Source organism: Leguminivora glycinivorella, chromosome 8 (genome assembly GCF_023078275.1).
Source record: "Leguminivora glycinivorella isolate SPB_JAAS2020 chromosome 8, LegGlyc_1.1, whole genome shotgun sequence".
Taxonomy (NCBI): Eukaryota; Metazoa; Arthropoda; class Insecta; order Lepidoptera; family Tortricidae; genus Leguminivora; species Leguminivora glycinivorella.
In genome coordinates, this window is record NC_062978.1 from 12,460,244 (window position 1) to 12,532,332 (window position 72,089).

A 72,089-nucleotide genomic window follows, 5' to 3' on the forward strand; every position below is an offset into this window, starting at 1 on the left:
GCAATTCGCCAACAAACTGTATCCAGTTTGGCGAAATGGCGATTAAATTCGTAGTATTTTAAAAAAAAAATATTTAAAGTCCGTTTGTATAAGCCCGTGTGGTAACCGGTTAAGAGTTTCATCACAGACCGTGTGATGACAGGTTAAGAATTTTACCGCCCGTTTTCCTCTCATGGGTGTCGTAGAAGTCGATTATGGGACATGGGTTCAATTGTGGTGTGGGCGATGGGCTAGCAACCTGTCACTGCAATATAACGATTTTTTTTCTTATAGCCCTATGTTTGCTACGAGTGGCGCTGAGTAGTTTCATGTGCTCTGCCTACCCCTTTTGGGAGTACAGACGTGAGTTAATTCATATGAGAAAAGAAATAAGTAATCGCCAGGTGTTAAAATAACAGTATTATTTGTTTTTATTTTGTATATAGGTAATATTATGATTTATGAAGTACATATCTATTGCCAGCTCCCGTGCTACTTAAGTTCTGTCGCGCGCCTAATGCAACCCATTCTCAATAATGTGCTCTGTAGATATAATAGGTATATGTAATGTGTTGGCACTTGTATTCTACTTATCACAGGAGATGCCAACTTAAGACGAAGCGGGAAAACTCCTTCAACTGGTTTTCACGCAATTTTAGTCTTCATTTTTCTTCCCGGTTAACTTAGTGTTCATGTTTATACATTATGAAATATTTTTATATGCCCTTAAGTTAGATTTTTTCCTTGTTGGTTATTGCAAAAATTAGGTACTTAAGAACTGTTTGCGTGCTGATTTTAAAATACATCAAAATTTCAACTTCGCTTAGCTTTCCAGGAAACAAAATGAGAACTATTATTATTATTATTATCGTATGGCTTTTTTAAGAAAAAAAAACAAAGGATTTACAGAAAATCATTAAGGTTACATGCATGTTTAGATCTATAATTTTACATCTAAGTTAGATATCCATTCCCTGGCATCCGCAAAGTGCATTGCAAATGAGAACTCAGTTATGGTAAATTGATCTTTCCATATTCCGTTAACTACATTAACAACTATCCCCTTTCCTCTTAACTACATTTAATTATACTCTACCTACTACGTCAAGACAGTCCAGAAGCAGCCAACTAGAATTGCATTGAATTTCAATCTGATTATCAGCTTATGGCACTATTCCGCGCAGCGAGGTTGTGCGACAGTGCGCTCAGTGTAAATAACACGGCCAATACTACAGTCTGTAATCAGCTAATTAGAGATTATAATTATATTGGGTACAATATCTAAGGATATTAAACAACGTAAAACATACAAAATAACCAGGGCCCGTAACTTTCACGCCGATGACATAAATTTGACGTCACGCTGCATGTAGGATGATTCAAGAGTTTTATTTAATAATTAATCATTATTCATCAATCATTTTAATCATGACTTCAATACTAATCTATTCATACGTAAAATAATTAATACCTACTTAATACGTGAATAGTAAATTAAATTATTTGTTTATTTTTATACATACCTTTTATTAAATAGTTTTGTTACCATATTTCAATAAATTATAAAAATAAAACAAAATTGTTTCCTTTTCGTTTCACGTATTAAGTAGGTATTAATTATTTCACGTATGAGTAGCTCACTTTTGAAGTCATTTGTACATGATTAAATTGATTGATGAATAATGATTAATTATTACAATAAAATTATTTGAATCATCCTATATGCAGCGTGACGTCAAATTGATGTCATCGGCATGAAAGTTACGGGCCCTGAAAATAACACAATAACCGGATGAGTAGTAGTAATGCCAATTTCAATGTCGTCAGCCAATTTTTTGTGCTAGTTATAAATTTTAGAAACCCGGGTAACTATATAATGTCATCGTTGCACCACTTTTCCATTACGGCAATACATGATAGGCAGTTGGTCACAAAAAGTTCATATAATTTTATTTATTTATATTTAATCTTTATTGCACATCAAAATAAGGTACAAATGGCGGACTTAATGCCTCAAGGCATTCTCTACCAGTCAACCAATAATTTTCATAAAGTTGGAGAGAAAAAGCGGTACCACGGTACTGATTAAAGATCGAGTAGTGTATCTGCCTCTTTCATTATATGGTGTTTCATGTAAGTGTACAGAATGACATAAGGTTATGTAGATCTTGTTTAAAACTTCCGTCTAATTTCTGTTTATAATAGTAATACAGCGGATAGTAATTGCCACAATAAATCGATACCTTTGGGTTCAATTGGCGTAAAGGACAAAATGCAGGTTTTCAGGAGAAGCAAAAAACAACTTTTTTTTTAGAAAAATGTTTATATCTTTTTTGTTTTTTGACCTATATTTGTGACGTATATAGAAAAATATGTAGATTTTTAGTATCCTTCACCTAGTGTAGCAACCGTAGTGATAAACTAAACGGTTTAGAAGTTAGATGGTTGTAAAGGACACGTCAAAATGCTATGGACGTCCTTTACACCCACGATTTTTTTGAACAATTCGAGTTGATAGGGTCGTAAATGACGGTCTTAGATGATTTTTATACAAATTCGGGGCGTAAATGTAACCGGAATGGTCCAAATGGCAACTGTTTTTAACTTAGTTTACAATTGAGAAACTTGAAAAATGTATCAAAACGTAGTTAATATGGCATAGAATAGCCACATTAGTGTTACAGTGTATATTTATTTAAATTTTTAGCAGAGACAAAGAACAAGACTATTTTATATCCAGTTTTGCAATAAAGAAACAAAATTTGCTTAAAAACTATCTAATATTTTGGAAAGTTATTATTTTAGTACTCGCCGCTCGGCTGTCTCAATAAGTTACGCATTCAGTATTTAATTCTAGCAGGGAAACGCTTTCGTAGTTTAAGTAAAACACTAATTGTAATCACGTAAACTTTAATCAGCAACTTTGAATAGTAGACTATATTAATACGACAGTAATTTTAAGTCTAAAGTAGAAAGAAGTTTTAAGAATAACTAAGAGTTAAGTACTTATTTATAAACGCAAGTTAGGACGCGTATACAAACTGTAGTCAAGACTACCTACTATGTTGATTCATATTTTTGATAATTTTAAAACAGAAGATTGTTATTTAGTCTTAAACCTGTTAAATAAGAATAATTTTAATTAAGAGTTCAATCCTAGAAATATTATAGTCAATGTTTTAAGTACCTGGGTACATAGCCAAGTCACCAAACGCTAACGCTCATTCGCTAGCGAAACGCACCTGTTATTGTCGCAGTCGCACTAAATGTTAGTAGTCTACTGTTAAAGTTTACTGCCGGCGTAGCTGAATGGCAATCGTCGACGCCAGACGCCGACAAAAATGCAGTCTGGTGCAATACGCAAGAGCGATAAAGATATATAGCTACGAAATAGGTATTATCGTGAGCGTTTGTGCATTTGGGTACGTACCCTGATTACCATAATGTTTTTTTTAATTACCTACATCTCGCCGCAGTATAATAATACTACGAAAGCGTTTCCTGCTAGAATTAAAGACTGAATGCGTAACCTACTGACTATTCAGACAGCGGCGAATACTAAAAAAATAACTTTGAATTTGTTGCCAAAGTATTAGATAGTTTTTAAGCAAATATTGTTTCTTTATAACAAAACTGGATATAAAATATTAGTCTTGTTCTTTTTTGTTGCTAAGATAGCTTAGATAAATAATACACTGCATTAAACTGATGTAGAGCTATTCTATGCCATATTAAGTACGTTTTGATACATTTTTCCAGTTTTTAATTGTAAACTTAGAACAACATTTGTACCATTTCGGTTACAATTACGCCCCGACTTTGTATAAAAATCATCTAAGACCGTCATTTACGACCCTATCAAATCATGGGTGTAAAGGACGTTATAACATTTTGACGTGTCCTTTACAACCATCTATCTTCTAAATCGTTTAGTTTATCACTACGGTTGCTACACTAGGTTAAAGATACTCGTAATCTGCATATTTTTCTTATACACGTCACAAATATAGGTCAAAAAAACAAAAAAGTGGGTTTATCTTTCTCTTGGAAACCTGCATTACATGTCCTTTACGACAATTGAACCCAAAGATATCGATTACAGTTGCGGATAAAATATTTTTAGTGCTGGTCGTAAAGGACGAAGAACAAAAAAACTTGTCCTTTACGCCCAACTTTATCACACTACTATAGAAAGTGATCCTTAGAAAGTAAGGGCTTAAAGGGCAACAATATATAACAAGGTGACTTGCGACTATATTTTTATTTGTAGATTTCCTTTACGACACAAATAATAATTTATAATTAATGACTTGATATTTACGCCCCTTCAGAAAAGCTATTTTTGCAAGTCCATAGTAGAAAATCTTGGTCGTAAAGGCAACTTTTTAAGAGATATCAAAATTTTAACTACACAGATCGATAGCGCTTGAAATTCTGAACAAAACTGTATATATAACTCATTTTCGCCAAAATGTCCTTTACGCCAATTGAACCCAGAGGTATCGAAATGTAAGCCGAAATCAAAATGGTGTAGTACCAACCAATTTATCCCAATTTAACCATCTACGCGCATTCCGCATCATCATCATGCCGCATGCGACATTACGACGGGTCTAAAACCCTTATCTAGCCTTATCAAGGATCCATTCTAGTTCGTCAAAACACTGTTCACGCCGCTTATCGGGAATTGGTGAGAATTAGTGCGTTTTCACATTATCCGATCCGATATCGGATGTCGGACCGATATCCCATACATTGGATTTTTTCCATTCGATCGGATCGGATAATGTGAAAACGGACTTATACCACACCTCGGACACTGGCGATCAAATATATGAAAGAGGCACGTTCCTAGCACACAGTCTAAGCTCGTGTAGGTGAACGCGTACTATGCTTGTATGAGTGAAATACGACAGGTCGACTGTTTGCGTTTTTGACAGGCGGTAACTGTGAGGTAACCGAGAGGGGGTGGGTGGCACTTTCAGCGGGGAGCGGGAGTGGCCATACTGTACGATAGTACTCTTTATTATACTGATTGTCGTAACGAGAAAGTGTTTAATGACATAATTACTGTATACCATGAATATTACGGTAATTATAATAGGAGCACTTCATTAAATTACCAACTGATTAAACGATTACATGATACCAACAATACATAGTGAAGTAGCGTTACTTATGATAAGATAATCTTTGTTGTTGTTTTATGGTGTTCGTTCTTTCTTTATGTTCTAAGATAGAATGATATAATAATTTTTAAGAAAAAAAAACCGTCGCCTTTCGGGTTCTGGTGAAAGCTACTTGCGAATGTTGGATTATGTAGAAATGTGTAAGTATTTTTTAAAACTGCTTTTAATGCTTTAATTATTAGATGGAAACACAAATGAATATACGTATAACGTTAAGGTTTGAGGAGTTTCCTCAATTCCTCATGAATCCGATTATATTATAAGAAATCGAAGCTTGACAAACTTTGACTTCAAAACATATGCTTAACAAACATAACTAAATAAATGTCACTGTTCTGAACTTAAATGCATGCTTTTCTTACAAAAATACCAAAGTCACTATGAGTGTGCCGTTCAGGTTTGAGGAGTTTGGTTCTGGCCATCATCAGCAGTTCCACTGCACCAAATGTCACTGTTCTGGACGAAAGTGCATGCTGTTCTTATAAAAATACCAAAGTCACTATAAGTATGCCGTTCAGATTTGAGGAGTTCGGTTCTGACCATCATCAGAAATTCCACTGCACCAAATGTCACTGTTCTGGATGAAAGTGCATGCTGTTCTTATAAAAATGGCAAAGTCACTATAAGCGTGCCGTTCAGATTTGAGGAGTTTGGTTCTGGCCATCATCAGCAGTTCCACTGCACCAAATGTCACTGTTCTGAACGAAAGTGCATGATGTTCTTATAAAAATACCAAAGTCACTATAAGCGTGCCGTTCAGATTTGAGGAGTTCGGTTCTGACCATCATCAGAAATTCCACTGCACCAAATGTCACTGTTCTGGACGAAAGTGCATGCTGTTCTTATAAAAATGGCAAAGTCACTATAAGCGTGCCGTTCAGATTTGAGGAGTTTGGTTCTGGCCATCATCAGCAGTTCCACTGCACCAAATGTCACTGTTCTGGACGAAAGTGCATGCTGTTCTTATAAAAATACCAAAGTCACTATAAGCGTGCCGTTCAGATTTGAGGAGTTCGGTTCTGACCATCATCAGAAATTCCACTGCACCAAATGTCACTGTTCTGTACGAAAGTGCATGCTGTTCGTATAAAAATACCCAAGTCACTATAAGCGTGCCGTTCAGATTTGAAGAGTTCCGTTCTGGCCATCATCAGCAGTTCCACTGCACCAAATGTCACTGTTCCGTACCTAAATGCATGCTGTTCCTTTATTAACACAAAAATCACCATATGTATGCCTTTCAGATTTGAGGAGTTCCCTCGATTTCTCCAGGATCCCATCATCAGAACTGGGTTCTGAGAAAAATGGGACCAATCTGTATGTATATACATTCAATCAAAAAAAAAATTTTCAAAATCGGTCCAGGAACGACGGAGATATCGAGGAACAAACATAAAAAATAAAAAAATAAAAAAACATACAGACGACTTGATAACCGTCCTTCTTGAGATATGAGGCGACGGTTAAAAATAGTACATTATGATACAATAAAGTGAATAAAAACACAATCGAAGGGAGTGTTTTAAATCGACATGAGTTGGACTCTTTGAAGTTTTGACCTGACAAGTAATGCACTTTGCGAACTAGTGTGGCAAAAAAACACCACGAATACCACGATGTACTGTGAATAAGCTTGTTCTTTAATGCCTTCTTAAACATTGCATATTAAATCTTATTTGATAGCAGTGGACAAAAACTGTTTCTGTATATTGCTGCGAGGCTCTCATAAAAAGTGCAGTGCAGCAGCCAAAGTTGATTACTCTTTAGCACCACCCAGGGGACACGTGTAGGGAATCTAAGGTAATCTTCCTACGGACGCGAGTAACCAATGTCCCCCTCCCAATTCACCCTTAGCGACGAGGCCAAGAAATGGCTGATTGGACTTAATGTTAACCTAAGGGTAATGGACCAGTTATCAGTTTGGTTCTCAGCTAACGGTATGGTGCTAAACGTTGATAAAACAAACATAGTACACTTCAGCCTACGTTGCCTTAGTGATCAGTCACAAAAAAATTAAATATCACTTGCAATGGCCAACCTGTACCTCAGGTTGACCAGGTTAAGTATTTGGGACTAACAATCGACGCCGGCCTAAAATGGGCACCTCATATAGATGCGCTTTGTCTACGATTGTCGTCAGCTTGCTTCGCTCTCAGCAGGCTATGCCCGTCTATGGACCTGGCTAACGTAAAAAAAGCCTATTACGGCTACTTTAACTCAATATTAACTTACTTTGGGGTTGGGCTGCCGAACGCGAGCGAGTTTTTAAACTCCAAAGAGAGCATTGCGGATCATCGCTGGTGTAAGTTGGGATCATCCTGCAAAAAACTTATTCATAAAATATAACAACATCTTAACCGTCGTACCCAGTCTTTACGTGTTAGAACTGGCTAAGTATGTTAGGAGTCATATAAACCACTTTCACACCAACGCTGATGCGCACGGCTCCATCACGCGACGGCAGCATGACCTGAGTCTGCCACACACACGTCACGACTTGCTAAAAGTAAAAAATGCCTTAACTCTATTGGTCCAAGGATCTATAATAAAATCCCTCCGGAAATCAAGCAGGCCCCCAGTTTCGCGTCATTTGTGCGACAAATGAAAACAAGACTGAGTGGAGATGCACTGTACTCTATTGAGGAATTCTTTATGTAAATAGTATTTATACCTAAATTGTAATAATCAAGCATATTAATTGAATAACATATTTGTACTGTTACGATATTTAATTTTATGGGGGGTTTCCTTTAGCTAACGCCAAAATAAAAAAAAATCAAACAACAGTTGAAGAGGAACCAGGTATTTATTGAATTCAGGAAAAAAAAATCTAAATTGATTATGCTAATTTGTTATCCTAGATACACGGTAACAATTGTTTGCCGAGGGCTAGCTCACGAGAACAATAATGTTGAGTTTATATTTTAAGGGAACAAACGTGGGTCAGCGGGCTCTAAATTATCATTACTGGTAGAAACGGATACAGCGGTCAATATATATTAAGGTAGTTACACGGAAGGGCGCCAGAACCGAAAGGCCGGTTCATTCAGTCAATAAGTAAACGTGGAAAGATCTGACCTCGAAACACCACAACTGCCACGTCAGCAGCCTTGGGGTGAAACGTCGGGAGTAGGTAGAACAGCAGCAATCTGCTGCCCACAAGTTACCGGGATACCAGGGGAACCTCTCGCGGCCGGCGCGAGGTTTAGGCGACGCGGCGTGAACCCTGGAATGGTTATACCAGTCTGTAAGTAAAATTCCTAAAAATGGTGCCCGTAAGGGGGGTTTATACCGCCCGCAGGACACGGGGGCTACCTTGGAATTTAAATTTCGAACGACAACGCGTTCCGTGAAACGACCTACTGCTAATTTGGAAGATATATATAACCTACGGAACAAGTTGGCTTCCAACAAGGTTTAAAAAATGTATGACTTACCGTTGATGGAGAAAGGGCCAGCAGAGGGCAAAATTGCACCTATTTCGACATCCGGGCACGCTGGGCGTCGCCTATCACCATCAGAACATGGTTTTATTCACGTCCGATTCCGGGGCTGGAAAATATGCAACGCTTCGTTAGAAACTAACCAACTAAAAAGAAATACACAACCGAATCACTATTGAAACTCACTCAAACGGGCGATTGCGCCCGATTTTGGCCTGGGCCAACGATATCCCTTCAACTCTCTCTCCGGCAAAAAGAAATCCCATCTCATTCGCCATTTTGGACGGGACTAGTGTTGCCAAGCCTAAATCGGCTCACACCGCAAACAGCCGGCTCCGGACGTTCAATGGAAATTAAGTCAACAATAAAATATAATACTAAACTCTTCGCGATTAACGCGGAGCTTAAAAAAAACCCATAATTAAGTCTGGTTACGAATAAAAGGAAGGAAGGCAAACGCTCGATGACGATTTACTTCTATTTTTCAACATGGCAACTATGATCCACGTAAGTCCATAGAGGAATACAAGAGTGCGGCTATCCCACGCTAGATGGCGAGGAAGGCCGATCCAGGATCAGACAGCTCACGGTCGATGACTTCCTGCCGATTTCCGACAGAGGGCGGTAGAAGGCGTAACCTACGCCTTGCATTCCTAAATTTATTACTTTATTAAGGAGAATGAAATTTTATTGTTACAATACTCCCTTCCCCAGAGAAAATTTTGACGTAGGCAAAATTTTGAGCTGGTCTCCAGCTCCAACTACAGGAAATAACGGTAATATAACAGCTACAACTCGAAATCTAAAATCGATAATAAAAAAAACCATCAAAATCGAACCCACGCACTAAACCAGATAAGAATACCTTTTTTTTTTTTTTTTTTTAAGTAAATTACTACAAAACGTCGCATCGTCTATATTTCTTGGCGGCACAGCGAGCTGTACCAGACAGCGGGCTGTACGTCCAAGCGATATAACGGAAGACGGCTTATAGCTAAATGAAATTTCCCTAACTAATATCGGTGACAGCTAAGAATACGAAAATCAGACAATAACACCAGGACAACGAAGCGTATCTACCGGCTGCGTCTATCTACGACACAGGACGGAACGTTTCGACACAACATAAGACATACAAAGGTTGACTGTACAAACCACGTCTCAGGCGACGCAAGTCTGTCGGTCCGACAACACAAAAGAACGTCAACGTTCACGCATATGATTTAAGCCATACCGCAAAGCGTCAACAAGGGTACAACACTGCTATTAAGAATTCTCCGTTTAAATCCGCAAGAATCCGACCAGCCAGTGAAGCTGGAATGCTGGTTTAAAACGCCAGCACCCAGAAAACTACGTGAAGAGAACTTTTAAATCGTTCACTCACCACCAAACATCAAAAGGTAATACGTTTGTGTACAGACGTAACCGTACCATCTGGACACAACGTAAGAACTCCCACTCACAACACATAAAAGGAAAAACGCCTGCCTCCATCGAGACAAACACACAACACCATCACCGATAAACTGGTAAGCCAGTAACCGACGTCGCTAAAGGTAAAAAAATAATCTCGATTTAAGTCGAGAAAAAGGGAAAAAGCAAAAGAAATAAGTACCAAATAACTCTCAGTTTATTTGGCCTTTGAACTCCAAGATAAGATTCAACTTTATATTTTATGAATTAAAAAAAGTTAAGAAACGCCTCAGCAATAAATGTGCCTGACTATACACACACTGCACCACCCATTAGTAATAACATAATATTAATTTTATTTTAAATTTAAATCTCCGCCAGAAAATAATATTAAAAAAAAAAAATGCTCCGCTGACCGACGTTGTTCCCCCATTACACTTATCATGAGGTGCATACTTATTTAGCTACCTACTTATAAGTACAAAAACTTTCCCTAAGGGAATAAAATTTTAATAAAGTTAACTTAAATTATAAGGTTTAACACCTCTGCATAACTGTCCATCTCAAAACGATGCACCTTTTCTAACTATTCAACATCCAACGTTAACCATAATGTTTCAAAGTTAAAAAAAAATTTATATATTTGAAGTCTTCACAGTCCAATATGAAAAGACATCCTGTATCAAATGATACAGTAAATAGTACATGCAAATTTTAAACACTGTAAGTAGTTACCGAAATATTTATAGTAAGGTGGCCATTGCCACATGATATTCAAACTCATATTTATGTAATAAATTATAACCGCTACTAATAATTACTGTAACCTCCCACGAAGGGAGAATAATAACATTATCAACTTTTAAATTTAAAACGTAACACTTTTTCTTTACACAACCGTCCGTTAACATTAAGGCACCTTAGTTATGGTTACCCAAAATGCATACAATCTCTAAATATAAAAAAAAATAGAAATAAAATTGTTACAACTCCACACTGGGTCCCGGTAACCCATAAAAGAATAAAATTATTTATACAAATAGTAATGTCTGTAATTAGTAGTAAGCATTTAAAAAAAAAACTATCTTTCCAAACACTGAAAATATTATCGGAAATAATTCCGCACAACTATTAAGAGGTACTTGCAGCTACAATGACACACAAATACTTAGAATTAAAAAAAAACAAAAGTACCTACTTAATTACAATTATACAAGCCGCACCGTTTCTACCAGAAATTCCTCTAGCTAACAATGTGACTAAAGAGGCTCGCTGATATAACGCCCCACGATGGGCTGACACTGTTACGATATTTAATTTTATGGGGGGTTTCCTTTAGCTAACGCCAAAATAAAAAAAAATCAAACAACAGTTGAAGAGGAACCAGGTATTTATTGAATTCAGGAAAAAAAATCTAAATTGATTATGCTAATTTGTTATCCTAGATACACGGTAACAATTGTTTGCCGAGGGCTAGCTCACGAGAACAATAATGTTGAGTTTATATTTTAAGGGAACAAACGTGGGTCAGCGGGCTCTAAATTATCATTACTGGTAGAAACGGATACAGCGGTCAATATATATTAAGGTAGTTACACGGAAGGGCGCCAGAACCGAAAGGCCGGTTCATTCAGTCAATAAGTAAACGTGGAAAGATCTGACCTCGAAACACCACAACTGCCACGTCAGCAGCCTTGGGGTGAAACGTCGGGAGTAGGTAGAACAGCAGCAATCTGCTGCCCACAAGTTACCGGGATACCAGGGGAACCTCTCGCGGCCGGCGCGAGGTTTAGGCGACGCGGCGTGAACCCTGGAATGGTTATACCAGTCTGTAAGTAAAATTCCTAAAAATGGTGCCCGTAAGGGGGTTTATACCGCCCGCAGGACACGGGGGCTACCTTGGAATTTAAATTTCGAACGACAACGCGTTCCGTGAAACGACCTACTGCTAATTTGGAAGATATATATAACCTACGGAACAAGTTGGCTTCCAACAAGGTTTAAAAAATGTATGACTTACCGTTGATGGAGAAAGGGCCAGCAGAGGGCAAAATTGCACCTATTTCGACATCCGGGCACGCTGGGCGTCGCCTATCACCATCAGAACATGGTTTTATTCACGTCCGATTCCGGGGCTGGAAAATATGCAACGCTTCGTTAGAAACTAACCAACTAAAAAGAAATACACAACCGAATCACTATTGAAACTCACTCAAACGGGCGATTGCGCCCGATTTTGGCCTGGGCCAACGATATCCCTTCAACTCTCTCTCCGGCAAAAAGAAATCCCATCTCATTCGCCATTTTGGACGGGACTAGTGTTGCCAAGCCTAAATCGGCTCACACCGCAAACAGCCGGCTCCGGACGTTCAATGGAAATTAAGTCAACAATAAAATATAATACTAAACTCTTCGCGATTAACGCGGAGCTTAAAAAAACCCATAATTAAGTCTGGTTACGAATAAAAGGAAGGAAGGCAAACGCTCGATGACGATTTACTTCTATTTTTCAACATGGCAACTATGATCCACGTAAGTCCATAGAGGAATACAAGAGTGCGGCTATCCCACGCTAGATGGCGAGGAAGGCCGATCCAGGATCAGACAGCTCACGGTCGATGACTTCCTGCCGATTTCCGACAGAGGGCGGTAGAAGGCGTAACCTACGCCTTGCATTCCTAAATTTATTACTTTATTAAGGAGAATGAAATTTTATTGTTACAGTACCTATTTGAAGTGTAAAATAATACCTGTTGACGTATAAAATGTAAATTTTATGAATAAATCATTGAATTGAATTGAATTGAATATGAATGTTTCTGTTCTTTGCCATACGACTAAATAAATAAATTAAACAGATGTTTTACCGTTACAAGTTGGTACCCAAACATCCGGCTCTATAACGTGAACAACTATTAAACTGCGAGAATTAGCTTCCGAACTAACTCACTCGGCCCGATGTTACATATACTGAACATAGATGGAAACTACTCGGAAGAGCCAAATTTAAATGATTTTGTGGTGCTATTGCCCTAGCAAATACCTAGTCACATTTTAGGGCTTTGTAGCAAGACTGGCTAAAACGAAATCATAAAGATTTTGAACCCGTATGTCACAGCCATTTTACTCAAAAAATATAAGGCAAATTAGAAAACGATCCAGTTCACTTGTCAGAGGTAAACAAATATTTTATGTAGTACTAGCATTTGCCCACGGCTTCGCTCGCGTTAGAAAGAGACCTATGTCACTCTCCATCCCTTCAACTATCTCCACTTAAAAAATCACGTCGATCCGTTTTGTGGTGAAAGATGGACAAACAAACAGACACACACACTTTCCCATTTATAATATTAGTATGGATTCTAGAGATACTGTTTCAAATGGTTTTTAAGTAATGGGCAATATATTAAGGAGACAGATAAATAACGACTCTTGGTGCTGATTTATATGTAACATACATTTATATTTGTATCTTTCTAACAAGTGAAAATAAATTCTTTGTAAAAATAAAAGGTACCTCACAATATAACCATATAAGATATATTATATCTTTTGCATCGGCTTTATAATATCAGTGTAAAATGTATAGGCATTTCCATGGCAATATCAGATCCGTGGTAACATGTAACCTATACTCGTTTCGGTCAGTGTTGCTCTAGTTTACTAGTTTGTGGACGCCATCGGGAGACCTGCTCGCATGAGTACTTGCCCTATCGACTAGCAAAGCCAATGGAGTTTGTGTATCCGTAGAGTATACATCGGTTGCGAAAGTTTAACCTATCGGTTTTTAAATAGCCGTTGGGGAAAATTTTACTTTGTAGGTATTAGTCGCGGGAAGCAGCTTCTTTGAATGCCTGGAAGTTGGATTTTTGAGATCTAAAAAGATCCTACTCTCTTTGTTTCAATAGTAGCGTTATGATTTGGACAATATTGTAGTTATATTACTATTTATTTGGGTGCGTATCGATCAATATAACTTTTTTTGATATACTTTTAGTCGTTATAACGATCATTTGATATAATTATTGAACCATATAACAACAAATGATATACTAACAAATTGTATAATTCTTATTTAATATAATGATCATTTTTTCGAAAAACATTTATTATAACATACTTTTAGTATAATGCTTATTTCCGATAATAAATAAATTGTATAACACATATTGATTCTTTCTAAAGCTCAGTTAGAATAAAAAAAATTAGAATAAATTAGATCCATCATTTACCAGAAAAGTAGATTAGCTTAGAACTGTGACCCCTAGACACAACGCGCTGCTACCAGAAATAATAGGTTAGGTTAGGTTAGAACTGCGACCCTTAAACACATCTACTGTCAGAAAAGTAGGTTAGGTTAGGTTAGAACTGTGATCCCTTAAAAAAAGAATAAAATTAATTCATGAAATGTTTTATACTGTTTGGTAGTTACATATATTATACTAGTCGTATATCAATGGATAGTTATACCATAAAACAGTTATTATAAATAATTGTTATACGAAATAATGATTATACAAAATAAAAGTAGATGTTTTGTGGTTATACCAAATGTTAATTATGTCAAATGAGTGATTATATCCTTTAAAAATATACCAAATGTTGTTATATAAAATGTTACTATACCAAAAAAGTTATACCAATCATTACACACCCTATTTATTTTACGTTTAACATTTTACTAACGTTGAAATTATATTTTTTTATTTAAAAATAAATTTATATGCAATATGATCATGGTTTTCAATTAACAAATTAGTATTGGTAAATTGGATTAACATTGATTGCAGTTATTAAATCCACTTTAGAATGGACATAAATACACATGTGTAGGTATCAGTGGCGGGGCGTGAAAATTTTCGTTGGTAAAGCCGGAGGTGTTTTGTATGGACTTCTACAGATACTAGAGAATTTTAGGGAACCCGTTGGAAATCGAGTTGTATTGACGTTCCGCCACTGGTACTTAGGCATGTCAGTAAATATGGAAATCTCTAAACAAAGTTAGCCGAGCTGACATTTTGATAACATTCGGATGCAGTAATGTCGCAACGGTAATGCAGTGGCAGGTGACACCTTAATGTTATCTTAACTTTACGAGTATGTACAGTCAACCAATTGGAACCCTAGGCCACTCTACAACCATCTCAAAATGACAAACAATAAGAGATTCCTTACAATCAGATTTATAACGTCACTATGACATAGTTTTACAGTGGCCTAGGGTTGCAATTGGTTGACTGTACCTAATAGCAGTTGGAGAGCGTGTGCGTAGCCGAATGCACAAACGCTCACGAAACGAAACGCTCGTAGATATCTATCTCTATCGCTCTTGCGTATAGGCGCGACAGAGCCAGACTACCTTTCGCGGCGTTTCGTTTTCGTTTCGCGTCGTAGAAACGCCATTCGGCTACGGGGCCTGGAGATGCTAAATTAAGATTTACTCGGGCCTAGCCAGCTATTACACTTGTAAGAATAGATTGCAGGTAAAATTACAACAAACGGTTACATAATGTTTTTCTGTGACTAGGAAATTGTAAATTCTATTTCTTAAGTAGTAGAAACAATCATGTCAGATATTGGAAGTTTCAATAGCGCAAAAAAAAAAATCAGCCTCGAGGAAGTCAAATAAAACGTTGTTTTGAACATTTGTGTCCTTACCACTTGCTTTCGGTTTGCTGGACAATATCTCACGCACTTGAGTATTTCTGAGTGTATTTTTTTTAAATTCTGATGACCTATTCCGGACTTATTAACCTGTTTTAGGATGCAACCTCTTGCATCCCCCATGCATTCCACACGATTACTCGACATTTCCCGGATGACCACACATGTTGTATGTTTATCTATTCCTCGCTCATGTTAATTCCAAAAAAATCCTTGGGCTCCCCTACCATAATACAAATTAAATAGTGACCTCTATCTGTGTCTTTGTGCCTGCAGTCCTGAACGTATGCATGAACATGACGGCACCTGTGTATGGGATTATATATATATACTTATAGAGATGAACTAAACTCCCAATAAACTCAAGAAGACTTGCTTTGTGGGTATTCGGACTACGCACTTACCGGTCGCATATTTGTTTGGTGAGCACATATACTTGATAATGATAACAATTGATATACTTAGTCATTTTTGCATGCCATCTTACAAAGGTCATGTACATACATACATAAATACATACAATCACGCCTGTGTCCCATGAAAGGGTAGGCAGAGCACATGAAACTACTCGGGTTTCAATGCCACTCTTGGCAAATAAGGGGTAAAGGTCATGTACATTATAAATAATAATAAATATTAGAGGAAATTCTTACACAGATTGACTGAGCCCCACGGTAAGCTCAAGAAGGCTTGTATTGTGGGTATTCAGACAACAATATACATAATATACAAATACTTACATACATGGAAAACGTCCATCGACTCAGGAACAAATATCTGTACTCATCACACAAATAAATGCCCTTACCGGGATTCGAACCCAGAACCGCGGCTCAGCAGGCAGTGTCACTACCGACAGAGCCAAACCGGTCGTCAAAAAGTTATGTTTTCCTACAATGCTCTTTCCACACAGCAAAAAGGTCTAAGTAGTCTAGACAGAAGTGAGCGACATGTAAACAGGTTTGTTACGCAACTAACATTTGGTTTCACTGAACTAGTACCTAAGGAAGGAAATGGCAACTAACCGTCGTACAGAATCTTGTGGTTTGATAGGCACGACGCCTGTGTACCGGTGTCTTATGAGCCCAGTGCCAGTGCAGAGAAAATACACATACACGGTGTAACATGAGAAAACCGAATAATTTTAACAGCGTATTCCTGATCACATTTCAAGAGCTAAAAGTCCTATTAGTGCGGGGCGGAAACGGCGAATTAGTATGAATGTATAGTCCCTGCTGGCAGAAAGCATGAAACTTGGCATGTACATATATAGCATATAGGTTTATAAGAAAAAAAATAAGTAGAAACACAGTTTGGAGACTGAACGCACCCATTCAATAGGGAATTGAGCTGTTTCAATACCTATACAAACATACATAGTCGTCTATGTACACAAAGAAATATGGCGCTTCTTGTTAACAGCTTTCACAACTTTCACAAGACAGAACATTCTGTCTTCAGAATCAAAGCTGCTAAAAAAAAATCTGAAGACAGAATCAAAGCTGTTAACAAAAAATGTTTTGTTCAAGAAGCGCCATATTTCCTCGCGCGTTTCAATACCTATATTGAAACAGCTCAATTCCCTATTGAATGGGTGCGTTCAGTCTCCAAACTCATAAACTACACTTTTTATATCCACTTTGATATTGTATCTGGCTTTATACAGGGTGTAACATAAGACACTCAAAATATTTTGATCACGCATTTTTGAGGTAAAAAAAGGAAGAAAAATTATACTAGTTTCGAAAAATGTGTGTTCAAATTTGTGTTTGGTGGTCTTCCACCACGACTATTGATATACTTGACTTCTTCATACCACTGTTCCTATACACATTTATTATTTAATAGCGGACGGCGAATAATTGGAAAATATAACCTCGGTCTGTTCAAAGCCGTGGTAAATAGGCTATATTACTAAATCAAATCGCCTCCATAGATACCAAATTCCAAAACAAAACAAATACTTTTGTAAAACGCACGAATTTTTTTTACATACCGGGTGTCCCGTAAATCAACGCCAAAATTAAAAGGGGTGATAGCATATCTCATTAGCATTTATTAAGCAAATGACCTTAATGAAAATGTTATGGTTTTTGAGATATGGTCCGTTTAATTTATAAAACCAAAAAATAATAGTGCCAATATCTAGAAAACCATGACATTTTAATTAAGGTAAAATTCGCTTAATAAATATGATAGCTAATGAGGAAGTCCTCTCACCCCTTTTAATTTTTGCGTTGGTTTTACGGGACACCGTGTATAAAGAAAAATTATCAGAAAGTTATCGTACCGTTTAAGTTTTAATAAGCAATGTGTTTAGAGGTAATGTTCAACTAGCCGTGAAAACTGAAAGCGAGAGTTCAGCGAGACTGCGCCATTTTGCGTAATAGGTTGAGTTAGCACCAGTCGAGTACACAAAGTTCCTAACCTCTTGTTCTGTACATTTTTTTTATTTACATAAAATAAGATACTAAAATATAACAACACTAAGGACACAATCAAATACATCAAATTATTTTTTAAATCACAACTATTGGTGGGTATCTAACTTTGTACTGAACAAAAGTTAATTCTTAGCGTATGGCTGTCTCAGTGCTGGTTTTTCATTAGAAAGTGAAAAGATAAGCAATGTATAATTTTCGTTATATAAATAAAATAAATATTATAGGACATTCTTACACAAATTGTCTGAGGCCCACGGTAAGCTCAAGAAGGCTTGTGTTGTGGGTACTCAGACAACGATATATATAATATATAAATACTTATATACATAGAAAACATCCATGACTCAGGAACAATTATCTGTGCTCATCACACAAATAAATTCTCTTACCGGGATTCGAACCCGGGACCGCGGCGCAGCAGGCAGGGTCACTACTCACTACCGACTGCGCCAGACCGGTCGTCAATATTAAGTAAGGGTTTCCGTAACACCTGATTCCAACGCCAAATCAAATTTTAAGACACTTTAAATGATTATTGTCATTTCATGTATGGATCATCTCATCTCTCATTAAGTTTGTTTTAACATGTGACCGCGCGGTGACCGCTTTCCATCAGGCGGACCGTATGCTTGTTTGCCACCGACGTAGTATAAAAAAACATGTACAATGTTTACGTGTTGCATTGCAACCAGGCAACCACGTCACGTCCTCAGCTGTTTTATAAGGGACAAAGTTATTATTTAAAGGTGTTTTTCGGATTCCGAGAGAGGGTCACGTTTGAGAAGTTTTATTACTCAGTTGGGAAGATAACAATGGCATTAATTTTGATTTGATTTTTTTAGTGGTTCATTCATTTGACATTAAGTTTCTATTTATAATTATTTAATAACGTTTTCCCTCACAAATTTAACTGATAATAAGAAACATAAATTATGAAAATAATGAGCTATTGCAATAATGTAACAGTTTCGCTTGTTTTTCCCTCGGAGGAAACAATTATGCCAAGTTATGAATTTTCTTTTTTAATCGCACGTAATGTACAGTTATTAACATTAACGTGTAAACGATTGTGTATTTTACATCGTAATTGTACTTCCAATACATTCGTGAATTATTACGGCGACCGATAAAAGTGGATTGTGTAAGAAGCAAAGTTATATATTACCGTCTATATATTACCTACCGAAGCAAATTTATCTATAATTGCGAGGGATTCTAAAATGCAATCATGAGCATAGTGAGTGTTTCAAGTATCAACGATCAAATATGTAGAGAAAAATTGATATATAAAGTATAAGAATGTAAACAAAAACTTACGTAGACATACCTAATATTGTCCATAATATTGTTCATAATATTGTTCGTTGACCACGAACGCTGTAAAGTGTTCAAAACGTCGGGATGAATTTTAAATTCATTATACGCGATTTAATCCGTTTCCATAGTTTTATTTCTTACGTAGACAGTTTAAAAATATAGACAAAAACTATCGTGGAAAGATATTTATAAGATGTTAAGAGACAAGCAGAGGATTTCCGTGCTCATGATCAAAAGACCAAAGGAAATAACAAGGTAAAATAAACTAATAATTCTAACATCATAGTTAATCCTATCATTTGTATTTTATATCGAAGAATGAGAGTTAATCATCTATGTTTAGACAGGGATCAAAAAAATACATATGTACTTAAGAAAGAGAAGACATCCACTAACCAGATGGCAGGATGACATTGTGGCTGCTACTGCAGGCAAAGAATGGCAAAACATACCAAGAGAGAAAGTCAGATCTAAACAGCTGGAGGCTTTTACCCAAAAGGGGTTTACAGAAGAAAATAAAAAATACAATATGTAAAACAACAAGATATAAATGTTATATGTACAATAATAAAGATTTAATAAATAAATATGTATTTGATATATACCTACATCAACTAGCCGTTACTGGAGGCCTATATTCTGATTTAAATAAGTGATAACTCATTATGAAATAGATCCGGATTTATTACTGATAGTTAAACATGGTCTACCAAACAAAATCTCAGACACATTTTTTCAAGCAAAAATTGCTCCGTCCATAAAATAGGTCTCCAAGTAAGAGACCGAAATTTAAAATTGAAACTAAGTATCCTTACTTAAGTTCGCGAATCTCCGGCACCGCTCGCCCGCCGTCGGGATGTTGGCCAACTCGCCGGTCCTTGCGCAAGAGTGGATAATGAAGCCCTCCTCATCGGGTGACCTCACGAGGTTGATGGCATTACGATCAAATTATAGGATACCGTAAATGGGTTACACGCACTTTTGATGTAACACGGTAGCTTAGGAAATGGTAAGGGAATGATTAGTATGTTTGTTTTGCGTAGGAAAACATAATAAAAATTAATTATTCAATTATCAGATTTTCCTGGGTTGCTTTCTTAGTAAAAGTTGGCCAGTATTACCTATTCACCATATAAATTATTGCTGGTCATCAGCCATTTCTACTTTTATATCATTTATCACTGGGTTCTATTTTTTGAGAATATATATTATTCAAAAAGAATGTTGTTATAAAAATATTGTTAACTTATTAGTTACTAACAAATTAAAATAAATCGCGTTATAAATGGATCACAAAAGGCCAAGACATGCATCAATCAATTATTTTTGTCATTTCTAAAAAATGCCGCTCCAGGGCATATTTCGCATTTAGTATATTTTAACATTACCCCCCAATCGCTCCTACCACAAATTCGCCGGTCGCTACATGCACCCGCGTCAACCAGTCTCTCTGCGGCCGCTGTGCAAACAAGTGTAGGACATACTCGTAGGCAAAATGTGCGGGGAAATGGGCAAGGCAGTTCTGCGGGCGCTGACCGGCGCGTTGCTCTGTGGGCTGGTCTCGGACGCTGCATATCTGCAGGTACCTACATAATATATACATGTATTTATGTACGAACATATTTTTTACACATCTGCAATAATTTATATAGGTTGTGCCCTAAAATCAAAGTTACAAAAAAAAGTAGAAAATATAATAGTTATTTGTTATACAAGGGGGCAAAGTTGTATTTTAACGCCGAGTGTGGAATTGAAAAACGAGCAAGTGAAAGGATTCTATAGTTGAACCACGAGCGAAGCGAGTGGTTCGAGAATAGGATCCTGAACTTGCGAGTTTTTTAATACACGAGAAGTAAAATACATTTGCACCCGAGTGTAACACAAAACTTTTCCCCTCACTATAGCGAGGAAACTATAACGCAAAAAATGCGTTTATCACTGCTTCCAGTAGTTCCACAGGTGGTAAATCATCTTTATTACTAGATTCACCTTCTTTTATCAATTTTAATAAAGCAGTTAATTTGACTTTATTCAAGGTCAAATTACTTTACCCACTAGTGGATAAAATGCGTTTTTACCCGCTGGTATTAAAGGGCAAAACATATGTTTCCGAGCTAGTGAGGGGAAAAACATATTTAAAGATACCTATCTTACCGTGGCTACGGAAGACCACGACCAGTGCAACCTGGTCAAAACGTCGCGTAAAAGAAAATAATGTTAATAATTGCGCTCGACCCCTAAGTGACTATAAATAATATAAATATACTTGTGTACCTACAAAATGCGAGAAAATATTTGCTATCTGACGTTGATAATTTCTATGGGAGAGTAGTAGATTTTTTTCGTGATTTGTGAATGAAAGTCCCATGATAAAAAAAATCTTAGTGAGATCTATATTATTATAGTCATTCCGTAAATCATTGCAGGTAATACAAATATACCCTGTTGATATGGCATTAATGAGTTATTCTGGGCAAAACTCAATTATAAGAAACTAAAGTTTCAGACTATGCATGTAAAGTATAATGTAAATGTAAATACGTGTAAATATATTTAGGTTCACAAACTCAAGTGCCACCTAAAGTTGTGTACATTATTTCTGTTAAGAATGATCTACTTACCAAACGCTTCCAACTCGTAGGCAATAATGTCGGTACGGAAGCAACCCTAACCCCAATGAGTTGAACGAAAACAAATATTGGAATTGGACAGATCGAACGGTATCGCTAACACGTTTACGTGTTAGTCTCAGACTGCAGCGCTCTGATCGAAGATTATTTTATTTTAAAATACATAGTATAAAAGTAATCGAAAACAAAATAAAATAAAAGCAAAAGTTCATTCGAATTATATCATAACCTAACCTAACCACAAAATTAAAATTTTGAAAAAACCCCCGACCGCGACCTAGTGGACCGATTTTCATGAAACATGGCTAAGAACACTCCCGACTAACTTAGCTTTCAGACAAAAAAAACTAAATCAAAATCGGTTCATCCGTTCGAGAGCTACGATGCCACAGACAGACACACACACAGACATACAGACAGACAAACAAACAGACAGACAGACAGACAGACAGACATACACACAGACAGACACGTCAAACTTATAACACCCCTTCGTTTTTGCGTCGAGGGTTAAAAATAGGTGACACCTATTTAACTCATTAAATTGAAGATGTATGAAAACAATTTATCTATGTTTTTCATCTTTCTCAAATTACTTAGTAGGTACAGTCAACCAATTGGAACCCTACCGACACGCTCTTGGCCGGTTTTTTTTCTATAAGAATTTTATGTTTTATCATTGAGGTGCAAAAGATGCTTGAACAACTTGATAAGAAACTTTAATTTCATTTATTTTTTGTTGCATTACTAAGAAGATGAGTGCGTAAGTAGGTAACTTCTGAGAACATTCGGGATGAAAGGAAATTGAAGCAGGAGTTGCAGTCAGTTGTTTTAAACTGTGTAAGATCAGATATCGCACAGGGAGGGCTAAGGTAAAGAAAAGTGTAATTCCACACATGAGCTCTCCTCAGAACTAAGTATTTCAATATTCTTGGCGGGCAGCTTGTAACAGGCGAATGTGTATTGCCCATTTTTATACGTCCGCTATAACAACTTATAGACTTGGCAAGAAGGGACCTTAACAAACCATGGAAAAATCTGTGGCGAAAATGTGCCCCCCGTTAGACTAATTTATTATCATGATTGGACCAGACTAGCCCACCTGTTTTGGATGAATTCTGTATTATTTTTACACGAATGCCCCAAAAAAAGAGTTTATTGTTAAATCTATTATATTTAAATATCCACGTACTCCTCGCTTAAAAAATCTTGTCCCGGAGTCCCGTTATAAACTGTTTGAAAAACAGTGATATAAATTATAATTATAAACGACTATACAAGTATGAAATGGTAATTTAAATTAAAACTCACTATTGAACAAAAGGACGAGGCCCCTAATATTTTAAAAACTTTCACAAAAGCGATTCATAATTCGCAAACAGTAAACTTTTGGTAATTGCCGTTTAAATCAAAATTATGGCAATTAAGGTCGGGATACACCGAGTATTTAAAGTTTCAATCGAAAATAAATTGGTTACTTTGCATAAAATGGAAATTAAAATAAGACATTTAAAAATAGGATATCGTAAAATTATCGTTTCATTTAAAATAACTACTTTTGGTCTTCACTAGGGTTGGTAGATTACATTACAGCCCTACTGTAGGTAATTAGTTACTATCGAAATAATCCTTTGATTTCCTGTTTCAATATAATTGTTTCGCCTCGATTGATCTTTAAAGGTGTAATTGCTATTTTGACAAGTCATCAGCAACTATTGTAATTGGCGATTGCGAAAAGGTACAAAGGTACTGCGAAATGCGTTTTCTTCGTATTTTCATGCTAATTCAGTTAGTCTCAGTATAGATGCTAACTTTGACTGAACCAGCACGACCAATACGAAAGATTCCGATAAAATACGACGGAAAACTATTGTGAACTAGAACTACAATTGTTTTAACTATAAAACTCCCGTGAGACTCACCCGCGAGTAACCCGCTTAAAATATTTTTAAATACAATTGTTTTACTTTTGTTATAATTATAATATACTAATACGCTTCACCTTGTTTTTATAAAGATGATTTCTATCTTTAGGCAGTGCCTCTATACCTGTATTATTATGTCAATTTATTATGTAGGTAATTTATTTAATACCATACATTGTTCCTTGCGTCTGTCTACATAATATGTATGGGACAAAACAATCCTGTATTAAAACAACGCACTACAGTCTAGCTACCTAATTAATTACCAGGCAATTGTTTGATTTCAATAGGTTGATACGATACGATATCTCTAATACGTTCCATATTCGAACAATGCTTCTACGATGGGTGTAGGTACCTAAGATAATGATACGATACCAATATTTTGGTGTCAAAAGTGAGGTTTTTTCTCAATCAAAGCTTAATTTTTAATACTGATATATCCGATCCATCTAGATCTAATATTTCACGTATATTAAAGTTCGAATCACGATGTCGTATGTTTGCACGAGTGTGTGTAGTGTAACCTGATAAGTAAACCGACATAACCCATCATTAACTTGTCCCCTATGCGCAGGCGACCTTTAAATATCTAGTAGCAATAACTCCCTCCTCATAAGGGAGCTCTAACTTTTGCAATTTTCTCTCCTCCCAGAGCCCTCAAAGGCAAATTACTGTTGGTTGAATTTACTCTGAATTTCGTACCAGAAGGCCTGTTTTTTAGTTCCATTTCTTTGATCAAGCTGTTCAAAGTGGAAATTGTTTCAAACTTGGAGTCGCTACAGAATTGGTATTCAAGGGTAATTTTACAAATTCTCACCTCGATCGAGGATTTTTTTCAAGCTTTCATTGAATTATGAGCGAGTGTCTGTTTGATCTCGGAAGTCGTTTTTATTAACCGGGAGTGAAGTGTTTTTAGAAGTATACGGGTCTCGAGAACGGATATTTATAGGTACCTACATACTTACATATTATATATTTTAGCCTGATATAGTATTTTTAACACGTTCACTGCGTTACGGGGGTTTTTGAACCCCGTACGCTGTCATCACTCAGTGCGGGAGAGAAAAATCGTGTTCACTCCGCTGGTGCGGAAGCTGTATTTTGGTCATTTTTACAACTACAAAAATGACAAATATACATTTGGATTTGTGTTCAAAAGTATTATTTATTGATATATTAATTATATACGGGGTCTCAGGAACCCCGTACCGACCAGGGGACAAAAATTACCTTCTAGTGCGATACGGGTCTCCGTGAACCCCGTAAAAGAATTTGCTGGCCCGTACGGGGTTGCGGGCACAGTATCGCTAGTGCAGTGCTTACTGAAATACTTGTTATCGGCAAATTAAAAATGAAGCGCTCGAACCACACGTTAGAACTACTATATTCCAAAAACAAAGGTTATCCCACACAGTAAACGTCAAAATCATCACAAATTGACATCTAATTGCAGGCAGGTAATTAAATATATGTTTTTAATACGTAAAAAACGGTGGTGGTTTATCTTATTTTATTTATCTTTGTAACTTAATTATATTAACTACTTTCACAAAAATACAAGAGTGCGAAGTATCATATTTTTGATGTGTAATGTTTTTATTAATACAGCACATACATCGATTTTTTTATTTCCCATCACTACTAATTTATCGACCTTAATACATTACATGCGTTACGGGATGTACTAAGCCCCGTATTTTTTCAATTTTAGTGCGATACGGGGATAAAATAACCCCGTATTTTCTTTTCTATATAATTTTGTGAGTTTTTATCGTATCCACGTGCGGGGATAATGAGACGTAGGAAATTTCATACTCTTACAGTTAGTCGAAAAAAATTTTGGAAAATCTAATATTTCAGGAACTTACAGCACTTTTAACAGACTTAGGTGTACGGGGCACTTTTATACCCGTAACGCACTACGATGTAAACTATTACGGGGCGGATTGGGCCTCGTAACGCACTACATTTTGGGTTAAGGTTTTGGCTTGCCGCAGCGAACGTGTTTAAATTCTGTGTAGGTAGTTCTGTAGAACAAAAAACAATTATAAGTTTTCTTTCATTTAAACGATGCCAAATTTACGCATCGATTATTTTTCGTTCCGTCATTATTTTAATTATTATTATTTGACATATAATTTTTTTTTCAATGTAAGTATTGACCAAATACCACATTTTCTGTCTATCTAGTTGTAACATAATATACATATTCGGCCGACTACATAATAGCAGTGTCCAATTAAGGTGAACATCAAAATATTCACCGAATATTCCTGGCATCTGCAATACCTAAACTGCCCTAAGATAAAAAAAACTTGTTAACATCATTTTCAAGCCCTCTTACCGGATTCAAAGTTGCGGATAAAGAAACAACAAATACGGCAGGAATCATTATTTTAATTATTTAAGACTCTGAAGTTTGAGGTAATAACTAAGAAAATTACAAGTTTGTTAGCGCGTAATAAAATACTTACCTTCCCACCAAGTTTTTCTGTGTTCTTACTCAGAGCAAGTTTAATATTAAACGTTGCTGGATATTAATTTACGTTTTTTTTTATACCTGACGTTGTAAATGAAAGTAAGTTGCCATCTGTACTCTTTGAACTAGGCGTCTACCTTTTATGTACTATCAGCTGCAAAAGTGCATGGAGAAAGCTTTTGCAGCTGAGCTGATAGTACATGGCAGAATATAAATAGGTAGCTGTGATATTTAATTAAAATACTTACTTGTCCTATAAATTAATGAAATAAGCATTCACTTTGGTGACATTATTGAATAGAAACGCGTAAATAGTTATTTGTTTTACAAGGGGGCAAAGTTGTTGTTTAACCGCACGTGCCAATATTGAAACCCGAGCAAGCGAAAGATTCCAATATTGAACCGCGAGCGTAGCGAGTGGTTAAAAAAGTGGAATCTTGAGCGTTGTGAAAGTTTCAAGGCACGTAGGTTAAACAAACTTTGCCACCGAGTGAAACACAAAATTTTTACCACACCAACACGAACAAAATACGGACTATAAAACATCAAACTAAATCAAATCAAGCAATCTATTCAATGTTCATGATTCAAAATAATTATTTGTAGGTAAATTCTACCAGCCAGCTTAAGGCATCAAGTTAAAATTTGTATGAAATTACTTTGCACTCTTGTGGATAAAATGCAATTTTGCTATCCGTTTTCGAATAGCAAAATTGATTTTCACCAGTTGGTGTGGTGAAAATGTATTTATCATTGATATGTTGATGAGTTACAAACCTACAGTTATAGTTCTAGTTACTTATTTTTTACTACTAATAGAATACTTACTTATTTTTTTAAAATTTCACTTAAATACCCCAAAATCTACTTTTTAAAACTGTCTGTGAGCTACATAGAAGTATATTGATCGAAAAGTACTCGAAAACGGGCCGGAGTCGCTTGCGCAACTCCGGGCGGCCGTGAGGCTCGCTCGCAGGGCTTTTCGAAAGGTCTGTTTTGCAATTGTCTGGATATAGGACTCGTTATTTAGAGGGATTAATTTCGTAATCACAATTGTTTACATAATAAATGAACCACATATTTTACATGATTTTTTAATGGAGAGGCAATATTTTCAGAAGGGTACACGAAAACATTACCGGTTATAAACTTTAACGCAAAAAAATCTTTAAGAACTGTGCTCATCTCTTTGCGAGACTATTTAAAATTATGTATCTGTATGAATAAAGTTGTTATTATGACTAGTATTGTTCAAGATAAATAATGTTTTAGGAATATTCTTAGCTAACCCCATAGTATAGCAAGCTAAAGAAAGCTTAAGGTATGTGCTTGAAAGCTAAGGAATGGGACCGCTGGGACTATAGGTAGGTGTTCCATGATAAAATAGAATAGAATAAACTTTATTCGTAAACACACACAAAAGAGAAAAATATTACAAATAGGAAAACATAAAAACGAGAAGGTGTCATGAAATGGTTTAACCTCAGCATATTGCTGGCGACTTCCAGCGCTGATCTTCCGGTAAACCATTCGGTGAAAACGCCTAAAAAAATAAATGCGCTACCTGGAATTCAAAGTTTTCATAGGCAGGCTAACCGCCCGATTGGATTGATACACTGACATTTTAATGTATTTATTAAAAGGCCAATTAGTTACGTAAATGTTGTACTACATTAATTGATATCACTTCAATCCAATCACAATATTAAAACGAATGAATCAATAAAACAATTGAACTTCTCTGAACAATTGCGAAGTTGCATAAAGCTGTTATATAGGTAGGTAGTCCCCATTACGTCTTTAGAACTAGTTCTGTTCGTATGAACTAGAAAGTTAATTGTGGTACGTAACCATTATATGTATAAGTAAGTCAATGTCGTCTTGTGATTTATATCTTGTCAGGTTAAATGTTGTTATTTCGTAACTTTTGATTTTAACTGATATGATATGTCACGTGTATTTAGTTTGACAGATGATTATTTCTAAAGTAAAAAGTGTGCAATGCCACAGTTTCGTTTTCTTTCAACCCCTTATTTGCCAAGAGTGGCACTGTAACTTTAGCAGTTTCATGTGCTCTGCCTACCCCTATATGGGAAACAGGCGTGATTGTATGTATGTATGTAAAAAGTGTTAAAACGAAAGTCATTAAATACCTATATAAATCTAAAATTGATTTTAATTATAATTTAAAGTTTAATTTTAGATTTATTTAGTTTAATTTTAATTTTAGAACTAAATAAATCTAAAATGAAACTAAAATAAATCTAAAAACGGCCCCTGTGGCGTAGTACCGAAGACGCTGGCAGCATTTCCTTGCTGGATTGTCAACCTAATACGCTGAGCGAGGAAGCTGCCAGCTCTTCTATCGCCGGTGGCGTCATCGTCACGGCCGATTATTAATCGGCGTGAAATCAGCGTGACCTTGGTGGTTAATAAATTGCTCAAACTTAGTATTTGATTACATTTTTGGACTTTTTATGCAATTTCCAATACAATATATAATTTACTTTTATTAAAATATTCTGTATTAAGCACTAAGAAAGATGCAAAAACCGGATATGGGGGAAGATCTACGATCGTGACGACATTGATCTGGCATACGACTTGACACAATTGTTTACAGCAATACGAGAATACCACATCTGGAGAGCTAAGAACTTTCCCTGTTGGATCTTCTGCTATCTTTTCATCTAGATCACCATGTAATCCATTCAAGATTTCATGGCTCCTCGAAATATTGTCCGTTCCAAAATACCCACGTGCCCACCGCGTCGGCAAATTGCTTATAGCCGCTGTGTGTAAGACTGTAAATCAGCAGATTGAATAGGAGGCGATTGTTTTTTGCACCTTACGCCCCCAGGTAACCCAGGTTTGCTTCAATTTGCATGATCCTAATTTCGTTGCTGATCTGGTTCTGCAGGAAATGAAGCTTTTCATTCCATTCTCTGTGGTTCCAATCACTGGCAAGTAACCATTCAGTTGCTACTTTAGCCCACCGATCAGGAGCAAACATGTCCTGCACGTATCGTATAGCACATGGAAAATTATTCAGTGGTTCCAAGACGCAAAAAACAGAACCGCATTTTCTAATAAACTGTCTGCGACCAACTCAAAATGCCGAGATCTATATGCCGGACGTTCGTTTCCAGCATAGTTCAGCGTGTAAAGCTCTTTTTTTCCTCGACACAGATAACGACGGTATCATTGGAATCTTGCTGAAGTCGTATGCTTTTGAGAGGTCACCGATGTAAATTCAGCTTTCTTACCCTTATGGCGTAGACCCAACCTCATAAAAATCAGCTTTGGCGTGACCCGATTTACAAACAAGTCCATCATCATCATCATCATATCAGCCTTTTTTCACCCACTGCTGAGCATAGGCCTCTTTTCTAGTACGCTACTTGTCCCGATCCTGAGCTACTCTTATCCAGTTATGACTTTATGACCCGCAATTTTCCGGATGTCGTCCACCCAGCGAGCCAAACCTGCCATCGCTTTGCCAAACTCAATTTTAGTTTGGTTTTATGACGAAACCCACGTCTTGCACCTTGGCCTGCTCGGAAGGTTGGCATTCATCAATTCAAGTCCGTTTTATACTACTCCTTCTGTACTGTACCAAAAAGACTACGAATTGAAAATAAAGTAACCAACAAAACGATTTCTAGTTTATTAGTCTCTAGTTTAGTAGTCTATTTCTAGTGTATTAGGCCAAATAAGCAAAAGGCATTTCCAAATGAGTTTCATACAGCTATAGCCGACGATCGCGTTTGGCACAAAGTTCTTCTTTTTATTTCATCACTAAGCTCATCATAAAGAAAGAGATGGTTGTAGATTCATGACCACTTAGAGAAGGAATCCTTTGATGGACGCCAACATTGATCAAAAAGGAACATACAGATTATTATAGACACTGTCATTTTGCTGATAAGTATATATAAAGCAGCTCTACAAATAAAACGAAATCAAAATTAATAAACTGATAAAACTCCCCTTTCTTCCCCAAAGATGGCGATGCAGAAGTATTCTAAAACGCTCTTGTAGTAGCTTTTCACTTTAGTTGTAATGATTTAATTTATATTATTTATTGTAATGTTGACATGTAAAAGTGCCACTGTGACCTGCTTGCTGATGAATGTTTTGAGTTTTGAATTTCTTGACTTTCAATATATCACTTTTTTTCAGAGTTACGAGCAGTACCCCATCCGTTACGAGCAAGCTGTGTACCGCAAGCCCCTCCGCGAGCACGAGAAGCCGCAAGACTTGCGCAACGTGCCGGGGATCCCCGGCGTCGACTACCCCATCTACCACGAAGTTCCTGAGACCGGGTTCTCGTGTGCACATGTGCCCGTACACCCTGGGATGTATGCGAATGTGGAGACTGGATGTCAGGTAAATGACGCGTTTCAAATAATTAATTACGTACCTAATGATCAAAGTGCGGATGGCATATGAGTATTATATTTTCGACGTAGAAACACGTGCAGTTATTAAATCTACGAGTATGTCCGAAATGAATAAGGGAAACAATATGTAGTTGATTTTATTGTTTACAAAGTGATCCGGATACTGGCACCTTATTTCCTAATGGTGTCCCTGTTGAATTTCAAATAATATATAAGTAAGATATTTCTGTTTTAGGTACTTCTTATTCTTTTGCAGCGAGATACGATATTTCAAAGTTATTACCTATATTTATTCAAGTCTTTAGAAGGTTTCTATATCTTCGATTTTGTTATGAGGCTGCGCCTGTATTTGATTGGTCAGTATTGATTTATTAACACCAATTGGAAAAACAAAAAAAAAACTGAACGCACGTGTATTATAATTTATTATATACATTCATATACTCACGCATGTATTCCCATAAGTGGTAGGCTCGAGTTTCATGAAACTGCTCAAGTTTCTGTTCCATTCTTAGCAATTAAGGGGAAATTAAAAGAAATGTTATCCCTTCCTTAAAACCGCTAAATTAAATTGGAGCATCACCTAAAATTCCAAGCCTGTTTATACAAACAAAGCATCGAATTGCAATGGGCCTATGCAACTGGCCCCGGGCCTGAGATTAATTATCCATTCGGACACAGCGCAGACACAAAAGGTCCAGCAAGTGCCTAGCCTGCGGGTACAGTTAACCGTTTAAAACAACATTCGAGGGTTGGACCCAGACTTGTTGCCCCTTAATAACTTGCAATTGTAATTTTGTTTGTTTACTTAAGGCCCAGCTAGTTCGGGTTGTTGCGAGATGGAAGTACGTACCCGGGAGCGCGCATATCATGTTTTTAAATTTTGTTTTCGTTGTTGCAATAAGTATTTATGTATTTGCGTAGTTGTATCGTTGCTTATCAGGTTATCATGCATGAATATTTATAGGCCAACACAAAGATTTTTCTAAGATTTTAATCAAATGGCATTTCATTTCGTTTTATGTCTGCACTAAAATAGATAATTTAAAAATGAAAATTGACTTCAAATCGGATAATAACATATTTATTTCAGTACAAGTATCAAATTACCAACTGACAATACAAAATGGGAGTTAAACAATTAAGTTGAAAATTGCGCAATGACAGAACCCTACTAAGTTGCTACCTAAAAATAAGATAGATCTATTGTTAGACAACATTAATAAAACAATAACTATGGAAACAAAAAGTAAAATAAGGCTGTTTCCCAATTTTCAGGCATACCACGTGTGCCACGACGGGCGAGAAGGACACCAAGGAGCATCATTCCTCTGCACTAACGGTACCCTGTTTGACCAGGAGAAGTTCGCCTGCGACTGGTGGTACAACGTGGACTGCGGACAAGCTATAGCACACTACAAGTAAGTCGATAAATGCCTTTACGAGCATTATATAACCATACTAATTTATTTAGACCAATTTGGGATATTTCTGTGTGTGTTGACAAAAAATATCAATCAGACCATAAGGAATTCTATCAAACACTCAGATTTCTAACACGATGGTGGCTTTATCATAGAATGAATTAAGGATATCTTGTTATACACATTGACAGATATCTACTTCCTAAAGACGGACAGCAAGAATAGGGCCAGTATTTTGGTGAACATACTATTTAATGTCAGCCAATCGTGTAATATAATCCATCTACCTAGTTACGAATCACGCATTTGATGCGAACTTACTTTATCAACCAATCGCGGTATGCCATTCTACCGGTAAACAAGATTTGGGTACGTTCAATATTATTGGAGTGGCCCTCTGTAGTTTATACTTCTTTGGTTTTACATTAAAATGTAGTCTAATGCCAGCATTTGTAATTCTTTTCAGATTGAATGCAGATCCTCGCAAAAATCCTTACGTGCCAAAGCCGAAACACGAAGAACAATTAGAACACGAAGGACCCCATGGGATTCACTACAAAAGGATTTACCATTAAATTCACACTAATTATCATTCACAACTTTCTTGCTAGCAGCTACCTTCACACTGATTTCCAAAAAATAAACAAATAACCAAACATTTAAACACATCTTCTTCGTCTTAAATTATGTTTATATTTTCTAAATGACGGGAGTGTTTAACATTGTTTGTATCAAAAATGTTTCATCATAAGATTAGTAGTTAAGTAGTTAGTTAAGATAATCATTTAACTATTCGGTTATTTATTTGCTTTGCCTTGCCTTTGAAATTGTTATCAATTTATCACTAATATGTATGTATGAATAGCAAACATAAAACATCTATGTATATTCGGTATATAAATATGTTTGTAATCAGCTCTGTGTTTATTTATCGTCGGTTTATAAAAACTTATTTTTTTCGTATATTTTATAGATAAAAATAAAATGGATTTCCGGTTGAGTGTGTGTGTATATTTTTTATCCTACATATTTAGTCTGATGTGATAGCATCTCGCTCACCATGTAAACTACAATTTCCACGTCTATAGTAATTATTATTATGTGATCTTTATAGAAATTATTATTTTCCTTTCTGGTATACTGCTTACTCATTTTTTGCATAGCCAAAACGTAATCATTTTTCCAAGTTTTCCAAAACTGTCTGTATCTACAAAAACAGACTATTCACCTCTGCCTAATTTATCAGTTGTATTTTTTCCAGATGTAGAATAAACGCGGGCTGGACCTATTATCTTCACAACCGCAGGCGTTAATTTGAAAGAAATCCTTGTCTTTAATTTTTTCTCAAGGATAGCTCTCTAATTACTTTTTTACTTTTTGTTAGACAAATTAAAATCTTAATTGACATCGTGGAATATTAAACAAACTTCGTTAATGGTCGTGACGACCGTGACAGTGGTGACCTGGTGGTAAGTTTGTTGATTAAATTGTCAGGAATGTAACTGCACTGCGTTTAAACAAATTATGATATTTGCAATCTAATATTCGTTATTAGTTTTCAAAGCAGATCCCAAACTCATATGAGTCGTGGCAAATGCCGGATTACGTAAAGAGGATGATGTTGATGATGCATATTATTTATTATATTCGTATAGTTTGTAAGTGGCCAATATTTTGCGATTAGTTATTTAAAGAGGTTTATTTGACGACCGATCTGGCTTAGCGGGTAGTGACCCTGCCTGCTAAGCCGCGGTCCGGGGTTCGAATCCCGGTAAGGGCATTTATTTGTGTGATGAGCACAGATATTTGCTCCTGAGTCATGGATGTTGTCTATGTATATAAAGTATTTGTATATATATCGTTGTCTGAGTACCCACAACACAAGCCTTCTTGAGCTTACCGTGGGGCTCAGTCAATCTGTGTAAGAATGTCCTATAGTACTTATTTTTATATTTATTTTATTTTTTGTTTTATATTATTTACCTTATTTTGTTCCAAGTTACTTAATAAATAAATAATCGTCCAAACAACCATTGTGTCACTTGTGTTTGGGTACAAATTGAAACGCAGGTCAGCGCCTACACAAATTCACATAGCAAAAGCAACGAGCTACGCTTGATTGCGAACGAAACAATTCCCAGGCGTGAACTGCACACGTGTCGCCGGTCACACATGTTGGCAAATAAAAAAAAAAACTTGTTAGGAAAAAGCCCGTCTAATTCGTGTTTCACGCTTTGTATAAAAGAAAAATACAGTTGCCAATAAAAATAGTATTTTTTATTTTCATAATATAACTTATGTAAAGAAGTACCTCAAAGTAATAAGGGTTCTTTATAATTACAAAATAAAATAAAATAAATAAATAAAGTTTTATTTCAGGCAACACGTACAGTTGTACACCCATATCAATAAAATGTATAATGTTCAGCCAAAAGGAATACTTAATATTATAATTTTTAAGAAAAAAAAAACCGCCTTCCTTTGGGGTTCGGTGATCAATACTTTCAAATGTTGGATTACGTTATCAATTCGTCTGTATATTTTTTAATGTTTGTTATTCGATATCTCCGTCATTTCTGAACCAATTTTGAAATCTGGATGATTCTGAAGTACTTACAGATGAGAATGATTATCAGAACGGAACTCTAACCAGGGGCGGCTCACTCTTCATCAGCAGTTCCACTGCACCAAATGTCACTGTTCTGGACGTAAGTGCATGCTGTTCTTATAAAAATACCAAAGTCACTATAAGTGTGCCGTTCAGATTTGAGGAGTTCCGTTCTGACCATCATCAGCAGTTCCACTGCACCAAATGTCACTGTTCTGGATGTAAGTGCATGCTGTTCTTATAAAAATACCAAAGTCACTATAAGTGTGCCGTTCAGATTTGAGGAGTTCCATTCTGACCATCATCAGGAGTTCCACTGCACCAAATGTCACTGTTCCGTACGTAAATGCATGCTGTTCCTTTAAAAACAGAAAAATCACCATATGTATGCCTTTCAGATTTGAGGAGTTCCCTCGATTTCTCCAGGATTCCATCATCAGAACTGGGTTCTGAGAAAAATGGGACCAATCTGTATGCATATACATTTAATAAAAAAAAAAAAATTTCAAAATCGGTCCAGTAATGACGGAGATGTCGAGGAACAAACATTAAAAAATAAAAAAAAACAGACGAATTGAAAACCCCTTCCTTTGAGATTTGGAAGGCAGTTAAAAATAAACTAACCTGTAGGGCTGTTAGCGTATATAAGTGTTTTGTCAATAAAATCAAACAATATTCGTATTTAACTATGCGTATGACCAGTAAACGATGTTTAAATAACGCGCATAGTTTATGCTCTTTAATTCTTATATATCTGTATTGAGGAGATATAAACAACGCTGGAGATTTAAATATTTTAAGCTGGTTACTCACGTTTTAATTAAGTCGAAATAATGCTCGACATGTTTCGATCCATTTCCGAGGATCTTTTCCAAAGAGTAACGTAGTACCTAATGTAGTTAAAACGCTAGTTAAATACATTTTGATATCCGCAACAAACTAACACATTACTCCTTTAATAGGTTTTAAACTCACGAACAAAGGTACGGTCTGTTGCAAGCATTTTAATTTTTTCAGGTATTTTATTATATATTTTAGCGCCCATCACACTAAGGGACTTACCAGTTTTCTGAAGCCTGTGTGTGGGTACAGCTAGCCCTGGTTTCCTCCTTGCGGAGTTGACCTTTGCGATTTGAAACTCATGCAGGTTTCTTCTCACATATTTTCCTACCTCAAAAATATACAGAGAGGGCACAGTTATAATATATTAAGATCAATAAAGAGTTGTTTAGCGGGCTCGTCCGGTGGAACGCCGCATATTAGCCGAACAATCTTTTTTTGGAGAATGAATGGGCGGTCTCTGTCCGCTGCTAGGCCCCACAGGTCTATTCCACTACTTAAGTGAGTATGGAAATAAGCATAGTATGCCGTGATTAGATTTTTTAAAGATAGTGTACGCCTTAAGCGCGATAGGGCGTAGTATGCGGTGTTTAATTTAGAACATAATACGTCAATGTGCTCGCCCCACAGCAAGCCCCTATCAAAAGTGAAGCCCACATAACGAGAATGACATACAGTCTCGACCTGAATACTGTTAACGTCAATATTGAGACTAAAAGCTTTTCCAGTAAGTGAAAAATGGATGAGGTTTGTTTTGGCAACATTCAGTTGCATTCCGTTACACTCAAACCAGTACAGCAATTGAAAAATGACATCTTTCGTGTTGGTCTGCAGTTCGTCGTGACTGTTGCCATGAACGACTGCACAGATATCATCCGCGTACATTATAAATTTAGCAAATGAGCTGGGAAAAGGTAGATCGTTCACGAGCAGAGCAAACACGGTATTCCCGACGTTCGATCCCTGGGGCACGGATCTGTCTCCGATGGATCCAAACTCAGAACGGTCGCCATTTACGTCTGTTAATTGACTACGGTCAGCTAAAAACGACTTTATTACATCTGAGGCTGTACCACGTATACCGTAATGTCCTAGTTTAGATATTATAAGTCCATGGTCAACCAGATCAAATGCGCGGGATAGATCAAAAAATATAGCGACCATGTGCTGCTTTGCCTCCAAGTCGTCGAGGACAGTTCGTAGTAGTTTGCGCGCTGCACCCACGGTAGACCGGCCCGCCCGATAGGCGTACTGCTCGTCACCGAGTGCCCCGTTCTTATTGAGAAACCCTATAAGTCTATCACAAAGCCCTGATTCAAAAATCTTGGAGACTGCGGGTACAAGGGATATTGGTCTATAATAAGTACCATTGCGAACACGAACATACGCGAAGTATAAATGTATTTTAGAGGATTTTTACAATGCTTGTTACCTCTATTCCGAGGTGAAAACCTTAATTTTAATGCACTATGAACCCGTATTGTGCCACGTCCAGTGCAGAACTTAAAATAACGTAGTGGTTATGGTATTAGCTGAGTGCGAAGTGCATGGAGGCGGTAAGTAAAGCTATCGCAACTCATCATGAGTTGGTCAAAACTGGAGTTTATAGTTGTTTTATGAGATGTAATGAAGGGACGTTCTCTGATAATTGCGGTCGCTATGGGCGTGACAGGCACCTAGCCAATAGGTATCTAGCTCAACATTGTTTCAATATGTCAACATTGCCCTAACGAAAAATCGATATTATAAAACAATGCAAATTAAAACAACAGTCGACGACCCGAACAAAACAACACCTGTGTCAATTTTCTCTATTTTACCCTTTCAGGTAAATGTTTTTAACAGAACACGCGATTGCAATTCTTATTAAAACGGCATTTGGGTCTGCATTACTTTGTTTGTTGTAGATCGTTGATTTGATGGCAGTCAGCGTAACATTGTTTGACTCGGCACACGTTTTCTGTAATAGTCAATGAAACAATGCACTGGCCATTCAGGGCTAGATGCTCCTATTCCACACAGAGTGTAGGCGAGTCAGACTAGTGTCACCAGTTCACCTTGGTCTCCAGACTCGTATCGAGTAGACTTCGTACTAGTTCTCCTGCAACAGGACTTGCGGTCGCTAGGTAACTGTTACTGATAACGTCAGCAAATAAAAGTTTCGTGTTTCGAGCATTTGGTTAGCACAATGAACAGCGACGTTGGCGACCCATTTCGGATGAAATAATTCACAGCAAAATGCAACTTCATTTTTATTTTAAAACATAGAAACCATAAACTTCTTGAAAAAAAAGTGAGATATGAGATAGACCACTCCCAAATATTTCAGACATAAGTCGCGGACGACGGACCGCTGGACGTCTAAGGCCAAAGCTTGAGCGCGCTACTCCCTGAGCATGACAGATCTCCATTTCTTAAATAAAAAAAGATAGTTAAATATAAGAGTTCTTTAGATTCACTAGATATACAATGGTACCAGGTACCAGCAGCGGCTGGTCCGTACAAGCCGGTTCCCACCGACTTGCCTAAAATTGATTACTAGTAAAGTACCTATTAATTTTAAGGTAGGTTTCGTTTTGCTCAGTGTTGCCTAGCAGAAATGTTCACCAGCCGCCACTGCCAGGTACATACCAGAAGTTCTTAAATTTTAAGGCATCATAACACTTAGGGGCTTACGCACGATAGCTATGGCGTCTCACATGCACCTAGTCACTTCTCAACACACGCTGCTTATATTAAATCATGTTAACTTTCCAATTTTAGCGGTGTCACTCGCATTCGCTCCAAGGAAATTCGTTTCCAACATATAAGAAAACTCTAGACTGGCGTTTAGAATGCAAAATCCTATCGTTCGGAAATAGGCGTCCCGCTGTGTCCGGTGTCTCTCACTTTACGTAAACACTTATCTAACCAAGTAGGTGTTACCTAAAAATAAAGTGAAATGAGTCTTGTGTCATTGGGTTACAGTTGTGGGGAACTACTCGGGAAATTTTGGCAAACCCACACGTGACAAGACAGGACCCTTTTTCGATTGGAAACATCTGTCGCGTCGATTCTGTAGGGACACGAGGATTTATGTCGAGTGGAAACTAAATAAGTAATTATCAGGAGGAGAGGCTAAAAACTAAATCTTAGGTAATAGTGCATGCTTACGATCTGGGTGTCTATTTTTATTACAATGGAACATGGAACTGGTCAAATGGAAAACCTCAAAAATTGCAACCAACAGCCTGACCCCTGTTATACAACACATATTGATAACAGAGCCTGACGACATTTCGAACTCTTTAAAGCAATCATGGCCAAGAGGCCACTGAGAAAATAAGTTTTATTGCAAAATTTTCATTTTTGGCACAAGCTTTTATTGCCGACTGTACCTTTCTTTCAACAGTCATCTACTGCTCTCCGAGGCGTTTCTAAAAACCCCTTACCCGATAGGGATACCTACAACGTTTCATAACAGAGTCAGAGTTCCCATATGATCATCATCAGATCAGCTGAATGATAACATAATATTGCATTGTCACGTGATTTACATATGTGTGAATAATTTCAGCTCAATCGGAAACCGGGAAGTGGGTCCAATTTAGCTTCTACGTTTTGACCCAAACTAACATACAAACAAGGCAAGTTAAAAAAAAGCTTGTAAAAAATAGAATGTGTTTAAACTATCCACACACAAAAACATATCAACATTCATGGTCCACACATTCAGTTCATCATGTCTGATATCCACAGGTCACATTAGAACAATCCCTAAAATAAATAGTATAGGCACGCGATAAAACTACACCGGCTCTATCCCTAATTCCCTACACCTCTGCCTGTAAAAATTTCCATCCTCCTAATTTGTAAGTAACTATGCAACCCGCAGGCAACTCGAAGGAGTCGGAGGGACACAATGGAGGGACAAATTGCTTTTTAAATAAACATGTAATAAAACGAGTAATTCAATTTCGTAATCAGTCACAGCGTGTAGGAAAAAGAGTTTCAAAATATAATTAATCGCATTTCCAAGCTTTTACATATTTAACTTGTTGGTACCCTACGTGTAGTTCGAATAGTCGAGTAAAGTGAGGCATATAGAACCCACCTAAAATTAGACTGTTTTTTTTTTAGAAATTATGTGCATAATGTATATTATGAAGAACACCTACCTACTCAATATAGATTTCTCATTTAATTAAAGTTTCCTTACACGCGCACGGCTCTTAAAAACGTGTCATACCTAAATGCTCGCAAAAATGCTCTTTCGAATTCTCGCCTTAACGGAAAAACATTGCATAATAAGGGAGTCTTTCATTAAAATAAGGGCTTTTTGTCAGTTCGGAGCTAATTCCGCGAATCTGACACAGGCTTCATATTTAATTTACACCGGCATTATGATTCCAGGGCCGGATTTGAGCCGGCCGTTTCGCCCGTTTTACAACACCCAGCAGAGTCGTTTGGGCCGGACTCTGTAATACAGTGTTCCATTTATATCTACTTAATTTGTGGTTATGGGGCATTAAGGATTGATTATTATGTAATGCGCAATTGAATTTGAAATTCGATTTTCTCATGTGAATTTATCACCACGTTCGTTTTATGTTTAGTGTGTTTTATTTACGGGGGTGTTCGTTTTTTGTCGTTTAACAGCAGCTCAGCGGTTATAACAACATGCAGCTGGAGAAATAGTCTTCGAAAAAAAAAATTAAACCAAGAGTAAATAGGTATCTCATAGGTAAGCGTGCTCCACCGTAGACCGCATCATCACTTACCATTAGGTGTAATCGTGGTCAAACGTCTAACTATGCATACAAAAAAAAACAGCCAGTTCAGTTCTTTATTGGTAAGTTTCGCCGGATATTAAGTAGAAAGAAATGGTCATGATTAACTAATTTGTGGTATTTAACTTGAGATATTAGCCTAACAAAAGTAGTCTAGATTTCAAAACTAAATACCTATAGTACCGTTTACAATATTAAAAAAATAGGTTTACATTAATTACAATTACGGGCTCCATTCAAGGTGAAGTCCTCCCGCGCCAATGTGGATAAGAAGGGATCAACATTGGTGGAAAAGAAAAACAAGACACGTAGGGCGCCTCGAAAAACTCTGTGTGGCACTGCAGAGCCGGTTAATTCTGGTCTACAGGTCGCAACACGGAGTAAGGCGCTGCTGTACGTGTCTCGGCTGCATTACTACGCCGTGGCCGACGAGGTGGTGGACTCGCTGAGGGTGCAATAGCTACAGTCGCGTCACTACGTGCACTTCAGTTCGTTCGTGGTGCGCGTGCCGCGGCTGCTGCAGGACACCATCGTGAGCGCAGACTTCTGGCCGAAAGGTGTGGTTTTTCGGCGGTTCCGGGACAACCTGCCAAACTCTACTGTACACCGGGGCAAACGACGCAACGGAGCCACGCTGTTCCGTCATCGCATCGCCCAAATCAATTGTTCAGTTGTAATACTTTTATTGTTTGTAATGTTTTTTTTAATGTTCTTATTTACTGTCTTTTAAATTTAATTCCATGACGCATTGGATTTATCTGTAATGTCATTGATATATAGTTTTCAAACAAATAAATACAATCCTGGATAAAATAGCCCTGCATTCTTACTAATCCTAAAAACTTATTTAAATACCTCAGTCCAGGAATATGTAGTCCAGAATTTTTTGTATCTTCATTCCCTGGAAATTTAGCAAGGCAGCAGGGAAATTCAAAATGTTACCGACAGTCCCGTCAAATATGCGGGCCGGCCCAACTGGAATTAAAATACCAAGTGCTTTCGCAATTTTGCGCGAAACTTCAAAATTATCCCAGCAGTATTAATTTAGTACAAAAACTGTGACCTTTTTCAACGGAGCACGCTCAAGCGTTTCAATTAAACAAATTAAATGTTCGACGCATCGGCTTTCAGAAATTAATTTGGGCGCTTCGATAGGCGACAGGTATTTTTTTAATCACCTCACACCAGTGCTGGTTTCTGAAAATGGTTTGATCAGTTCTTTATACGCGGCGGAGCGATAAATTGAAATGTGTTAATCCTCTACAATCGGTATAATAGGTAAACACGAAATTGAATACATCAATTTAAAGACGAAGATACGCCTGTAAATAAATAAAAAAATGTTTAAAGGTTAAAAAAAACACTAGCCTCGCGTCTTTCTCGTCGCTGTCACTAAACGTAAGCGTGAGCGAGCTGCTTGGGATCGCGGATATCATGTTTTTTGTGCATTTTAATTCTTTTTCTACTCCCGAACTGTTATTCGTCATTTACAGGGTCGTGCATAGATCTTTAAAGCCCTACATAAAGGTCTATTCCCCAAAGCCAGCGTCCGCCGGCTTTCCGCGCATGCGCGCAGTATCGAAAAAACTGAAAACGCATTGTTTGGCTCTGTAACCATGGCAACACCTTATAACGACACTGCGCGAGTGCGCGGAAAGGCTGGGCAGCCGAGCTGACAGTGCAAACCTTTGCGTCAAAATACAGGAAGCAGTGTGAATTTCACGAAAGTTATTCAAGAAAACTATTAAAAACTAAGTGCATGGTCGTAGAAAAAGTATTGTATGCAACGGTGTTTAACTGAGTCAAAAAATACTCGTGGCGTCTCAATAACAATTTTCGGCTTCGCCTCAAATTGTTACCCACGCCACTCGTCTTTTTTGACCTCCTTTAAACGCCTGTTGCATAAAATACTATAACTTAATAAATAAGTAATGGCTGAGTTCTCTCATGCCGTACGCCATTGACTCATGTTCTATCCGAATTTCTTTGAATTGCCAGAGCACAATACTACCAACGTGGCGGTGAACGCTGGTCTTAAAACGCACCGCAGGTGTATCATAAATCGTAAACATAAGGGCACCGGTCCATACACGTTCACCAAGTGGTTTATAAGCCCAATAGATCCTCGCTTATCGTGTGTGCTCGGGCCTTATTTATAGCTCTCCACTGACTAAGTCATTCTGCAAGACGTTATGGAGTTGTTTGGTTCATCCCCTATTTTTATGGGTATTTGGGAGATAAAGAAGGTGTCGGGGCGAATTTGTGATAAAAATAGTGGATTGTTTTTCGTTGGTGGGAAATATTCAATTAGGTCGAGCTCGAGCGTAATCCGCCGTTAAAAGATACCCTTTAAGTACTTCTTTCGTAAGGGATGGGCTATACTTATGAAACATATTTCAGATTCATTGCTCAGATTCTTAGATGGACTAACTTTAGGGATTATGATTAGGTGTATTGTAGCTATTAGTACATATTCCTTACTACTAAATAAATTAGCGATCTACATAAATACAAAAATATAATCATAATTATATATAACTTACAAGTCAGGGGTCACAGCGGCAGTGTTTTTGTTTGAAAGGCAAGTTTCCATTATATTTTTGTAGTCGTAATTTTTAATGCGCTTTGGTTAGAGCGTTATACGATGGTATGAATGTAGGATTATTTACAAATTGATTTAAATATTTTTGCTTGCATGCAATCTAGGTTTTTCACATATGAATGAATGACGTTGATACGTCATTCATCTGACGGGTCAAGTGGGCAGCTGGCCAGCCAGCTAGTGATGCGCACAAATAGTGAGTCAATTCAATATGCTGCCGTCAGAATAGATTCGTCATAGTTCTCTATATGGTTCTATTGCATAATATGAATGTCTTAAACAGTTTTTTCAGATGTTTTGATTATGACATTGATGCATCAAAGCTGTTTGTTGACAGGGTGGCCTAGTTCGAATCTCGTTCGGCAAGTTGCTTCCCTGACACACAGTAAGAATGTACAAAGGGGCTAGATGCCGAACATTTTTCGCGGTAGACCTTCCGCAATATCTTAGCGGCGTCGTCTCCTCAGAGTTTTGCGTAGGTAAAATGCCATATTAAAAATTCCCGACCTCAATAATTGGCTGGTATTTAAGTATTTCGCACTTGAACATCGACACGAACCGGTGAACAATATTATGGAGTTGTTAGCCAGAGGCAAAACGGAAAAGACTCGATCTGATGCAAAATTGCTACGATGGCAGTTGGTACCTTAGTACGTTTTCACATTATCCAATCTGAAATCGGATGTAGGACCGATATGCCCTACATTACAGGCGCCATCTTGGATTTTTTCCATTGAAATCCTTCCAACATCCGATATCGGATAAAATAATCTGAAAAAGGACTTACCTACTCATGCCACTCAACAAGATACGTAGTCTGAACACGGTACTCGACTGAAAAGCTCTCTATTGCAGCATGATTGCATAAATTGCCATTACGGGTTTTAGTCCCATAAAAGTGACTGTATTTATTTTGTAACACTTAAAATCTACGTACAAGTAACATGACTCACTAATATGACCTGTATGAGCCACTAGGCGAAACGCTCTCTGCGTTGAAGAGTCCCTGGCACAATATGCGATTATATTAATAAAGATGCCTAATTTCGACGCACCAGGGGTTAGTCCAAGTCACTAAATCAGGAGTTTTGGGATATCTAAAATAATAATAAAAAAGACATGAACTGCCCATTTACTAGTATTAATGGCCTAATATATCACGATTGTATAAAATACTAATATTGGTGCACCGCGGCATTTCAACCAATCACTATTAACTAATGTCATATGTGTTCTATAAACACGCGTGCCACGTGTGATACTACTAGTTAATACTTAAAACGTGGATAATATTTCGATTAGTTGTAATTGCCTCCCACTCAAAATTATGCCGGTGCACCTTATAAATAGTTTAACTCTCGAATATTCCGCTGTCGCACGTAACTGACATCTCATGGGGAGTATTAATTCCACAGGATGCCGCTAAGTGGATGAGCTTCGGTAGGTAATTACTGGTGTACATCGGAAACAGAACTTGTGTGTTTAATATACATATACGAGCCGCGATTAACGTCGTATTCAACTCGAAATCTTTTGTTCATCGCCGTTGTGCCGTGTTTGTCTTTTGGTGGTAACTGGTAAGTATTTAGGATGGCGATTGTAGTAGATATCAGTAAGTTCCTTTTTCTCGTTTAAGGATTCTTAACTTTAAAAGGAATAAACACTTTGTTGTCCGTCCCGAATATTAAATGAAATTAAATATTCAGACCATTGAAAGTGAAAATATGAAATTTCTACTTTAACGCGAAAATATAACCATAGAAAGTGTATTTCTAGGCTATTACGAGAATCATAATTAACAGGGTACTTTCCGTAGATTAGATATATCTGTATGATATTTTAATTATAATATGGTGTTTTAAAAAATATAAAAAAACGGTAAAAAATTTAAATAAATAATAATTTCATATCTTCGGAACCCTAGAATGGCGAGTCAGACTCCCGCTTAACTTGATTTTAAAGGAGATCGTGGTCGTTGGAAAATATATAAGAACTTTGTGTCCACTTGTTCTCCTAAAAAACGTTTTGATACTGACATAAATATTTATTGTTGGTATCTAAACTCATGACGTACAGTCGAGTTCATAAATATGTGTACATGTCTTCACCTTAACTCGTTGCAATACGGTGAAAAAATGTACACATATTTATGAACTCGACTGTATATATAATAATATTAAAGTTTGAATCAGGCCGTAGTCATAAGTAGTCAGTACAGGTTTATGCAATACCTATTAGTTTCACGATGTTTCACTTCAGTGTAAGCCTGTTACCTCAACTTGGGGATACAGACAACAGCACCAAGTGGATTACTTTCGTGGAAATAAACGATGCCGCTCGCAGGAAATGCTCTGAAGGAAATAGGCGAAACAATAATTTTGTAAACATCGAGCATCGACTCAGTTGTTAAAGGAAGAAAATAAGTAGCGAAGAAACTTATGAGCTGAGGCGTGAAAGATAAGCAGGGACGTCGGACTAAATATAGATATGTCTTTCTCATCACCGAAACTAACACGTATACACGGTGTAACATGAGGAAACCAGATAATTTTAACTACGTATTTCTGAAGGCAAAATAAAGATAAAATGTTATATGACGTCAAGCAAATTTCGCGAAAAAAATTATTTTTATGTATTTTTTAGTTTTTTTTGTATGTATTTTTACATATAAAGAAAATGTTATTCGTAAAACTGGCACTTAAAATAAAAAAATACAATTATTTTTTGCAACGAGTCACTTTTGAATGTCTATCAACGATGATAGAGGTAGTTAGATTATGTCCGATAACGGCGTCATCGTCATCAAAACAGTGTTGTCTTCTGAGAAATAATAATAAGTAATAGTAATTTTTTTAAATGCTTATAACTCTGAACGTAGGTGAAATCCAGAAAAGTTTATACATAATATAACATTTTAGACTTCTAATTACACCGTGTAGATCCGTTTTCACATAAAACCTCACAGAAGATTCATTGCTTAAAAAACCACTAACTACTTGGTAGGTTCTAGTTACTGTCATAGTTTAAATACCTATAATGTTCAAGGAGACACAAAATTCTTGAAAGTGGTTGACGATCCAAGACAACTTTGAAAGAACCTTCGTAAAGCTTAAACGAAATCTCTAAAAGATTAAAGTGCTACGTTTTTACTTAAGTATAAACTGACGAGCCATAATTATTACACAGTACAGGTAAATAAGATTATGAGATTATAGGATTGTGCTGAATTTCAATTTTGTGACAGACTTTTTTATTATCTTTGCTCAGTGTTGGGAAATCTTTATTTATGCTGCACAATATGTGTCATTATTGTAATTTTTGAGTTATTTTAGATAATAGTTAACATTCGGATTTTGAGATGATTGTAGATCAGCTGGCTTAGCCGAAACACAGTATAATAAAGAGTACTATCGTACTGGCCGAAGTGACAATCGTTGACGCTAAATAGAAATCAAAACGCATTCTGGCTTTATCGCGCGATCTAAAGTGGATTTCGGCTTTGTTCTTCTGACAAAGGCAAAATCCACTTTAGATGGTTGCGCCACATGCAGCAGTAAGTAACATTTGGCACGATCGTAATTTCGAAATTAATCCAGAAGAACCCCAACGACATCCACATGAATCTAAAACGGCTACCGAACCGCGAACACATTTAAGATTAAAAAACTGAGACGAGAAAAGTTTCGATTGCGAAAATGGAAGCACGGTTATCTTCTCAGACCATACTACTTTTGAGTTATGTTCGAGGGCCGAGACCCGTGGAATTACAATGCCTTCTGCCGTATTATAAAATTAAAATTCGCTGAGCGAACGCCGAGTTACGTATAAATAAGATCTTCCACAATTTGCAAACTCCAAAATCCACTGCTTAATTATATTTTCCCTGCCCTTTGTAACTGGCGTTAAGTGGCAACGTTGTTTTTAATTGCGTTTTTGAACGGCTTTATTAGATTTTTTATTTTCTTTTTGATTTAAGAAAGTTTTTGTGGTTAAGACTTAATTTGTTCAGATAAATAAAATAATGTAATAATTTGAAAGAAGTGTCCTCTTGCTTTCTAAGAAATTCTTTGTAATTATAATTTATGTATTTGTAGAATAACATAATGAGATTCGTTATTATTCTCAGTATTTATTTTCATTATTGTTATTAAGTAACACAATATTCTAGCGAAAAAAAAACAATTTTTTCATACGAAATTAATCTAACAAGTTTAATCACACTGAGTCATGAAATTCAATGATCTACATTTTAAGTTCACATAAACAGTAACCACCAACACGGCCCAAAGATATCCGTAAAAATTTGGTCTACATTCGTTTGATAGCAGCTGATTCGAACGAATTTGACATCCGATCTGTAATCAGGCCCACAAAGGTCTCAGAATTAGTGGGTGGTGGATCAGAGAAAGAAAAAACCCTTTCTTTGTGCTCTAACGAGGGTCAAGATTTGTGGCGTGACTCGTCGGGGAAGAGAAAAGCATTATTCAATATTATTCAGTAAGGGTTCTGTAGAGATTTATTTAAAAACAGTAGGTATTGTTTAGCGAGTTTTCTATGTTTCATTTAGTGTAAATTGCTTGGTCAAATAAATTGTAATTGAAGTTGTATGGAGATCTAGTTGTGTGGAGATGTAGTGTAGTGTGTGTAGTGTGTAGTGTAGTGTGTGTAGTGTGTAGTGTAGTGTGTGTTGGCATGTGTATTTTCTTTCTTTGTAAATGACGATCCTCATTTGGGAGACACAATTATTTTTATTTGGAATTTATTATGTAATTTTTGACGATCATGATGAGAAGATAAACATAATTTTGACATGTAGCAAATTTATAGTGTAATTTTTATCATGAAATAAAGAAATCTATCTATCTATCTACTTTTTAATTCGCAAAAATGTCAAGTTGTCATTTGATATGCGACTTTATTTTTTGAATAAACACCTGTTTCATCGACACTAATGGCTTGCAAACTATTTGGTAGTTTTTAGCCGTTAATAGACAACAAGATGTGCATATTCACAATACGGTATTCCCTGACTAATTGTTAAGTATGTAGTGAGTCAATAATTATAAGATTTTATATAGCCCACCAAAATGCTATTTCTTAACTAGTAAATTTGACATTTGAATGTTTTCAATGCTTTTCACTGTCATACAAACTGTCTTAATATTTGCTTAATTGCAACATAACACCACTTATGACACCTAATGGAATACATACCTTATGCAGTACGTATATATGAGACAAGAATTATCTATTTCTAGCGAGGACGTAAGCCAAAGGAACCCAAGTAAACTTTGAAATACGCATTTTCCTGTCTGAGATTACTGTTGCTTTACGGCGTTATCATGAAAAGGAAATGAGCGTAAGTGAGTGCTGTTTCTCTTTATTTCTGCAAGGTTCGCGCCTTTTCTGTACAGTGACATTAGTAAGAAACTATGTCTTATTTGTATATCTTGCCCATCACTGGACAACAGTGTTTCGGATATTCGAAAAAAAAATTCACTTATTTTAATAAGTTATATTAATATTTAATGGACTACCATATATGGTGTAGCTCAAGGTGCAAGCAGACTGAAGAGGGATGGTGCAACGATTTGAACACATTTTATCCGAATTGATGGGAATGGGCAAGCGATAGGGTTGAGTGGAGGAAAAGAGAGCCCCAGCCAGTGGGACACTAGAGCAAGCAAAAAAATGAAGCGACCTATGTTGTTATCTATTTAAAATGACAATCTGTGGCCGACCGTGCACATCCACAGATTTAGGGCCGGTTGCATCAAACTGTCTGTCACCTTTAAAGCGTTCGTTAAATTTTATTGTATGGGAAGTTTCATAGACGTCTGCTGCGTGACGATGATGTGTCTGTTAAATTTGGTTGATGCAACTGGCCCTTATTCTGAAAAATATCTACACAATTATCTATCAAATCAATTTCCAACTTATAGTAGTTCATGGCAACCTCAGGGGTTTCTGGGAAATCTTACTTAGTTTGATACGTACTACCAGGAATACATTAACATTAGGTGAATAAATTAGGTATTACGTACAGTGAGCTGCAATATTGCATGGAGAAATCATGAATGAATTTATTGATAAATTCGCCTAGCACTATCGCAGCTACTAGCACTATTGTAGGTACTTACTAACTTAATAGAGGTATAAATAGATTTCTGCCAATTAGTAAAGTTTATAAGTTTTGATGAAAAACTTTCAGTGAAGCCTCGTCTTGTTCTGCCATTAAAATAATTTCAAGATTTTAACGTTAGTTCATCCGTATATTTAAATTTGTCTCAAATTCACGAAAATTATTTTACATCCTATACTTTCAAGATATTAATATCAAAATTCTACCGTCCACTCCGTCCAATAGCTAAAAGTATCGCCTACGTTCACATACTCAAACTTGTAGCAGAATATGTTTATTCGTTTTACAAGGTAGGTAAATGACGAGTGTACGTCCCGAAACATTGAATTTTTAACTCCACTGTGCGGTATCTTGGTGGCGCAAAATTCTAAAACCACGTCCGCGGAGCGTGACTCCATCTCGGTAAGACTGCGGACACGGTAAGTGTTACCAATGTTGTCTTTTGCAACTTTGTAAACTCCATTTCTGCTTAAAAAGGTATTAATCAAAAATAGTGTACCATATTAAAGGGGGTCCGATTTTTGAGTCTCACTGTCACTAAAATACCCACAGATGTCATATATACCATAGATCAAGCAAACGTATCTACTTAGCGTGTCAAATGAACTCAGTGAAATCCACTGAGTTGTCCGTCTTTACTCGCAGCTTGCAGCTTTCGGGCGTCAATTTTTGTAAGTTGAAGTCAACCAAAACATAAAAAATGCCTCGTTACGTGATATTCAATTGCAACAACACAAAAATTATGAACAATCAAGAGCCTGAGACATATTTAAAATTACAGGCAAGAATCAACTTCAGTACAAAATTTGACAAGCTCGGCCCCTATACAAATATATAAATTTGTTTCTTCTATCTAAATTAAGTTCTGTGAAAATACCGGTTGAAAACGGTGACTTGCCTATTATTTGCAGTGACAATTTTCTGAATTCGAACGCGTGAGACTCAAAAATCGGCCCGCTGACCAAAAATATATGACTATTGTCAGGAGGGCGCTGTTAGTCTGATGTACATGGGTTGACAACTTGACAGTTCAGTATAGTATGGAGAAAATAGTTTTTTTTTTCTTTTCTTTTATACCACGTCGATGGCAAACAGGTATACGGTCCGCCTGATGGAAAGCGGTTACCGTAACCTATAGACGCCTGCAACTCAGGGGGTGTTGCGTGTGTAGAACCCCATACTGTATTTCTATTTTTATTGAAATTCCGCAACTTTGCGCGAAGTCATAAATTGCTGGTCAGGCTTTATACGCAGGTTGTGTTGACGACTGGTGAGCGACCTCCTTTCATATAAAATGTCACTTTTTTATATTTTCTTGTTTTTGCTCTACGAGTGTTTTGTCAGTTAGTCTGCCTTTGTACTTAAAACTTTATTTTATTTGTTAGAGTCTGTTTGGAAAGTGAAGAGTCCCGTAATGTATTGACCCTCGTACATTTCACGACCCTTCACTTGTTTTTCTAAACAGACTCCATTAGAATATGTGTATTTAAAACACACCACAGTCTACGCCGGTAGTTATTAGATAAATAATCAAAAGCCTAACTTATAAATATGTACACACAAATTACAGGATCTCAGCGTGCACTGTGAAAGACAAAGTAAACTTATGCTGTGCTGTTTAGCGTAAGTTGAAACTATCAAAGGCCTGAAAGATACTTGCAAGTTTCAAAGCTTCATCTATGACAACTGAGATAAGCTTACAGGAGCGGTTATTTATAATGTGAGGCTTTGTTTTGTTTTGGATTTAATTTGGAGTTAGGTATTTCAATCGGGTATTGTTAAAGCAGCCAAATATTTTGTAAACGTGTCCCCGTTTACAAAATATTTGGCTGCTCTCGTCTTTTTATAACCATATTTCTATCAATAAAAACGATAAGAACTTTTACTAAGAAATAAACTATATAAAGATCATGTAAATAAAACATCCTAATAAACACTCAATTTTTCCAAGAGCAGATGCGATTTCAAAAGCGTGTCTTTTACGAGAGAATGACTATGGGGTCAACAACAACAACAAACCTACATAATTATACCAGTATAGATACCTGCACACCACGTGCTAAGAGTCTAAAAAATGGCACCCTCCTACCCCTGACCCGCTGAAACCTTGATACTGTGGCGATACCTGACTTGCATTCGACCCCGTGAAACGCCGGCGTAAGCGACGTGTCTGAATCGAGCAAATTCCAGTGCTTACAAATTGCAACTCACAATCAGACGCCATTCAGTAGTGTGACGAATTCAATCCGACTTCACGATATATTTTTATGTGCATACAAATTATGCTCGATATTCAAATTACCTAATACGTTTTGCATAGCAGGGACCGGATTTTGTTGCCACGCGTGTTCATTACCTATACGGTGCGCTACGATGGCAGCAATAACGAGAAGACTCATGAATACTATGCATATTGATCCTTGCGTCTCATTAATATTTCAGTATTTCTAAAAAAGGAGATGGTTGAGAGAGCTACCTGTGCCTAAAATACTATACCATCAGGTCAAAACATTCTTTAAAAAGCACTAGCATCATAAAAATTCATACCACCGCTTTAGAGACGGTCTATCACCAAAAAGTAATATTGCAGACACCTGGAATGCTCTTCCAATAGCTTACAGAGGATACACATTTTAGAGATTTCATATGCATGTCTGATAACGCCAGTCTAATGAAAAAATACCTACACAAGACTACAGACCGACTATTTAAATTATTTCATTATCAGTAATATAAAAAATTCAGAGATTTTCAGAGATTGGTTCCTAATGCAATTGTCTCTATCGCACTAATAAGGAAAAGCGATATAGAGAGATTACTACGACACCCTACGAAGGTTTAGTATCTTGTATACGCGCTCAGTACCTACGTGTATACTATTCTGGAATTGTACTGACAACCATAATGTCCGACTCGCGTCCGCCCCGTCCACGATTGGAACACATGACCTGAAGGGCGATAAGCGCGACACATATTGCGTACGTGGGACGACCCTCACGCTCTTCCCGGAGACATTATTTGTTTCAGCGCACGATTGGCAGGAAAACGTAGACACTGATGTTCATATGTCGGTTACGCAATTTATTAGCCTGTTGATAAGCGGAGTTAAATAAATACGTAAACAAATGGTATTTACGTTTGAGTGCGCAAAATGAAGGTTGGATGGGGTATCGCAGAATGTTATCTTATTCATAGGTAATTAAAGTAAACGATAAGACATTAAATCCGTCTATTTAATGTGTGTTAAAAATAAATAAGTTGACAGGATGGTCAATGGCTAACGATTTTAAATTCCATTTTCATGCATTATAATAGTAAAGGTCATATCTATGTCGAATCGCATGTACTTAAAAGTAAAAAGAAGTCTAAGAAGTTTAAAATAGATTACAAAATGTATAAAACGATCAAGCTTCCCTTTATCTTCTGCCATAGGTGAATCTGTAATTGTATATTCGGGTTAATTTCAAAGCAATCGTGCAAATATATCTTTCAGTTATCATCCCCGCTATGATGGATGGCTCAATTACCGCAAAATAAATTTGCGCCGAAACTAGAATTGTAAGCTTAATTTTTCAGGTTCCAGAGTTTGGTTTAGCTTGGCTCTTGGGACCGTATCAAACAGTTTCAGTTGCACATTATTGATTTGGACATGAGACAGTTTTGTCGTGTGCTTGATGTACTGTGATGGATAACGCACTTTATTACCTACGGCGTGTCGGTACTCGGGGCTTTGATGAGAAATTACGTCATTTGTAAAAATCGAGAATCACTGGTGGAAATGAATTATTTCGGTTTATTATTTGACAAATTGTCATTGGCACTGCTTGAGATTCATGCAAGTCTAAACAACCGCAGGTTTTTTTATTGTAGTGGTCCCTTCAGAATTCTTATATCCTTTATAAGTTTTGCGGGTTCTTTCTTTGGACAATTATAAATAAATTTATCAAAAAACGTGTATAATTAAGGATTGGATACTAACCAATCGCTTTGCCAGCTAGCAAACCATAAATATTATCCAATTTTAGCTAGCACGTATAGCCTCGTGAGTCTCGTGACTATAACATAGACCTATATGTTAATGTGTGAACATGTGTGAAAACCGCAACAAAATATATGGCGTTGGAGCTCTTTACAGTAGTGAATTTTACTATTAATAAAACCCATTTCCTCTATCAGAAGAATTCATATTTAACTGAAGTTTCCGTTTGCATTTTCAATGTTCGGCGACTTCAACGAATCTCTTTATATGTATTCGCAATCGTGGCTTCATTTTATATTCTAATTCTTCAGTAAGCTGAATGAGCTAGACATCTTAAAATAACGTTCATTCACTGATTTAAACATTTCGCGTTTCATGATTTTTATTGGTGAAAATAAAAAATGGAAAAACAAGTAAAGTGCTGAATATTAATCGTACCTTGCAGTGATAGCATGCAAATTCTCTTTTTAATACTCGATTATTATTTTTATTACAGAAAATTGAGTAGATAACTGCAAAAAGACACTGGCATCATTACCGGAACAAGCTATAATAGCAAAGAAAATTTCAAACTCAGTTTGAGTAGATAACTGCAAAAAGACACTGGCATCATTACCGGAACAAGCTATAATAGCAAAGTAAATTTCAAACTCAGTTTGAGTCGATAACTGCAAAAAGACACTGGCATCATTACCGGAACAAGCTATAATAGCAAAGTAAATTTCAAACTAAGTTTGAGTCGGTAACTGCAAAAAGACACTGGCATCATTACCGGAACAAGCTATAATAGCAAAGTAAATTTCAAACTAAGTTTGAGTCGATAACTGCAAAAAGACACTGGCATCATTACCGGAACAAGCTATAATAGCAAAGTAAATTTCAAACTAAGTTTGAGTAGATAACTGCAAAAAGACACTGGCATCATTACCGGGACAAGCTATAATAGCAAAGTAAATTTCAAACTAAGTTTGAGTAGATAACTGCAAAAAGACACTGGCATCATTACCGGAACAAGCTATAATAGCAAAGTAAATTTCAAACTAAGTTTGAGTAGATAACTGCAAAAAGACACTGGCATCATTACCGGGACAAGCTATAATAGCAAAGTAAATTTCAAACTAAGTAGAGGTCCTAGGGGTCAATCCGCAAAGGGCGACGTATTAGCCCTATGACCGACCTCAAAGGGAACCGTTTTTATTCTCCGCTCCACACTAATGGACCCTATTGATTTTCAGACATCCGCCCATTGAGGCGCTGCACAGACAGATAAATATGTGTTTTTATCTACGCATAACTTGGATTGTGGCTGTGCCTTTGATGAAGAGTAAGGGGTTGATATTGAGTTGGGGTAATTACTATAGTTATTAGCCACTACACTGTTATTGTTAGTCGTCTTTTCTAACTAATCAGAAAAATTGCAATCGTATTGATGAGAGTTACGTAAGTATACAACGTAAAGTTACAGACATTTTTTTTTTACTTTATTGGACAACAAAAAAAAGTACAAATGTCGAGTTAATAAAAATCGATTTCTTCCCGAAATACCAACCTTATTTTTAATAATTTTATGAATCTTATGAAATTACTTATCTAATTTTATTTTGCAATAATTTAGCTCAATGAAGTTCATGCATATCTTAGAACTCCATCCTGCTACTTTTAGATACGAGTATACATAGTACATAAATCAAGCCAAATAACCAAAACACCTCTACGTATATGTTTATAACAAACGAGACGCTGCAAAATCATAAACCTATACACTTACAAACGTTCCTAATGTAGGTGTATATAAAATCATAATAATCCTTATTGAACACAGGCGAACATTAGAGTAGCAGAAATGAGCGAGTGTACGGCTGCTGAGAGCATACAAGCTGTTCAGAATATTAAAGTTAAAATTAAGTACGACAAGTTAATCGGATATAACGCCTGGCTGTGTATTCACGTAGGTTGTATGCAAGTGAGCCATGTTTTGATGGTAATCAGTGTATTGCTTTTTCAGCATTTCGATTCATACAATGATTTTAAAAGAAGAATTGATACCCCCACGCCCAAGGTGGAAATTATTTTGCTACAATGATATTTTGGAATTCGTCAATCTTTTAGACGACGTGCCTTTTCGTATTTACAAGTTTTCGTTCACAAACAGTCATAAAATCATGATATATTATATTTTAACAAAGTTTTCCAATAAAACCGAAACCTGTGTAATTAAGATCGAACAATTATAAGACGAAGACGCACTCATTAAACTTCGTCGATTACCCGGTCGCGTCGGACTCAAGTCCTCAAATCTTTCGCCGGCGTCACTCATCTGAACGAAGTTTTCCAATTACCGAAATTCCACAATAACCCACGGATATTGAATAAAAACCGTTAAGGTAGCCGACATTGCACCTCTGTGTTCCGTAGCTGGTTTCAAACTTCCTTATGGTGCTGAAAATTCGCTGTTATAAATACTATATACATAACATTGTGTGACAGGGGACAGCGCGATGGTATTGAAATTACGCTGTATGACAAATACAGTGTTATAAAACATTTATAATAGCCAATGTGAGAGCAACATTATTGTATAGGTGATCTTAAAACAAGAAATACTAACTTAAAATTTGAGGTTCACAATTCTCTTAGGTACCTCAGAAGTTGCAAGGGGTAAAAAAGCCTGGATATTTGCCATCCGGAATCATGACTGTGGTCCACGTATTCATCATTGAGAAGAGCGCAGGATCTGAATCGCGCCGATGCAGTGCAGTCAGCGTGAGAGTGAGTTATCTATCGAATGATATTGAACCAATTATAACAAACACAAAGACTTTTTCAGAACGTGTCTCCTTTTTTAGGAGGCTTTTAGCGCTATTTTAATATTGCAGAACCCACAAATTGCGGTCCGAGTGAATAAGACCGTAACCTTTACACGGAAAGTCCATTATCGCTCATATCATTAAGTTTTAAATAATTTTGTTTTAACTCGTTACTGGCGCAGATAAAAACTGTTAAGTTTAAATGGGAAAAGTTTTTTCGTTTCGGAGATGCCTATCTCTGTGGCGTGGCAGATTGATACAAGGGATGGCTAATAATCGTGGGAGAATAAAATTATGAAGGCTTATCCACACACAGAGAAATTTTATAGGATTTAAAATTATTGCACATTCGGTTGTAGAATTTAGAAGAAACCTCATTAACGGCCACGGCCATTCCTAGGAATAAAGACAGTAGATATTCATAAAGATTTGGTTTAGGGTACGAATTGCATTTTGTTTCTCGTTAAAAAATACAAATTACTAAAAAATCTGCACAAAATATTTAAATAGCTGTTTCTGATTGAAAATGATTAACGACCATGCTATTTACTATTTTCCACGAGCAAACGTCATTTGGCTCGAACTTTGACCGCATCCACCCACTAAATTTAACAATCATAGATGCAGCACACAATTCCGCAGACACAGCGCGCAAACAGTCTATTTGACCACTTTGATGAGTGCCCCGGGACTGAGCAATTAACCCGGGTTGACTCAGCACGTCATTAATTCGCAGGTGCCGGCTTAGACAGCGGTTTGGTAATGCCACCATTACTGTTTCCGATTGCGTATGGACTTTAGTAATTGTCAAGTCTGTTTTGCCCGCGTTGCGTTGTCTAAATAGCACTAACAGCATGCCATAGTGGTGGAAGAGTTTGCAATGGTCGACTTGCACCACGGAACATAAAGTTAGCCGCGGTGAAAGTGCGGTGCGGCATGGGGCGGTTGAAATAAAAATGATTAATGTTATGATTGATCTAAGTGATTATTTTTCTAAATATGATGTTAGTCTCGAGCTCGAGCCCTCATATTCAAAGTCAGAGAAGGAACGAACTACCAGGCTGTAGCATTAATTCAATGGTACCTCCGGTATTTATGTAGTTTCAAGCTAGTTTTTATTTATTAATATTTTATTTGTATTAACCAATTAATGTTATATCTAATGCTACAAATTTGCGTTAATAATATTATATTTTCATTTTACCAGCCCTATATTACAAAATTTACAAATATTACAATTATTAATGGCAACGAGACTTAAATTTAGGAAGACAATTTTCGCAGGCGTTATCATAAATATAATTATCTTGATTTCCCAAAGCTCCTATTTTCTGTTAAATGCGATCAATTTAGTCAGAGTTGGAATGAGGTTTTTGATAATACAATGAAAAAATATATCTCTACGTCACATTTCTTTAGAGAACCCAAAGATTTGATACTGTGATTAGACAAGCAATAGAATTGTCAAGCGCCATTTTATTCGCTCCCTTTTATCTTGTTATTTGACTTTCGGACCGGGCTCTTACGAGTATGAACTTCAAAATTAAATACTGCATAAAAACTTTTAAGCTATGAAGATAAGAGGGAAGACATTTTGAGACAAGTTGAACTTCGATGTTCGTTTAATGACCATTTTATTCGGACATTGAAAGATTGTCCGTAACAGATGTCCGCAAAATTAAGGTATCAAAAAGTTGACATAAAATACTAGCTAATCATCATTGAAAGTATTCAATATAACTAAAAATGTAAGATGATTATTGAGGTGCAATGAATTCACGTAGAAGATTTTGTATTGAAGATTATCTTCTAATACGAGTTAATACGAGCTTGTTTATCTCTTAGCTCCTTCAAAACGTCAAGTAGGTAAACGGGAATCACTTCCGGACTCGTACGGATTACAAGGAATCCCCGATGTCTCTTTATACTAAATATTATATCTCTCTTGTGGGCGAAATCCATGCATAAAATTATTGGAGATGCCTGTACGCGACACGCGTCTACCTGTCAATTTTGTTTGCCACAATTGTGAGCGGTAGCGGGGATTGTAAGTCATTTAATTAGTAGTTCGCAAATTAACGTAGAGAAAAACATGCTTACAAACTAGAGTACCTACCTACATACATACACTTTAGAAATGAAGTAAATTTTATAAGTGTAAGTAAAAGTGGAGTGTAATAAAAAATACGATATGAATATACTTTTTATACTTAACTTATTTTTAATACCACGTCGGTGGCAAACAGGCTTACGGTCCACCTGATGGAAAGCAGTCACTGAAACCTATGGTCGACTGCAACTCAAGGGGTGTCTCTTGCGCGTTGCCGACCCATTAGAAACTTGTGCACTCTTTAACACATGGACACATGAGGAGCACATCCTGTTACATTAGGAATTATTTTTTTACTCATACTTAAACGTATAACTGCGTTAGCAATTATTTAATTTTGATCTACACGATGAAAAGTTAAGCGTAAACATCGTAATTTCTGTGTATTAAACATCAAAATACATTTTTATTTAGGACGCTGAAAAAACGTTGGTTTTATAGCTTGCCGAGTATAGTCTATAGTTGAATTTAAAAGACAAGGACATACGTGAGTCTAAAATTTTATTTGTAACTGTAATTACCTTAAGTGTCAGTAATAATGTAAACACATAAATCGCTCGAAACTTATAACTTTCACCTTGACCAATCCGTTAGTAAGGGGCGCCCAACCGCGACCCGCTGTGTTCAGCTGTTTGACTTCGTTTGTTGATATTGAAATGAACCCTGAAATTAATATGTATGACGTGAAACAATCGAGTGCCAATGTTTGCTCAAAGTTTCAATGGTTCCATGTGTTTGGGGTGATAAACGAGACCTCTGTTGCTATATCTACCTGTAAATGTGTGTAAAATCAATAGGTTTTGAGAACGGCAATAAACTTTACTAATATAAAGGATTATTAATATAGGATTTGCATACTTCATACTAAGAATCGTACCTCGATTTTTAGCGCCACCTATTAAAACTCATCATAACTACACTGATTGTCTTTGTCTCGCAAATGGTCTCGTCGGAAGATCAGCGCTGACCTCCGGGTCGGCATTATGCTGAGACGGGACCATTTCGTGATAAACTTATCCATCCCATGTACATTTGTAGTTTTAGTCATACTTAATGCATAATGCGTAGTTTTTAAGTTTATTACGAATAAATATTTTGATTGATTGATTGATTGATTGATTGATGTTGCCTACAAATTAATTTTTCCAAAATGTGTATTGACGTGATATCATGATTTTAAAATAAAGAAATATATTATCATTTGTTCTTATAAAACATAAAAACACGCAAAGACAATTGGAGAAAATATGATGTTGGCCACTTCCAGGCTGCGAACAGCGCCATCTAGTTTTAAGCCTAAAAGGCCCATACATTTCAGGGGTACGTTTTTTTTGTATGGGCTTTGTCAGTCCAGTATTAAGTCGTTCTTGCTAATATTATAGTGACAGTAGGTACCTATGCAAATAAAACCCATATAATGAATGAAAATAGCAAGTCGAAAATAACAATTATTGAAAATAGCACTTTGGCTTATGCAAAATTAATTAATCAGCTTACAAGTACTGTTTGATTTAATTGAAAATTTTCCTTGAGTGCGATGGTTAAAAACTCACTTTAAAATTACAATTTTGAATTATACTTAGTTTATACCTTTTAATATAGGAGTACCCATGCCACTTTAAGAGTCTTTACCGTTATTTAAAATAAAACATTGATAGTTTCTATAAGCTTGGCAATTAAGTTTAAGAAAAAATATAGCATACCTACTTGTATCAAAATATAAAAATTTTGTAATATCTAGGAACAGAACAAATATTAAACCATTATTAAGCCAGTACCAACCAATCTACTTTAGATGGACATTAACAACAAATATCCTCGAAAATTTCCTAGTAATATTCAAGATTCAGCGTCAACATTTCCAGATTTACAGAGCTGTCACTGCTCTATATCCGGATGTGAATTGAATCCCTCGCGTTACGCATTCCAATTTTATGAAATATAACTTTGATTTGATATTTAGATGCAACTTGATGATGACAAATTCGTCCGCCCCACAATGAAGAAATCATTGGAGTTAGACTAAGCTAAGTAGTCAATAATTTTGGAGTCCAACTTTAGATAAGGTAGCAGGGCAATTCTCTCCATTTTTTCCATGTTTTACAATGTTTGCATATATAGGCGTGTTCAGTTGATACATTTAGAAATCTAAATAGTGTAATGATGGAAAAAATGGATTAGTTACAACTTGACCCCAGTTGAGATTTGCCCCGTTGTACCTTATGATAAAGATATTAAATTAAAAATGACACAATTTAGTGTTACATGTATTGTTCCACGGGCCGTTTACTTTACATAAATTGTAATTTTACTCTGATCTGCATAGGCTCAGGAAACTGTTTCAAACGGGTAATTTACAAATTTTCACTCTGGAAATTCACAAGGGAGGACCTTTGTATGTTGCTGCTGCATGGACACATGATTATAGCGTTTGTTCTAAGCTTGTCGCAAAGTGCTTAAAGCTGTACTTGATTCTGAAAATATATAGCTAAATCTGTTGCACTAATACGGTATACTGATATAAGTACAAAATAACTAGGATAGGTACGCTATGGAGCGCGAACGATTGACGTCTTGTCTACGAAGCCTGAATAAATGAACACCAAGGGCGCCCTCTTCTTCTTCCTAACATCATCCCAGCATTTTGGTTCTATGAAAGCCCGGGGTCCGCTTTTAGCAATTAACGTCAGACACTACTTTTTTTATAAATGTAAGGTACAGCGGGACCAATCTCGACTGGGAGGCAATTATAATTAATCCATTTTTTCCATTATTACATTATTATGTTGAGTTCTACATGTATCTACTGAATACGCCTACTATATAAAGGATTAAGGCAATAAGATGTCAACTCAAAAATTCGATGATTAAAGTTGACATTTTATTGCAAAATTCATGTGGGATAACACATTATTGCGTATCAACATCCTATATAACCGGTGGATACTCTATTTAATAATGCAAACATTGTAAAACATGGAAAAAATGGATCAGTTACATTTGCCCCCCAGTCGAGATTTGCCCCGTTGTTACTTACCAAAGTTCAAGCTGATTTCGGAGCAAATAGGTTGTAAAAGACGGAAGAAAAGATGCAAGAATGATTCTATAAGGGTTCCGTTTTTCCTTTTTTTAGGTACGGAGCCCGAACAAAAAAGAAAGCACTAAATTTGCTAACGCTAGGTTGAGACAATTGGATGAATCCACCCATCAATCATTGCATCTATCACGGTGATCCGGGATCCCGACGGCAGACCGATTCGCACCGGTGCGGTGGGCAATCGCTTTGAAGTTTCGTGCTACATTGGGAGCTCTAATAAATGACTCTAAAACTTGGTTGAAGATGCAAAGGGTTCAAATATTTAAGAACGTTTTATCTAGGCACAATACGGTTGGCATTTAATTAGGAATATTGAGGCCCCTCTCGACCGTTCATTTAACTATGGTGCCCGGACCCAGAAAAAACTTAATATGAAATTGAAACGAAGGCACCTCATATAATATGAATTCCGTATACCTGTTTGCCACCGACGTGGCATAAAAAAAAAAAAAAAATATGATACCCATTATCCGTGGCTTCGAGCACGCACATCTATCTCACTGACGCTTAATTTCAGTGAGTAAAATAATTTTTGTAGCAAGTTACATACTACAATTTTAACACATTTTATACCTACTCGAAACTTCCTCAAGAATAAATTATTATTATTATTCACATTGAACATTTCTAAAGCATACCAAATGAAAACCAAAAGCTCATGAAAATCCGTTCAGAAAGCCTCAATTTTGAACCCATTCTATTCAAAGTATTCCAACGCAATTGAAATGCAAAAAAAGTTTTTGCGGGCTACACACAGATACAAACATTGTAAATTACTAAAACATTACACAGATCGAGGCGCGCGATATGATGGTCCTTCACAACATATGCAGAGAAGTACAATTGCTCGGAACTGCTTGAGAGCATATTCAGGGTCCCCGCACGCAGTACTGCCCGACGTACGCCTTGTTCGCCGTCCCGACATGTTCATAACGCTGGAATTTACCTTTGCCTTTGTAATACGTACAACAAGCTGTTCACGGCCGTAGACATTTTCAATACAAGTAGAACAAGTTTCAGAAACAAGTTTGATATTTTTGTAAGAAACTTGATACTTTAGTTGTACAATTTAATTAGTATTAGTAGTATTAATACTTTATTGTGTTTATATAAGCTGTAGGAATAGATACGTTAGTTCCATCATTAAGTTTGTCAAGCTTAATTTACTGTAGTAATATAAGTGTCGGATTATATTTGAAGAGTTCTCAGTGAGAACTCTCTCAAACCTGTAACGTTATACGTAATATTCATTTGTTGTTTGCCAATCTAAAATTAAAACTTCCTCAAGAATAAATAATTATTATAAACCGCTTGAAAATCCGTTCAAAAGTTTTTGAGTTTACCGCGAACATACAAACAGACACACAGATAGACGCGGTGGGCGGAACTTGTTTTATTAGTAGGTATACTACATAATTATAACGTGTATTTGCATAATATAACTATGTACATAGAATATTCGAGGTTCCAAAATAATATTATAATATTTCTACTTTTTTGTTACTCATATTTCCCGAGAATTTGTAATGAAATATTTTTAATACAGCTGAAATTCAGGGTATATTAAAAATTCTTTGGATTTTTATAAACTCGATAAAGAATAAAGTTAGATGTGAGGATAAAGGAGGCTTAACGTTGAGTTTTTTCAGAATCCATGCTAGTCATAAATAAATCGATGGTTCAAATAATCGGCAAACAGCTTTAAGCTTCTAGGGATTTAATCGGAAATAATTCTGCATATTGGTACTAGGGGAAATTAGTAGAGATATGTGGAAACAAGTCCACTTGCCGGCACCGGGGGAGAAACAGTAGACCAGCACGGGTAGCATGATGATAAAATATCTGGCCGTCCCTATCGCACTTACTAATAGTGCGATAGGGACGGCCAGATATTTTATCGTCTATCGCGCGACCATAATTGCCTGCCAGGAGTACCAGGTATATATATAAAAAATCCGTGGTGGAAAGTTTATGCGGAAAAATACTATTAGGTAGATCTACGTGGAAAAGGATCCCTACTAGTAGAAATAATTGGAAAAATATATAACACATATCCCCACTTGGGGGGTATCACAGTCTGTAGGGATCGTGGAATAGGGGCTGTATAGCGATGTGATAGTTAAAATGTTGCGCGAGGAAGCTACCAGCTCCAATAATTATTATATTTACTATCAAACTATTGAATACTATGCATTTTATAATAATTATAATAGATAGACGGAGTCCAAAGGTCGGTAAATTACTATAGTCCCATTACGAATCGAACGGAATAAACGTAAACAAACTGCTGTCACTGTCAAAGTAACACGTGCAGCTCAAGTCAGGGGTTCTCAAAGTAAGGGCCGAGAGAAAATCAAATTACTTTTGACCAGTTATTAACGATCACTCTATTACATACTTTAAAATCGTGAAGCGATCGAACACAATGACTGTTATATTAATTATGTTATGATCCCATGCAAGTTAATATAGAAATCGGTCCAAAATAGACGATGTCCTGTCATATCAGATACTCACAAAACCAATAATTTAATTTATAACCACCTTATTACCACCATCGCATTTGAAGAAGACGGTTTTAATTAGTAATTAAAAATCACTGCCACCTAGTCTCAAAAGTTGCTAAAAAATAATGTTTAGCGGCCCGCTACTTGGTCGCCCAGGTACATTTCCACAGTAATACCAGTGCAATATACAAACTACCTGACAAAAACGGCTTTTTAATTTCAATAAATATACCAAAACGTTTAATGGTTCAATTTATTTTCGTTTAAAAAGAGTCATTATTTGTGTAATGGAATATGTAAATTGGAATTTTTATTAAACCTGTAAAATATCGGCAATTTTAATACCTCGAATGGTGCAAATTTTTTACAGCACCGGCCACACTTTTGTTTACAATAATTCCGGCTAATTAAAAATAGGAGTATATGCTAATACAGTCGTACAACTTCATTTGTTCACCCACGTTGCTAAAAGCTAATTGGCACTGAACTATGATATTTATGATTTCACCATATGTCGGCATTGTCGGCGGCTGTAGTTTTGTTCGAAATCCAATTGGTGCGTTGCTTCAGGCGCTTTCAACAGTTTCAACGGATAATTTTATTTTTTACACTGGCAATCCGGCTTCGAGTTCGATCTCGGACAATTGAATTTCCAATTGCATTTACTATTGAAAGCGGCGCTCGTAAACATTTATTATGAGTGAATGGGAATAATATAGGGATTGAATACAATTCATTGTTTCATTATTAAAATACCTTGTTTGTTCTGGGTCATTATTGATATTGAAGTTAACATTCAACTTTACGGAAAAAGGAATCAAGTGCGAGTCGTACTTATGAACTGTTTGTAAAGCAAAAAATAAATAAATAAATATTATAGGACATTCTTACACAGATTGACTGAGTCCCACGGTAAGCTCAAGAAGGCTTGTGTTGTGGGTACTCAAACAAAGATATAAATACTTATATACATAGAAAACAACCATGACTCAGGAACAAGTAAGTATCGGTGCTCATCACACAAATAAATGCCCTTACCGGGATTCGAACCGGGACCGCGTCGTAGTAGGCAGGCAAAATATTGCTCGGTTTAGTAAGTTTAATTATAATCTATATAATGTTAAGTTTAAGGCTACAGTTTAATTATTGACATACAAATTCAAAATGATGCTTTCTGTACAATATACACAATGAACTCGCATTAATTCACTATGTCTACTAATAAAGTTTCTTTTTTAAATAAAAACTTTATAACCTTACCCTTAAATTAAAATTTTGAAAAAACCCCCGACCGCGACATAGAGGACCGATTTTCATGAAACATTGCTAAGAACAATAACTCAGCTTTCAAACAAAAAAAAACTAAATCGAAATCGGTTCATCCGTTCGGGAGCTACGATGCCACAGACAGACACACGCACAGACAGACAGACCGACAGACAGACAGACAGTCGTTTTTGCGTCGGGGGTTAAAAATGTCGCTTATCGCAATAAGAGCAATTTTAAATTCAATATTCGCCTTAATAACGACTGTGTGTTATGAAGTAGGTAAGTAATTACCAGAGGCCGTTAATGAAATTTCGTATGCTAATTGAATAAATACAATTAAGGGAGGGCCTAAGATTGTGTGAGTGGCTTCGTAGAGCTTGCTCTCCTGAAATTAGAGAAACTAGAAATGCTTTTTATATATGTTCCAAGCTGGAACACTTGAAGGCATTGGTCATTTTTTCTTTGTATATGACATTTATTTAATGTTTTTACTTGAAAACGTTTATACAGGTGTTGTGCGTAATAGGTTTCCCTTATATTTTCTAGGAAACGTTCGTATTTATCGTGTTATTTCGGTCAACGATAGTAGGAAGCGCTGGTAGCCTAGCGGTAAGTACGTGCGATTTTCGTTCCGAAGGTCGCGGGTTCGAACCCCGACTCGCACTCATGAGTTTTTCGGAATTTATGTGCGAAATGACATTTGATATTTGCCAGTCGCTTTTCGGTGAAGGAAAACATCGTGAGGAAACCGGACTAATTCCAATAAGGTCTGGGCCCTTCGGGTTGGAAGGTCAGATGGCAGTCGCTTTCGTAAAAACTAGTGCCTATGCCAAATCTTGGGATTAGTTGTCCAAGTGGACCTCAGGCTCCCATGAGCCGTGGCAAATGCAAGGAGGATGATGATGATTCGGTCAACGATAGTACTTCCTGTACTCATCCGAGGAACTATTTTTAATCCCCGACGCAAAAACGACGGGACGTGTCTGTCTGTGTGTGTGTCTGTCTGTTTGTCTGTCTGACTGTGTGTGTGTCTGTCTGTGACATCGTAGCTCCCGAACGGATGAGCCGATTTGGATTTAGTTCTTTTTGTCTGAAAACTGAGTAAGTCGGTAGTGTTCTTAGCCATGTTTCATGAAAATCGGTCTATTATGTCGCGGTCGGGGGTTTTTTCAAAATTTTAATTTTGTGGTTCCATGGCTTAGATATCTTTATGCTTTTGTTAGGTACCAACTTAAGCTGACATAAAGCCGGTTGAGTCGCTTTTCTCAGCTACTCCTAAATTCATTCTGGACATAAGTTTTAATGGATTGTCAAGATTTATAATCTCTACGATAGTATTCCATTTTCTTAGAAAGCTTTAAAACTTGACATTTATTTTGTGTCTTCATCAGAAATATTAATAATGGGTTCCGCCTGCGAATTTGTCTGCGTGGGATGTCGTTTATTAATTGACAATAAATTTAACTAATTAACGTTGAACAATAATAATATACCTAAAGGAACTCGTTCCGTGCCACGCCGAGTCCAAAGGTCCCCATCACGCTAGCAGCGTTACCCCGCTGTATCTGTTGGACAAGCCATGACTCGGAACGGGGATCTTTTGTTTTGTCCCAAAGGCGCTTTCCGATCTCTGGGAAGAGTTCACGGCTTGAAAATGGCTTATTTTTATTCTTTACATCGGGCCACAACTAAATATTATCGATTTAAAAGTAATGTATATGTATACACACAGACAATTAGGTACTTCCTCATTTTATAACAAAAAAGCGAAGAGGTAAATTTTACTGGACCCCACCCAGTCACTCGTCATTAGTGTGCACAGTCACCATCTCCGCTCGGACACTGTCCAGCTGTCCTCCATTTGGGTTCTCCGCGGTAGGAGCTTTTCCCCGTTCGGAGTAGGTCCCTTGGAACGCTCACCCAATTAGGAACAACTCCGAACTCATTTGCGTCAACTCCTCATGCATCCTTTTATTAAGTACCCGGTTTTAAGGATTGTGCCCCTAATTCCCACTTTTAATTTTCGTCTTGGTCTTGATACTCTTGATTTTCCGCTTGCCGCGCTGCGTGCTGTTTATGTTCTGTCCGTGGCCTTGCCTTGTCATCTTCTGTGAGAGTCCAGACTCCAGACAGAACATACCATAGCACAATTTGCACTCTCGTGCGCGAGTCCATACTTTGAGTCGCGCTAGAAGTAAGGGCTCGAACGCGAGAACGCATCAAGCTATGCTAGTCTACAGTTAAGAGTCGATATTATTCTGGAGTGGCAATCTCAAGGAGGTTACAAAGTGAATATATATAAGGGCACATCCAGTGAAGTTACGCGAAAGCTAATTATGTGAGCTAGAAGCAGGTGGTGAGCGATAATGTAGTTAAGCTTTTCACACTAAATTAATATAGAGAGAAAATGATTAAAGTATGTTACTTCGTACATGCCTTTCGGTACTTACTTAAGCTATACAAAAATCACCTAGAATAAGATCTTGTACCACTTAATTGAATACAAGGTTAACAAAAATAACAGAGATCCGCTGAAAGTCAAAACAAAAAGACGGTGTTTTTTATTTTAAGAAACCGTATTAGTTGATTTTTACGATGAACCTTGTTTGATCGCTAAATTACCAGTAGCATCTAGACTAGAACTGTGTATAGTCAGGTAGTCTATTCTAAAAGAGGCAAAATTTCCTCAATCACTGTCTCTTCTAGAAAAAGTAAGCTAAAGTAAATTTAGCGTGTTTTAGCAGGTGGTGGGCGCTGAGATAACGCGTGGCCTCTGCCCCGCTCGGTTTTTGAGGTAAGCCTTATTTATGCGCTTAGGCATTTTTGCTCGTTTACTCAGGACACTTAATTATTCGCTCTATGCTAATTTCGGTTGACTTCGTGATAAACTTCCGTGTAATTTTTTGTTTTGTCGAGTTTAAAATAACGAAGTTTGTTAAAATAACAGCTCGTTACGAAAATTAAGATTGCGTCAGAAAATACATAAAAATACGCAAAACGGACTACATCGTACAATCGTACATACTTAAGGAATTCACAATACATCCCGGCGTTTCGTGGTCAAACAAGTGATGGGTGTGGGTCAGAAAATGACATTTATTCAAGCAAAATCATTTCCCATCATAACACATTACATACTAACATATCCCATCCATATACACAATTTAAACATAAACATCGCTTTAGGTCAGTAAGTCAGTACCTATACACAATTTAAACATAAAAAATCAGTTTAAAAATTACACACAAATATATTTTGACAATATTTTGAATTGACAATATATCAATTTGTTACATACAATGCGTTTCATTTCTCAGTGAAAGATCGTACAATTGAAGGGTTTCAAACATGATGTCCCCAAATTCCGACAAACCTCAAAATGAGACTAAAACGGGCCATAATTTAATCTTAACAAGTAGCAGTTGCCGCAAAAGCAGTTCAAACGGGTTTCATTTAAATATAGGAACTATTCAAAATGGCTCCCGGCCACATCGTAAGCTTTGAAACCGCAAAAGGGGTTTTCACGAAAGAAAAGTGTTTGCATGTAGCAAAATATTAAAACGGGATACTTGACATTCTTGACAACGTAACGTTTTTGCCTCTTGTTATAATTATTTATGTCACGAAGCTTTGATCACCAATTAGATGAAAGGAAGCTTTTAAATTTTACGAAACAATATAAGTACGCTCGCAAACTTAAACAGAAACTCTACTGTTTCATAAAAAATGCTCCTATAATAATTATGATCCATAACAATTTCCTCACACGTCAAACGAACATAAAAGCAACAAGCCCTTAAGTAGTTATAATCCTATAAAACAAAAGCCTGCCGTTCAGCGTCCAATCATAGCCCTCAGTTCCGTTGCATGATATTGTTTTGTCCGTCCATCATTAAGGGGCATGAAGTCATCAAGCCTGGCAAACGCTCGGCACGTGACTCGCCTTCATGATTCTATTTGGGAAAGATAATATTTTGTTTTTGTAAGAACCTTTGGCTGAGTAATTTGTGAGTTATTACGCTTGGGTTGTAAGGAATCAAAGTTTTATATTATTTATGATAGTATTGAAAGAGTTTTATTCAACAAAAGGTTTAAGGGAAAATTGTTTTTTAGTTAACGGATAAAATTCTTCCTAAGGGAATGTTAAGTCGAGAGTGCTGAATAGGGTGGAGCGAAAAAACACTTTTCTGGAATTAGCAAACCTAATAGTTATCAATCAATGCCCCTTAGTCTATGAAGCCTTTGTGCTAATTTTCGGTTTTTTAAATCAACATCTTCTGCCTCCGCATTACGGTTCAAATTTGGAAAATCTCATACAAACCTAAAAAATCAACTTTCAGATAAAAAAACAATTTCGGCAGTATTATGTTTAGTATATGTTATTAATACATATCATTATGAGAAACTACAAAAAGTTGCGAAATTGGCGTCAAAAATCGCCAAAGTTTGTCTAGTTTCAGTACATTCGCCAAAGAGCCGCTAAAATACTGAAAATTGGCGATTTTTAACGCAATTTTCGCAATTTTTGGTAGTTTCTTGTAATAATATGTATCAATAATGTATACTGAACATAATACTGTCGAAAAACATTTTTTATCTAAAAGTTGAATTTTCAGGTTTGTATGAGATTTTCAAAATTTCAAACTTAATGCGGAGGCAGAAGATGTTGATTTAAAAAGCTGAAAATTTGCACAAAGGCTTCATAGACTAAGGGGCATTGATTGATAACTATTAGGTTTTCTAATTCCAGAAAAGTGTTTTTTCGCTCCACCCTAGTGCTGAATAAGGAATGCGAACAATGTTCAACATAAAATTCACGTACGCCTTTAAATATCCTTCAGCAGAGTCCTTCAGACGACACCGTTAAAACTCTAGAATCGTTTAAAAAGGTTCGCAGATACGAAATCGCTTTACAGCTTAATACATCAAATTGTGAAACTGAGAACATTCCAATATAAAGGCTTTATCGCTCCCGTTGATAGGGTCCATTACAATTGTTCGCACCTCGGGGTAGTAATCGTAAATAAATCCCTGTAGCACTAAATTCAACGTGTGACTACACCTAACTTCTCGAACCAAGTTTTAACAGTAGTGTTTAAAAGTAATGCTTTACCATTATTACATAGTTTTAAAAAGTTATATAAATATGTGAATATGTGAAATAGGTATTAGGTATAATAAATAGTGTAAATACGTACTGTTTAGTCAGTTCTCGGAAATGAAGATATCATATTACACACAGTTAGCTATATTTTTTCTCACTTACTCTGGCGTACGGAACACGCCCACCTCGATAAATTGCATTCGTGGTGTCAATATAATCAAACGCGCCCAAGAAAATACGTAGGTTCCCTCTTGGCTGCCGTCTTTTTATAGTTCAGGACGTAAAGATCTATAAAACAGATCAAATACACACTCTTGGCAGTTAAAGGGTTGAAAGAAAACGAAATTATGATATTTCAATGACAGTTGCCAGTCCATCGCCCACAATGAAACCCCACAGTCGTTTTCTACGTCTCCCACGAGGCAAAAGGAGTTGCAAAATTCAAATCCGTCACCACACACAATAAATACACAGCAAAATCAATAACCTACTTAAGCTATACATAAAATGTTTAGTTTAGTTTGGTTTGTATCCTTTTCAGTACGGAACCTTAAAAACGAATATGTGAAAATTCGAGAAATTTTGCGCAAGCAACATCAGTAGTTCCAGGCATCAATTTTGAAGCTGGCAACCGGTAACAGAACGGAAATGAGATCTTAGATCGCACAGATTGGTTATTTAAGAAGTAAATGAAAACTGCCACAGTGCTAGAGTTGTATAAAAATACTTAATGCTGCAAATGCAAATATAAAATATAGTGCTACTTTCTCGTACTAGTGCGCAAAGTTGTACTATGCCGAAACTATAAAGAGTGGTGAGAGTGGAAAGAGGATCGGATTCGTGTGATGAAACACTCCCTTCGGTCGCATACTCGTATTCAAATTTATCGCCACTCGTTTTGAATTTTCACTTTTCTGCACTTGTATCTGATGTGCTTTATTTGCTTGATTGATTAAAGTCAACCCCAATATTTTGAGGTTCTCGAAAAATGTGTTTTTGATTTAGAGGAAATAACTCTTTTCGTATTTCCTGGACATCTTTTTATGTATTTCGCAGGGGTAAAAGCTAAAGCATCCCACAAAATAGCAAACTGGTTTTTATTTTAAACCGTCTTTTTATAGCCCGGCGGCCATATTGAATATAAAAAATTGTATGATATGTAAATTAAAGTGACCATAACATCGACACTATATAAATAATACAAAGTTTCGATCTCAGAATCAGAAGCAGCAACTTCAGAATCCAGCTTTATACGTCACGGTGAAGAAATTGCCAAAAGGTCTATTCAAAGTTGTTTAAGCCACTCATTTGTTCTGATAGCTATGTCTTAGCTCTTCTTTTTCATGTGGGTGAAAGAGACACCAATAAAGATATATTGTATATTCCAGATCCGAATGCAGATGGGTCAAAGTAATTATAAGCGCTACTTTATCCGGCTTCATCCATTCAATTAACAAAATTATTCTAAAGCGTTTGTTACGAATATTAAGGTTCGTTTTCATTAATTGTGTGATTAAATCTATTATTATTAAATAAATTAAATATTTTATTTTAAAGCTCTATTTGATTTTTCACAAGCATTTAAAACGAAAATGAAAAGTTAATTGATCTCACCTAAGTACCAAATATTAATTAAAATTGAAATGAGAGCTCTGAATTTTTTATATCGGATAATCACAACTATACTTAATCGAAATATTTTCCATGTTTTAAAAACCTAATAGAAGTTTGAGTGCCATATATCTTCACTGAACACGAGTGCCGTATGTGAAAAGTGGATATTCTTTTTAATACTTTTTGTTGTAGAACTAATATAACGGAAGTTATTTGTAAAAATAGTAAAAAGAGATGCTGTTGCTATGAGTGTTTTATTTGAAGTGACGGCTATACAAAAATATATCAAAAAAATAGAACAATAGAACTAGAACTTAAAAACGATAT

General features: G+C 36.5%; 1 protein-coding gene and 1 long non-coding RNA gene across 4 annotated transcripts; one reads left to right on the forward strand and one right to left on the reverse strand.

The window, feature by feature from the left end:
* Positions 1–8,152: 8,152 nt before the first annotated feature.
* LOC125229006 lies at positions 8,153–12,741 on the reverse strand. 3 transcript variants are annotated; one of them, XR_007177357.1, is made up of 4 exons: positions 12,237–12,741; positions 12,045–12,159; positions 8,606–11,834; positions 8,153–8,394 (listed from the first exon to the last, which is right to left on the reverse strand). It is a non-coding gene; the product is annotated as an uncharacterized LOC125229006 (long non-coding RNA). The 3 variants fall into 3 exon arrangements; XR_007177358.1 differs by having other exon boundaries at positions 8,606–8,720; positions 8,798–11,834; positions 12,045–12,741; XR_007177356.1 differs by having other exon boundaries at positions 12,045–12,741.
* Positions 12,742–20,901: 8,160 nt separating this feature from the next.
* Positions 20,902–33,313, forward strand: LOC125229000. Its single transcript, XM_048133760.1, has 4 exons — positions 20,902–21,031; positions 30,669–30,875; positions 32,168–32,310; positions 32,780–33,313. The coding sequence occupies exons 1-4, from the start codon at positions 20,945–20,947 to the stop codon at positions 32,886–32,888; spliced, it is 546 nt and encodes a 181-aa protein (XP_047989717.1). The 5' UTR covers positions 20,902–20,944; the 3' UTR covers positions 32,889–33,313.
* The last annotated feature ends 38,776 nt before the right edge of the window (positions 33,314–72,089 follow it).

What these genes read in the sequence shown, in the direction of transcription:
- LOC125229000 (XM_048133760.1), top strand. Translation starts at nt 20,945, where the DNA reads ATGTGCGGGGAAATGGGCAAGGCAGTTCTGCGGGCGCTGACCGGCGCG. An exon ending in CGGACGCTGCATATCTGCAG is followed by an intron (nt 21,032 to 30,668) that starts GTACCTACATAA and finishes ACTTTTTTTCAG; the next exon opens with AGTTACGAGCAGTACCCCAT. An exon ending in ATGTGGAGACTGGATGTCAG is followed by an intron (nt 30,876 to 32,167) that starts GTAAATGACGCG and finishes CCCAATTTTCAG; the next exon opens with GCATACCACGTGTGCCACGA.